The sequence below is a fragment of the Sminthopsis crassicaudata genome, chromosome 3 (assembly GCF_048593235.1).
Source record: "Sminthopsis crassicaudata isolate SCR6 chromosome 3, ASM4859323v1, whole genome shotgun sequence".
NCBI lineage: Eukaryota > Metazoa > Chordata > Mammalia > Dasyuromorphia > Dasyuridae > Sminthopsis > Sminthopsis crassicaudata.
Window position 1 is genome coordinate 590,541,521 of NC_133619.1, and position 62,473 is coordinate 590,603,993.

Here is a 62,473-nt window from a genome sequence, read left to right on the forward strand (position 1 = left end):
AGAACTGACTTCCAAGAGTATAAGGTCTATATCTCTGGATCCCATATGTCTCTATCTCTCTGTGACTATGTCTACCTCCTCTCTGTTCCTGTGTCTCTTTATCTGACTTTGCATCAAATTATCTCCTTAACTGTCTCTCTTACTTTTGCTTCTTTATCTCTGCTTCTATGTCTCTACTTCCTTATCTCTGTTTCTATGTCTTTTTTTCTGTGTCTCTACCTCAGAATGTGTCATTCTCTGTGGGACTGTTCCCTGGTGCATCTCTGTCTCTATCTCTTATCTCAATCTCCTCATGTGTTTCGGTCTCTTTCCCTTCTTATCTCTTTGTATCTCTGTGTATCATTATGTATTTTTCTTGTGTCTCTAAGTGATACAGTGGATAATGCTTTGGTTTTGAAGTCAGATAAACCTCAGTTCAATTCTGGTCTCAGATATTTACTAGCTGTGTGATCCTAGGCAAGTCACTTAACCACTGTCTGCTCCAGTTTCCCCAACTGTAAAATGAGGATCATAATATCTCCAAGGATTATTGTGAGGATGACATAAGAAACATCTGTACAAATGCTTAGCACAGTGCCTGGCATAGAGTAGGTACTTAATAAATGCTTGTTCTGTTCTTTCTCTTTCTCTCTCTATGATTCTACCTCCTTTTGTATTTCTGGGTTCTCTCTTTTTGTGAATCTACATCTCTTCTTCTGTCCTTCAATATATCTCCTTCCCTCCAGCCGAACATAGAGCCAAGCTAGGGGGCAGATAGATCTTCACTGGGACAAAGAAAAGCCTCATACAATCTAAGGTTTCAATGCCATAACTTTTTGTTGTCATTTGTTATTTGTTGTTTTGGCTCAGTCAGGTCCCTGTGCCTCCTCTGAGAGGCTGGAGGTTCTGACACTCCTGGCGAATGCCCCCAAGGAGCTGCTGTGTCTCATTCTCCCTGTTTCCCCTCTTTGATTTTCCCTACACTATTGAACTTGGAACAGATGCTGCTTAATTTGACAACTGTCCTGTCAATCTGAACACAAGACGGAACAGCATCTCGCTTGTCTCCTCTCCAAAGTGCTCCAGACTCTGAGACAAGATGACTGAGAGGAGAAGGGAAGAGAAGCAGTTATAAGAAGGCTGTTGGGGGGAGGGGAGATGCAGGACAGTGAGGTTCTGGATTGGGGAGGGGGAAGGGAAGGGGACAGTAAGAGAACTTTGTCTTTGGCCCAGCGCTATTTCGAACTTTATCAATGACTTAGATAAAAGCATAGATAGGTAATCATTAATGATTTTTGGTCTGAAAAGCATTTACATGCATTATCTCAATCCTGTACTATAGGTGCTATTATTTTCCCCATTTTACAGACAAGGAAACTGAAGCCAGGAGTCACATGGATGCAGCAGTGTGTCTGAGGCAGGATTTATAACCCAATCTTCCTAACTCCAAGACCTAAACTCTAGCTCATATGTATGATTATGTCTACCACAAGCTTCAAAAGCACCTAGGGTACCTCATGGCTAACCTCACACATACACACACACACACACACACACACACACACACAATAGAAACCTGCTCTATCAAATTCATGGATGATCCCAAAACTGGGGGATAAATCTCATATTCTGGAAGGATTCAAAAATATTTAATGCTGTTTAACATTGTTTCCTTCTAAAGACTCTCACTAGATTTTTAAGACATTGGTTTTCTTTCTTCCAGTCTGTTCTCCTTTTCAGTATCTGTGGTAGCATCATTATCTAGGTCCCATCCCCTAACTAATTATGAGTATCTCCTAACAGGCTGTCCTAAATCAACTTCTCTATTCTTTCTCTGTATGTGTGTGTCTCTGTCTCTGTCTCTGTCTCTCTCTCTCTCTGTGTCTCTCTCTCTCTCTGTCTCTGTGTCTCTCTGTGTGTCTCCCTGTGTGTCTCCCTCCCTCCCTCCCTCTCTCCTCTCTCCTCTCTCCTCTCTCCTCTCTCCTCTCTCCTCTCTCCTCTCTTCTCTTCTCTTCTCTTCTCTTCTCTTCTCTTCTCTTCTCTTCTCTTCTCTCTCTCTGTCTCTCTCTCTCTCTCTGTCTCTCTCTCTCTCTCTGTCTCTCTCTCTCTGTCTCTCTCTCTCTCTCTCTCTCTCTCTCTCTCTCTCTCTCTCTCTCTCTCTCTCTCTCTCCCTCCCTCCCTCCCTCCCTCCCTCCCTCTCTCTCTGTTTCTGTCTCCTTCACACATATCTTATCAGGTCCCAAGGATTTAAGTAACATCTCTGAGCAGATTTCTCCAAGAGCTGTATTTCCAACCCAACTCTCTCTCCTGAGCTCCAGCCTAACATTACCAACTTCTTCCTGAGCATTTTGAAATTAAGCATTTTCAACTCAATATGTTCAAAACAGCTCATTATCTTTCCCCAAAACCCACCTGTCTTCTCAAATTCTCATTTCTGGGTAACAGAGTCTGACCCATGAGAAAAGCACATGGAAGGGCCTGCTTCCAGAGAGTTGAGATGGCAAGTCCTAGAAGTGGCTTAGAGCATTAGTGTCCAACTCAAATAGAAATGGGACCTACTAAACCACATAAGGATCCCTGCAGATCACATATTGGCAAATTTAACATTAACCCATTAACATTATCTATGTTCTATTGTATTTTTACTTTTGTTAAATATTTCTCAATTTTAATCTCATTCCATGGACCAGCAATTCCAATGCAATTTACAATGTGTATGGCCTCACATATCTGCCTTAGAGAGACATTGGAACATGAATAGAAAGTCTATAACTGGTTCCAGTCTACTTACATGTGGTTAGGAGCAACTTCTTTAATTGGCTGCAAAATCTATACACTGTCCCAATGGCCTTTCCAAATTCACAGGGTCAGAGTCTCCAATCTCTTTACAAAAAAAAAGGTAAAGAACACGATACAAAAGCAAAGGACAGAGACCCATTTCACAGACCAAAAGTTCAACCTCAGAGGTTGAAGACCCAAATCCTCCCTATCTTCCTGAACTGTATCTCACTAGATGCTGTGAGGAAAGACATCAAACCAAGAGCAAGCAAGCAAAGAGAAAATGCCTTGTCATCCTGATTCTTCTAGAAAGTCCAGCTCCTTCACACAGGGAGACCCCATCAGAATCGTTCTATCCCTGTGTCAGACTCTGTCACATCCATCAAGGGCACTACTATTCTTCCAGACAGCCACTAGAGATCCATGCTTAAGTTTCAGCCAATATATTCATTCAGTTGCCAAATCTTATTGTTTTCACCTTCCAATCTCTCTTCCAAGTCTACTTCTCTCCATTCACACAGACAGCTACTACAAGAGCTCAGGTCTTCACTGCCCCTCTCCTGAACTATTGAAATAACCTCCTCATTGGTCTCCCTGACTCATCTTTTCTCTCTACAAGCCTTCCTCCAAATAATGGCCAAGGTGAAGCCCTATACTCACAAAATTTCCTTCAGTGGCTTCTTTTATCTTTAGGATGAAAGACTATGACAGTGACTCTAATCTACTTTTCCAACTTTGTTATATATCACTATTCATCTTAAACTTGTGGGTAATTCAACCAATCTATACCTCACCAACAACACTTTATCTCTCATCTCTGTATCTTTGCACTGATTAGTCCCCATGTCTGGAATATCCTAACACCCCACCATGTAGAATATATTGCTCAGATTGAGCTTAGTTTCCTTCAAGCTTAACATAAGCATTATAATCTATATGAAATCTTTCCTGACCCAGAAGCTAGTGCTTTCAAATAATAATAATAACCACTCTGTACTTTTTTTTTAGGGCTTTAGGGATTCAAGTACCAAGAATGAAACAATCTCCACTCATAAGGAGTTTACATTCAAATGAGAGACAAATTCATACATAAAAAAATATTCAGCATCAAATTAAAGTGAATTAATAGAAATATATACAAAGTACTAAAATCCAAGATAGTTTGGAAGGAGAGCAATAACATTTGAGGGAATCAGGAACGATTTCATGCAGAAGTTAATGTTTAAGTTCATCTGAAAAAAAAAAAGAGAGAGAGAGAGAGAGAGAGGTACATATTGTGTGTGAGTATACCAAGGTGAAGAGGGTGGGGGAGATTTGAGAAATGAAAAATATGGGAAGGGAAGAGAAGGAGGAAGGACAGAGGAGAGGGAGAATGAAAAGGAAAACATAGAGAGGATAAAAAGGTAATGAGAAGATAAGAGCATGAAAGAGAGAGAAGAGAAAAGTATGAGATGAGAGGGGTCAAGGAAAAGAAGGAAAACAGGAGAGATGGAAAAGATGAGAGGAGAAGAGAAAAAAGGAAGAAAAAGAGAAACAGGAGGAGAGGAGAAAGAAAATATAAGCATGAGACAAAAAAAGGAGAGGAAAAGAGAAGGAAGGAAGGGAAGAAGGAAAGAAGTTGAGAATATGAGAGAAAGAGAAGAATTCAATGAAAAAGAGAAGGATAGGAGAGACAGAGAGAAACAGAGAGAAACAGAGACAGAGAAGGAAAGGAAGAGAGAGATCTAGAAGACAGTATGAGAAAAAGAGATCCAGTGGATGAGAAGAGAGAAGGAAGATGGGGAGAGGAAGAAAAAAAAATAAAGTGAAGAAAAGAAAGAAAAAGAGGAGACACAGGAGAGGAGAGAAAGAAAAGGGGAGGAAAAACAGGGAAGAAAAAGGATAAATGATAATTTCTCTTTTTTGTCTTTGTTGTCTACCTAAATAACAATTGTTGTTCTGAGCCGCCTCAGCCCCCACCTAATAAAAGTGATTAGCTGGAGCCAGACAGCTTCATTTTATGACTCTTCAAACTAAAAAAAAAAAAATTAGTGCAATTACTGTCATTAACACTCTGGCCTTTTCAGCACCTTCTCCCAACAGCGACAAGAGCATCAGCAGAGGCTGTAGCAACTGCAGCATCTAGACACCCAGCTACTCCTCCTCCCCTCCCCATTTTCCCCCTAATCTACCTCCTCCCCTCTCCCATAAAGAAAAGAGCAGCCCAGAAAAAAAAAAAAAAGGAATTTTATGGGAATGGAGAGGCAGGGTCTGGAGAAGGTTGGAGGTTATAAATTCGGCCATTTAAAGCAATGAAAATTATTGAACTGTCCCAGAATCATTTAATCATAATTTCCATCTGAATAAGATCTTAGAAGGTATTTTATATAACTCCTTTTCTTATAAGTGAGGAAACCAAGGTCCAAAAAAAAGTCCACTGACCTGCCCAAAATCACACAGGTGGTAACTTTAACAAAGGTCCTCTGACTACAAATTTGGCACTCTGCCACTGAACTTCAATTTACAGATAAGGAAAACAAGCCCTGGAACACTTTTGCCCTGGAATAATTTGCCCAAGATTACCCAGGTTGTGAATGATAAAACCCCAAAATTCCAAACTAGGTCCCCCATTTCTAAATCCACTGTTTTTTTCCACTGTATCATAAGACATCCATCTGGCTTTGCCCTTCCCTAAAAGTACAGCCAATCAGCTCAGAAGGAGATACTTTTGGAAGGATCCCAAATACCAGCATTCAGACAATCTCCTTCTTTGGGCAACAAGAGGGACACCTTCTGAGTGCCCTTGGTAAACCTTGATCAGTCAAATGGTGATGACAGAGACTCCATGACCTCCACAGGCTGAAAGCACTTAAGACAGGGTAGACAGAATTAGTCAGTGTTTTTCCCCATCCTTGAACGTAGCTCTCCATTACTTTAACTCTGTCAAAATTCTAACCCACCCTCCAAGGTCTCAGGTAATACCTCATCCAAAAAACCTTCCCTGATGTCCCCACCTAAGAGAGATATTTCCCTTCTCTGGGACTCCAGAATATTCTGATCATACCCCTCTCAAGCTTTCTCACATTCAGGTTAGGATTATGGTGATCTGTTTTCACGCTTTATACTGTACATGCCCCAGACATGAGAGCTCTATAAGGACAGGGACAAGATTTTACTCATCTCTGTCTCCCAGTAATCCTCACTAAAAGGATCCAGCATCTTAGCTTCACGGTCCATTTACAGCTAGCATGATCAGGGTTGTATTGGTGCCATCAAAATCTCAGGCATGGACTCCAAATCCTGGCAGCTCATTCTCTCAACTTTTCCTCCCTAGTCTTTTCCAACTCCAAAACTCCTTCACCTAAGGTAGGGAAAAAAAAGTTTACAATGGGGACAAAAACAAGAGCAGGCATATGTTCGAGATGAGAAGAGTAGGCTGTTGAAACCAGGTCTCTCTCTCCCCCCTTCACCCAAAGGCTTTCAGAACTCCTTGCCATCTCACTTAGTGTCTCCTGAATATTTATTTACATCCAGCCCAACAACCAATCAAAAAGACACTCTGTATATGGATGGATTATGGATGGCATAGGTAACCTAAGAGAGCCAGGACCCAAAAGTCCATGTCATCAGACTTTACCAATAGCAAGTTCACCAAATACACATGTTCCCAAGAATGAGACCTCATTGGCCTGTGTTCTGTTACACAAGGATCTGGAGGGACTTGTTTGGACAGTACAGAGCTGAGGTGAAGGTGAGAAGCTGAATTAATCAGCATTTTGGACAGGTTTAAATATCAACCTTTTGGAAAAGTATAATAACAATTATGTTACTGATGCTACTTTTTAAAGTTTATTGGGTTTGGTTTGGGGAGGTTGTTAATGCTGGTTTATAAGTCTTTGTATTAAGCAGTTCATTTGTGTGGAGGAATTAAATAGCTGTCCCATACCTGACAAGTTGCATATTAAGTACTTTTCAACTTCCTCTTTAGGGAGATTCTGAACCAAAAACTAAGCTTTAAGTAAACTTCTCTTCAGCCTCCAAAGTAAAATTCTAAAAAGCCAAAGAGTGGATGGGACAGCCTAATGTTTTTCTTTAGAGCTCCAATCCCACTGTCATTGCCACCCACCTCCAAGACTGAATGCCATCAATGTGTCTGTGAGTCCAGGGCCCTTTGGTTTTGGGCCCTTTAGTTAATGATCATACTTATTTAGAGATAGGAACAAGCCTAATCTCTTAGTACTTTTTTAATCTTGGCATGATTTGAGGATTTAAGAGTATTATGAAGAATCAATGTCCCTCCCTAAAAATCAAAAATCCAGACTTTTAAGTGACCTTAGTCCTGACACTGAAGTCAATTCCCTTATTTTCCAGATGAGGAAAAGGAAGCCCAGATTTACCCACTGGTCATATAGCTAGGAAGTTAGGGAGGAGCACTCAAAGTCAAGTCCAACACTTTCTTTCTCCATTCTGATTCTCAACATAGGGACCAAAGAGACAACCGAGGAGGGTTGGAGTGTGCTTGAATTCTAGCTGCTGGGGTTTTTATGCCCACCCTCCCAGTCCATAGCCTTCCAATCTACCAGGCCACTGTACATGTTGCTCGCTCTGACACAGTCTTATTCTTTTTTATCTGAATTCCTTGAACAAGGAGTCCCAGCCTCTCATTAATTGCTTCTATGTGGGTCTTTTGTGCCTTCCATTAAGTGAGGAAATGTTGCCCATAAAATTTTCATTTTAAAAGCCAACTTGTTTGGTTTAGATTGAAATTCCCCTGGCAGGGCCAGCTCAGGGAAACAGACATGCATTCATTGCATTAAAGCGAAGGCTTGAATGAAGATAAAAACAGAAGTTGAAAAATTAGATTTAAAAAGAGAGAGGCAGTTAAAGAAAATAAATAAAAATGAACCACGTAGGCCCCAGGTTCCATTCCACATGTCCTACTAAAAAGGATAAGAGAAAGCAAACTTACTTCTTCAGGGACCTCAGAAATACCAACTCAAATGGAGATTCAGTGAGAAGGGAGAGGGCCTCAGGCTTTAGTCAAAAGGGCAAGAAACTTACCACACCAGACAGGATGGATAGGGAGAATGGAATACACCAGTTCAAGGAACTTACCTGGCTTTTTAACAAAGATATTCCTTCTCTTTTATTCTAAATCACAACAGACTTTCAATTCCACTTCCAAGTGACTTGAAACACGGATTCCACCTCTGGTTCTCTCCCATTCTGAGAAGTAATATTTTGGCCTTATTTTGCTGGGAGCCCCTCCAAGCAACTACCAAATCTCTTCACCCCGTTACTGCCCTATCTTTTCCCACAACACTCCCTTTCTAGCTCCCTTTTTACGTGTTATCTTCCCTTACATTGGAATGTAAGCTCCCTGAGGGCAGGGACTAAATTGCTAGTTTTCCTTTATCTGTGATACTTAGCATGACACTTAGTGCCTGGCACACCAAAAGTACTTGACTAATGCTCATTCCATTTATCTATATCTACACATCTATCTCTCCATCTATCTATTCATCCATCCATTTAGTCATCCATCTAACCATCTGGCTAGCTAGCTATCCACTAGCTATCCACCTATCTATCTACATATATGAAAGAGCCTATAAGGCTCTTTAAAATATAAGAATCATAGCATCTCAGAATTGAAAGAGGCCTTGGAAGCTATTTGATCTACTGGGTATCTTCCTGAAAATATCTTCTCAATGGAAAGAACTCTGGATGAGGAGTCTGGGAACGGATAAGGGAAAAGGTTAGGCAAGATCTGATTTGACTCATCAGACTTTCTTTATAAGGGAACTTGATCCCAGGGTTGCCCCCATTCCACAAGATAAGCTCTAAAAGCTGTTCTAGTTGGGGTTAGCTCAGTCTGATACATAATCAGGAATTATATTTTCCCTCTTAACATGAGCACATCTGAACACAGAGATTCTTTCAAAAATCTCAAACCCACAATCCTTCTCCCTAATTCTATGATCCTCTGTTTAAACACCTTCGCTGATACACATACCTACTGAAGCAGCACGATTCCTCTTTGGGATAGCTCTCATTGTTAAGAAATTTTTCTTTTCATAAGACTTCAAGATTGCCTCTCTAAAACTTTGCTTCTTTGCTCCTAGTTCTGTCCTCCAAAACTAAGCAAAATGAGGCTCAAATATCATTCCACACAATGGCCTTTCAGTTACTTGAAGATAGTCTCCACACTTCTTGTTGTTGGGTTATTTCAATCCTGTCTAATTCTTCATGCCCCCATTTGGGTTTTTCTTGGCTGAGTTTGCCATTTTATGGTTCATTTTATGGATGAGGAAACTGAGGCAAATAGGGTAAAGAGATTTGCTCAGTGTCTGAGGCTGGATTTGAATTCAGGAATATGAGCCTTCCTGACTCTAGGTCCGGCACTCTATCCATTGTACCACCTGGCTGAAACATCTACAGAAAGAAAACTGAACTTGAGAGACAAAGGGACTTTCTCAAAATTATACAGGTAGGAAATAGCAAGGATTCAAACTCAGGGCTTCTCAACTTGTAATTGGAGCTTAATCTTCAGAGCTATGGGGTCTCAATACCAAAATTACGATTTATTAACAACAAATATTTGATTTGTATTCCTATTTATAAACCTATATATCCGGAGTCATGTTAAAAATTTCTCAGATGAAAAAGGGGTCATGAACAGGAAAAGTTTAAAAAGACCTACTCTATATCATACTATTTTTTTCCTTTGGAGTTAGTTACAAAACAAGTCCGGAAGCCAGAGTCCAACCCAGGCCACTTTTCTTTTTAAATGTTTTACTGGTTCTTTTTTCTACTCTCACATAACTGTCACTTTCTAATGTCTCTAACCATAAAGCATTCCCTGGAGAAGTGCACTCAAGCAAAACCAATCAATGTAGTGTCTGTGTCTGCAAAAGCACACTTCTTTCCCCACCTGTAGTTCATCCTGCCATCTACTGCATGAGTCAATTCTCACACCTTTTAATGTTGCTTTTCTTTACGTTTTTGTAACTATCATGTAAATCATTCTTCCATTGATGCTTACTTCACTCTTCATCAGTTCATAAGAGTTTTCCCAAGTTTTTCTGAATTCCTTATACTTCCCATTCCTTAAACATCCCACTGCATTCACCAATCTCAATTTTTTAAACTATTCTCCAGTTTGTGGGCATTCACTTTCCTTCTAATCTTTGCTACTACAAAGAGAGCTGCCATAAATACTATTATATCTATGAGATCTTCTCTCTGTCTTTGGCCTCCTTTGGGTATATTACTAGAAGTGACATCACTGAGTCAAAATTCCTACCTATTGAACATGGCTGTAAAATGTTTTCCAAAATTGTTAGGGGGAAACAAGTACCAATTATGTGGCAGGCACTATGCTAGGCACTTTACAATTTTTATACCATTTTATCCTCACAACAATCCTGGGTGATAGGTGCTATTATTATTATTATTATTATTATTATTATTTCCATTTTACAGATGAGGAAACTGAAGCAAACAGTGGTCGAGCGAGTTGCCCAGGGTCATGCAGCTTAAATATATAAGGCCAAATTTGAATTCAGGTCTTTTTTACTCCTAGCTCAGAATTCTAACCACTGAACTGTCTAGATGGCTCTATAAGCTATGACTAATTCATACCTTTACCAATAATACATAAGAATACCTATCTTTCCATAACCACTCCATCACTTGGCATTTTTTGTCTATTCATTTTTTTTTTGTTTTTCCCACCAAACTATGTGTCAACATACATGTATGCTTCAATCCAGCATATATGCACCTTTGAATTCACATGTCCTTATTTCTGTCTATCCTTCTGAATGTATGTGGGTTTGTATATATGTAAGGGGTGGGGATAGGAGCTAACAGACTGAATCTGAAATAAAGTTGAGTCAGCAACCTAAAGTTTTCACTCCTGGAGGCCAATAGAAAATATTCTCAAGCCATCTTTAAAAAAAAATTAATAATATTTTATTTTCTTCCCCAATTACATGTAAAGATAATTTTTAACATTCTTTTTTTAAATTTTGAGTTTCAAATTTTTTCCCTCCCTTTTTAACTCTTTTCTCTCTAAGCTGGTGAGTTATTTGATGTAAAAATGTTTAATCATATAAAACATATTACCATTCGCTATATTGTGAAAGGAGACATAGACCTAATGGAAAAAAAAAGGGGGGGGGGGAATTCAAAAAGTGAAAGTGTACTTTCATCTACATTCAGATTCCATAAGTTCTTTCTCTGGAGAGGTATAGTATTTTTCCCTATGAGTCTTTTGGAATTGTCTTAGATCACTGTATTACTGATAATTGCTAATAATTCATAGCTGATAATGCTATAATTCACAGTTGATCATTGTACAGTGTTGCTATTACTGTGTACAATGTACTGGTTCTATTCACTTTGCAACAGTTCATGTAAGTCTTTCCAAGTTTTTCAGAAACCAATTTGCTCATCATTTCTTATAGCACAGTAATATCCCGTTCCAATAAGATACCACACCTCGATCAGTTATTTTCCAATTAATGGGCAGTTCCTTAATTTCCAATTCTTTACTGCCACAAAAAGAACTGCTATAAATATTTTTGTACAAACAGTTCATTTTCTTTTCTTTTCTTTCTTTCTTTCTTTTTTTTTTTTTTTGTTGTTGTTGTTGTTTATTGGTTTGTTTGTTTCTTTGGGATACAGACCTAGTAGTGGTATTGCTGGTTAAAGAGTATGCATAGTTGTATAGACAGACATAGCTTCAAATTGCTCTCCAGAATGGTTGAACAGTGCACTAATGTTCTAGTTTCTTCATATTCCCTCCAACATTTATTAATTTTCTGTCATATTAGCCAATCTGATAGCTATAAGAGAGTATCTCAAAGTTGTTTTAATATTCATTTCTCTAATCAATAGTGATTTAGAGCATTTTTATATGACTATAGATGCCTCTGATTTCTTCATCTGAAAACTGCCTGCTCTGTCCTTTGACCATTTATCAACTAAGGAATGACTTCCCAAGTCATCATAAGGAGAGGAGAGGTCAGAAGTTTCAGGCACAAGAAAAGGGCACTGTTCTTGGAATCAGGGCACCTGGGTTCCTGTACCACCTGGCTCTGACTCTTAGTAACTGTAGGTGACTCCAAACTATTTCCTCTTCCGTGATTTTGTCAGAATGGGGAACCCCAGGTTACTCATATAATCTCTCTGTGTCTTAGTCAATAAGTCCTAAGGGATTGTCTGACACACTTAGATTGTAAATGAATGTTAAGCTTCAGAGGAGGAGTTTGAAACTAGGTCTCTTGCCTTTAAGCAGCATTTCAGCTGTAAGTTAATGTTTCTTTCCCATGTAGAAAATAAGCTTGTTGACACTTGAACTACTTAATAGGACTAGTTGGGAACCACTTTCTAACCCTATTTCTTACCACCTCCCAAGCTATACTGGGACTGAAAGCAAAAAGTCAATTATAAGGGTAGGACAGAAGGGTCTTTCTTCCAGAATCTCAGAGGTGACGAAAAGGAGAGAGGCAATATTATGGTCCTATTGATATAATAGAAAAAGCATCAAATTTGCAATCAGTATAGAATGCAATCAGTACGGTATAGTGGATAGTGAGATAGTGAGGTTCAAATCCTACTCTCTAACAAATACTGAACAAATCTTAAATCTCTCAAGTGTCTGGACGATCCTATAAAACTTTAAATTGCAGAGAACATGCTTGTCTGAACTAGTCTAAGGAGTTTTCAGACCAGAAGTTCATACATCCTGTCCCCTAGACTGTAAGCTCCTTGAGGACAGAGTCTATACATATTATGTCTGATACATAGTAAGAGCTTGTTCACAGAAAAAGAAAAAACAATCAGAATTGAATGCTACAAAATTATAATGACCAAACTTGGCCCCAAAGGAAAGATATAAGAATATACCTTCTTATATTTCTTTGCAGAGGCTGGGTATGGAACACTACGTGTCCAACTTTTTGTAATATTAGTTTTGCTGATTTTTTTTCCTTATGTTTACTTGTTATATAAGAGATAGCACTCTGAGGGCAGAATGGGAGGGATATATCATGAAACATAAATGATATAAGAACAAAAGATATCAATAACTTTTTTAACTCTTGTTCATCATTTAGTGTACTTATCACCTGGACAAGAGAACTAACCTCTTTTAAACTACCCACCCTCATCACCTCATGTTATAGACAAAAAAACTGAACCCCACAATGGCATAGTGATTTGTCCAAGTGTTATCCCACTACTAAGTACCAGAGACAGGATTTGACTAGTCTGAAAGCTTCAAAGCTGGTGCTCTTTCCACTATCCTAATATTCTTTTTGACCGGAAGGGGAAGCAATTGGGGTTAAGTGACTTGCTCAGGGTCACACAGATAGTGTCTGAGGCATAATTTGAACTCAGATCCTCCAAATTCCACTGCTGGTTCTCTATCCACTGAGCTATTGCCTCCCAAAAAAACAACTGCTTTTTAAATTGTCATTATATGACAGACATTCTCTCTTTATCAGAGTCTCAAATATCCATCTCAATGACTTTCCCATGGAGAGGCTCATCACCAGCTGCATGGTTAGAATGAAAAACTCACAGAGTATGGTCATGTTAGTCAATAAACAAACAAACAAATAAATGGGGAAGGAAGGAACAGACAAATGAATGAAAGACAGAAGGAAGGAAAAAGGAGGGGAGGATGGGGAAGGAAGAAGAATGGAAGGCAGCTAGGTGGTGCAGTGGACAGAGCACCAGCCCTGAAATCAGGAGGACCTGAGTTCAAATCTGACCTCAGACACTTAACACTTCCTAGTTGTGTGACCCTGTGTAACCCCAATTGCCTCAGAAAGAAAGAAAGAAAAAGATGAAGAAGAATGGAAGGAAGGAAGGAGGGAAGATAGTCTTTACCCTCAACGAGTATGAGTGAAGACAACAGAAAAAGGGAGATGAAAGGACAAGCTAGGTGTAGAAGAGAAGATTTTGAAGTCTAAAAAGTCAAAAACAAGGCTGAAAGATGCTGAAGGTAGGCTGACCTAGACCCCCTCACAAAATGGAGGAGGAGCTCTCTAGTAGAAGGGAGAGGGAGCGGGGCGGAGCGGGGCCTTTCAGAGGAATATTCTATGATCAGAAATAGTAAGATATTCCTGAGAGAGAGGAAGCCCCAGGTACTGAGGGAAATTTCAGGATGAGACAGCAGTAGAGACATGACTTTGAAGAGGAAGCTATTTCCTCTTCACTAAAGAAATAACTAACAGTCACAAGATCCATAAGAATACGTGAAAGAAACTTAACAATCATAATTTAATGACAAAACTACCATTATACTCATCCAAGTAAGTGGTTGTCCTTAAAACATGAATGAATGAATAAGTATTTATTATTATGTACCATCAAGAGCAGTTTGCAAGTAGGTATTTTTACAATTCAAATTAGGTCAACATTCTCCAAACAATTTCCACTGGGTTTGTGTCTTCTGGCAAGCCAATCAAAAGACTGAGCTCTTCTACCTATTTATGGAACCCATTCCAATATAGAAATTTTCCTTCTACCATTCAACTCCAACCAACCAATCCAAGATCTCCAGACCTCTCAAACTCCCAAAGTTCCCTCCCAACTTGAATACATTTATCTCAACAATGGTGTTTAGTTCCCTGTACTCAGGAAAGGAATACTAGGTAGACACAGCCAGAGGCCCAGGCTTAAGTGGACTCAGTTGAGATTCCTGCTCTAGGTGCTATATTAGAATCACCATGCTTCCAAGGTAAGAAAAAGTTTGGCCTCTACTCCTACCCCTCAGGGAAAACTTCCTTGCCATATATAAAGAGTTGAACAAAGAAAATGAATCAGATCCTGGCAATACTCCAAGGAACCACCCAGGATTTACGTTGTCATTCCAAAGCTCCACTTACTCTCAATGCTAAGATACATGTCATCAGACAGAAGTAGACAAAGCAGCTTGATACATGTTTCATCCCCGTTACTCTTTTCCCTGATTGAATATTTCATGGCTTCAGGAAATAGATTTGTTCATATCCCTAATTCTGGAAAATTACCTTGTATGGGGAAGGCTCAAACATTGTCTTTCCTGGGTCCTCTCTCAGTGGCTTGCACTAGAGTCAAAAGGTCCAGTCATTAATGGTCTCCTAAATGCCATTGGAAGAGATCCCACAGTCTATAGAACTCGGTAGTTATAGAGTCCCAAGATTAACAGCTTTTAGGGAGGGCTCATCCCTACCTTAGCTGGTTACAATCACTCCAAATTATAAAGATGTACAAATATTTTAGGAAGTCCTCACAGATTATCACCTGCAAGTACTTATAACAGCTTGTCACAACATAAGCAAATAAAGAAAAAGAAAAAAATGGATATCAAAATATCCATGAATATTAAAATAAAAATGAAAAAATAGAAGGGAAAAAAGAGAGGGCAAAGCTAAGTTTTCCTTCTCTAGTCCCAAATGAGCTCACAGACCATCTGAGGTTCCCTATAGCCATTAAGGACCTAAGTTCAATTGGCAGTTGCTGCCTTACCTACCAATGAGAAGCTAAAACTTACTTGTGTTCAGAAGCATCCATGGTTTCCTACAGCACATAGGGTAACCTTTATGTTTCCCAAAGGTTCCCTTGCCAATGCACATGGTCACTCATATAGGACAAATATCTCTCTAAGCAATAACTGTAAAACATAGGACAGCCACTTTTCTCCTGTGAATACCAATTAATGCATAGGATAATTCAATTTAGGGACCTGAAGTTACCCAATAATAAAACTTATAGCATTAATTCAAAATAACATCAAAACTCAGTTGAGCCCTAAACACAGGAAGAGCACCCCCCTCCAATTAAAAAAAAAAAAAAAAAAAAAAAAAGGAAATATTACTCCTCTTCACACACTTCACACATCCCAGCCAAACTGAGCTTTCTGCTGCTTGGGATGCAATGTTGTGGACCCCACAACATTGCACCCCACATCTTAGTGCCTTTGTAGATAGAAGCTGACTTCTATTCCTGGGATGTGCTTCCTTCTCACATCCACCTCTTCCATGGTACCCATATCCCTTCAAATCTCAACTCTTAAGTACAACAACCTATATGAGGCCTTTCTTGATTTCCCTGGAATCAAGTATAATTCCCAGGAATCCCCAGCCACCAAAAACAAATGTATTTACTTGGGTGTACATTTGTTTCCCCCAACAAACTAGGAAACTAGATGGTTTAGTGTAAAGAGTGCTGGATCTGGACTCAAGAATGTTTCAGACACTTGCTGTGTAAGCATTGGCAAGTTATTTAACCACCATAAACTGCATCAGTTTCCTCATCTGTAGAATGGGGATGATAATAATAATATTTATCTCCCACTGTTGTTTTGAGAATGAGTTAATATTTATAGAAGCCTTAAAGAACTATCTATACAAATGCTACCTTTTGTTATTATTATTAGTCCAAGAGACTTTTTCATTTGTCTTTAAACCCTCACTGCCTAGCAAAGTGTCTGGCACATGGTAAGAGCTTATTGAATTCTTGCGATGGATTGATTGGTTCACTCAGAATGAGGAGGACTCCTTTGATTCTCTGTTCTAATACTTAATATCTATATAACCTGGAGATCTTACAGCCTCAGTTCTTTCATCTAAAATTGGGAGAATAATATTTTTGCTATCTCAAAGATTATTGCAAAAAAAAGGGAGAAGGTCTAAACCTCTGATTCCATGGGCATACAGAATTTCTGGCAAAGAAACCCCTTCAACCAACATTGAACTGATCAGGGCACTGAAAATTTAAGGGACTTCTCCAAGATCACACAGACAGTATGTATTAGAGGTGAGACTGACCCCAAGTGTTCCTATCTCTGAGGCCAGCTCTATACATTATAGTAAAAAGCTTTTTCTGGGGAAAAAAAAAAAAAAAAGTATTGTATTTTTATAGTATTTTATTTTTCCAAATATATGCAAAGATAATTTCCAACATTCATTTTTGTAAAACCTTGTGTTCCAAATTTTTCTCCCTTTCTTCCTTCCTCCCCCTCCCCAAGACTGCAAGCAATCTAAGTTAAACATATGCAATGAAGAAAGCATTTCATAAATGTGAGTTACTATCTCATTCTCATCTTTTCCATGATTATTATTACTATTATTATTATCATCTTCCAAAATAAAAGCTGTTACTCTGAAAATGATTTTCATCTTAACCTTTAAGTTCATTGGCATGGGTATAAATCATCACCCATCCAAAGCTGTTCAACCTGACCAAGTTTTCCATGTTCCAAAGATCTCCCTCTAGGTCTTTTATCATTCTCTGGGTTCCACTGAGACATCCAGGCTGTTTTCTTAAGAGTTTTGCATTCCAAGCAGGACCAGCAGATCATTGTATACTTCAACAACAGTACTATGTGATGATCAATTCTGATGAACATGGCCTTCTCCAACAATGAGATAAAACAAATCAGTTCCAATAGAGCAGTAATGAACTGAACCAGATACACCCTGTGAAAGAACTCTGGGAGATGACTATGAACCACTACATAGAATTCCTCCCAATTCCTGCATTTTGGATTTCCTTCACAGGCTAATTATACACTATTTCAAAGTCCAATTCTTTTTATACAGCAAAACCACTGTTTACATATGTATACATATATTATATTTAACTTATACTTTAACATATTTAATATGTATTGGTCAACCTGCCATCTGGGGGAGGGGTAGGAGGAAAGGGGGAAAGTTGAAGCAAAAGCTTTTGCAATTGTTAATACTGAAAAATTACCTATGCATAAAATTTCTTTTAAAAATAAATAAATAAATATCTTTAAAAAGAGTTTTGCATTCCAACAGGACCACAGGACCTCTTTTTCTGATATTAGATATCCTTGATATCACTATTAATCCTGGGCATTGTGATACAGTGGAAGGAAGCTGTCTTCTACTCAAGGAGACCTGGTTCAAATCTTGCATTTAACATGCTCATTGTATGACTCAGAAGAAATCACTTCTTAGTGAACTAGGTTCCTCAGGAATGGAGTCTAAACTTCTGATTTCATGAGCATAAAGAATTTCTAGTGAAGAACCTCCTTCAACTAACACTGAATTGACCAAAGTACTGAAAATTTAAGGGACTTTTCCAAGACATGTCAGAGATGAGGCTGGAACTCAAGTGTTCCTCAGGAAGTTCTCAGATCCATTAGGAGCTTACAATGTATTAACAAGGGATTCACTAAAAAATTCTCTAGTGACACTTTAAGTTGTAAATATTTGTAAAGGATTTTATAGGTAGCATATAAAGTTACCCCAGGAGTTCGCTTATTTTGTAGGTTGTTGAAAGGAGTTAAGGGAACACAAACTTTGGGAACCATTGCTCTAGGTGAATCTCTAAGGTTGTGTTCTAGAGAAAGGATGCTGACCTGCACTGGTAAAAAAAGATTCTCTTATCAGAAAGTTTTCTCTATAGCACCTATCCTGACATATCCAACTCAATGTCTTTCCTGAAATTTTCAGTGTTTCAGGATTCAGGGTAATAATAAAATGGGGTTCTTATTGGGAAAGCACTGTGCAGCTTCCCAAATCCAATCCTACCTTGTAAAGGGCTAGAACTGAGCAATGCACTTGGATAATGAAGCATGTGAGACTAATTGCCAATTGGACGGTTCCCTATTAACTTGTTTGAAGGTTGACCCTCCCCAGCTGTTCTGTGCTGACTTGATTGGTGGGACAAAGAGGGGGAAGTGACTTGTGTGGGAGGAGTAGGAGAAACTTGGGTGGTGGAACTCACGCTCACTTGCACTCGTGACCTGGCGTTGGAGGCGACGGTAAAGATCTAGAATAAAGACATTTAGTGATCCTGACTCCAGCTGATTTCTGGGAAGATAGAGTTCCAGCACTACCTGTTCTCTTCTTTGTCTTCAAACTTGGACCAACCTCATTGTATATCTGTAGCACCATACTAAGAGAGAAAGAGAGACAAATACAAAGACAGGAGAGATAGAAACAGAGACATACAGACAGACAGAGCTATTAATAGGACTAATTCCAAGTGTATGCCATAATCTGAACATTATGCTTGTTTTGTCCAATTTTTGTCCAATTGTTTTTTCCTTTGTGGATTACTGAATCAATCTCTTGAATATCTGTGTATAACATTAAAAAATAGTTTGAGACTTAATGAAGTACAATACAATCTACAAAGAGGATTGTCTGGAATAGAGCTGTCAAACTTACCCAGGCAAAACTCCAAAGCACAGTCCAAACAAGATTAAAATGTAATTTTTTGTGGTTTTCTAAGTAAATATATTTTTGGTTAAGGATCTGTTTCTATTTGAATTTGATCCCACTGTTCTGGTATGAGTAACTCAGATTTAGGAAAGTTAGGTGGCGTTGTGAACCTGGCTTCAGGAAGATTAATATTTGTGAATTCAATTCCAGACTGAGGCCCTTGCTAGTTGTTTGATCCTGGGCTTTTTCCTACTTGCCTCAATTTCCTCATATGTGAAATGAGCTGGAGAAGGAAATGGCAAACTACTCTAGTATTTTTGCCAAGAAAACCTCCAAAGGGGACATGGAGAACCCTGAAGGGATTAGGACATGATTGAAAAACCATTGAACAAGAACAACCACTGCTCTGGAAGACCTCACTATTTATAGATATAGGGAAGCTGTGGGTTTGGGAAACATTGAAACTCCATCTAGAAGGAGAATCTAACACAAATGAGCTTTGAGCCACCATTACATAGAAAATCCTTTCTCCATTTGGACTCTGCCTGTGATATTCTCTATGACAGTGATAAATAATTTTGACAAGCAGAGGACATCTCCCTGATTTATGCTTCGCTTGAGATTGCTAATCAGAGAATCATTGAACAAAATTATTTCAGTGGTTACATCTATCAAGAAATTTAGTATAATCTTAACATTTGTATGACAGACACCTTGTTTGAGGAGAGGCTATGGGGTAGAGTTTTGTTCTACTATGGTCAAATGCTTTTTTATAATCAACATCTTTGTATTTGTTACATCTTTTAGCCAGTTGTGAGAGGGTGAATACATGCTCCACTAAAGACAGTTGTCTGAAAAAGGCTGATTGTTCCCAGGTCACATTCTCATCAAGGATACCCTCTAGACATGCATAAATTATTCTCAAAAAGATTTTCATGGAGAATAGTACTGATGTTTTCATGGCCATTTTTATTTTTTTGCTAAAAAACAGAAAAAAATATGTCTGTGATTTTTTTCCTTCCATTCTTTGATTATCTTCCCCTCTTTGTGATATCTTGAAATTCTATCCCTTAATGTGTTGAAAACTGACCTGAAGCTCAGATATATTCTGAGTGTTAATCAGATCATGCTATCCTTCCTGATTCCATCTCTTGAGTCACTTCCACTTCTTCATACAGAGCACTAGATGTGGAAATGATGGTTTCACTGTTGTTGATAATAAAGATAGATCACTTACAGAAAATGGCAAGTCTGTTCCATCTTCTTGTTGTCCTCATTTCAGTTTCATTTGCTTCATGAAAGTAGAACAAGAGTCAGCAAACCATGGCCTCTGGGCAAACCAGGGATTCTAGGAAACAGAGATAAAAAGAGGGTGTTCCTGAAAAGAGGGAAAGTCTCTCTGATTTTATATGTATATGTATGTATCTAATAGTCACTCAGTCAACCAGCTTTTACTAAGTGCCAGGCACTGTTCTAAGAACTGGGAATACAACAAAAGGCAAAAGACAATCCCTCCCCTCAAAGCACTCACAATGTAAAGGAGACAATATGCAATCACTATATATGGACAAGATACAGAGAAGTCAATTTGGGCTGTTGTTTTATCTTTCTTTCTCAAAGAGGACCATGACATTAGGGAGAAGGTGCTATGACATATACGTGAGATGGATTTAAATGGGGGAAAGCTGTGCAATAACCACCTGCCTCACTTTCCCCTTCAGAGCCATCTGGGGCTAATGGTCCCGAAGGAAAGCATTAGCATTCAGGAAGAACAACAAAGCCCTTTTCTAGAAGATTGAATTTTATCTGGGATTTAAGGGGTGGGGGGGGGGAAAAGGAAGCAGAGATAAAGAAAGAGAGAATTCCAGGCATGAGGAACAGTGAGTGAAAATGCTGAGTGAAGAGATGGAATGGCTTTTTGGTTTCCTTATTCCAGGAAAAGCAAAGCAAAGTATGGAAAGATTAGAATCTAAATTAAGGGAATGAGATTTAAAAAAAAACAACAACAACACTAGAAAAGCAGGAGGGGTATAGGTTATGAAAGAGATTTGCAAACAAAGGATTTTTAAAATATTTTATTCTGGAGCCACTGGAGTTTATTGAATAAACTATATTATCATATCATGGAAGAATTTAGACAGCTGCTAGGAGGATAGACTGAAGAAAGGAAAAATGTGAAGTCCAGCAACAGGCTATTGCAATAATCCAGGTGTGAGATGATGATAAGATCAGAAGAGAAAAGGGGTCATATATGACATATGTTATTAAGGTAAATTGACAGAACTTGGCAACAGATTGGACCCTAGGTGGTGAGACAATATGGAGTTGAAGATGATACCTAAGTTGCAAGTCTGGATGCTGCTCTCTGTAGTAACAGGAAGTTCAGGAAAGGGAAAGTTTGGGATATGTTGAGTTTTAAACATCCCTGGGACATCCAATTTAAGACATCCAATAGGCAGTTGAAAATGTGAGTCTGGGAACTAGGAGAAAAGTTAGAGTTAGATAAAGAAATCTAAGAATCATCAGCATAGAGATGATAAATTACTAAATCTGGGGAAATCTAATGAGTTCACCAAACCAAATAGTACAGAGGGAGAAAAGGACTCAGGACAGAGCCCTGGGGGACAGTGGTTAGTGGGCACACCTAGGTGAAGATCCAGCACAGGAGAATGAGAAGGAGCTGTCAGATAGGTAGGAAGAAAACCAGGAGAAAGCAATATTTCTGGGAAAGCCTAGAATTATGGGGAAAAGTATCAAGAAGAGGGGAACTGACAGTATTAAGTGTTACAGAGAAGAGAGGAAAAGTGAGGATTGAGAAAAGAGCCATTAAATTGGGTAATTAAGAAATCTTTAATAACTTTCAATTTTCAAAATTAGTTTTTTTTTTTTTTTCCAGTTTCAGTTGAATGATAAGATCGGATCCAATCTGTAAAGTTAAAAAGGGAAGGAGAGAAAGCAAGCGGAGGCATAAATTATTGACATGTTTTCTAGGAAGTGAGCAACAAAAAAAAAAAAAAAGGAGAAATATGAGAACATAGCTAGTGGGGATGAATGGAAAAATGGAGAGGGAGGAGGTTATAAGATGAAAGAGATATGGACATGTCTATAGGAAGTAGCAAAGTAACCGACAGGCAGAGACTGAAGACAAGAGAACATGAGAACATGGCATGAACATGGCAGTTAGGTAGAACAGTGGATACAATGCCAGGCCTAGAGTCAGGAAACTCATCTTCCTGAGCTCAAATCTGTCCTCAGACACTTACTAGCTGTGTGTCCTTGGGCAAGTCACTTTACCCTGTTTGCCTCAGTTTCCTCATTTGTAAAATGAGCTAAAGAAATTGCAAAGCACTCTAGTAACTTTCCAAGAAAACCCCAAATGGGATCATAGAGTCAGACATGATTGAAAACAACTAGACAAGTTATGTAAATAGAGAGGATAAGATGCTTTGACTAAATTCACAACAAGCTCTCTGCTCACATTTTACCTTCCCATTTTGTACTAATTTATAACATTATAGTGGTTATAGACCTATCATCCTCCTTCAAAGCATTTTGCAAAAGAACTTATGCTCTAAACTTGTATTTTTCTCACCTGCCATTTCTCCATTTAGATAAAAAAGTTTTTGCTGACTCAAACTGTTTATGGACTCTTTGGGCCTCCTCAATGTAGTGACTGTTTTATAGCTATTCTCTAAGAAATGGGGCAATTGAAGTCAACATCTTTTATTACCCAGCTTGTTTAAATAAATCGAGCTGGAGCTGCTGTAAAGGAAATGCAGTCTGTTCATTTTCATCCTTTCTTCTAATCTGGTGTTGATCTTGACTTCTATTCTAATTAGCTGATGATCTGACCTGATTCAGAAATGAGTCCCCCATTTCCTGTCTATTAAGATATGGTCAGTGTTATTTTCTGTGATGTTGTTCAGTGATCATCACATCCAGCGCCTTTCATTTCTCTTTTGGCAGAAAAATTATTTATACAATTTCAAGAAAGTTTATTTAGATAGGTATACATATATATATATATATATATATATATATATATATATATATATATATATATATATATATATATATATATATATATATGTATGTATATATAGTTGTAAGATTTATGAGAGGTTAGTCTCTATCTTTTTCCTCTTGTTTTTTCATCCCAAACCATTTTCCAACCTATTTTCTCATTCTCCTCTACCTTGTCTATATTTACACTGAAGTCATCAACAGAAGGAATTAACTGTTGGATAGTGCTGCCAACTTGGCTTTCCTACCTTTACATCTTTTCACTCCTATTATCAGACTTGATGGTCCAACTATACAACTTACTAGCTGTTCCTCACACAGTGGATAGAGCACTGGATTTGAATTGGATTATCCTGAAAAAAGACATTTCACTACTGTGCCTCAGTTTTCCCATGTATTAAAAATGAATAATAATAACACCTACTTCCCAGGATAGTTGGGATCAAATGAGATATTTGTAAAGCATTTTCTAAACTTTAGATATCTCCTGTATCCTTCCCTCTGTACTGGATGTCCCTGAATGCCTAGAATCATTCCTCACCCCAGTGCTTTTTTGACAGCTCAAATTCTCCTTCAGCAGGAGGCCTTCCCAGTCCTCCTAGCTATTAATGCCTTGCCCTTTAAGGTTCCCTTCCTTCTCTTCTCTATGAGTCATGTATATAAGTATTTTTATATGTTACCTCCCCCAATAAAATGCAAACTCCCCACAGACAGGGACTTTCACTTTTGTCTTTATGGCCCAAATACTGGGACTGGCTTTTAAGAACTGACAGAATGATTGATTAATCATCAACATCTTCCTAAATTCTTATCTTCACGAAAAACAAAGATGCCTGGGGCAACCAGTGTAGCTTGCTTCTTAGTAAGATCCTCATTTTGTTTACCCTCTTTAGGAGCACTGCAAGGAGAGAAGACCAAGCACCCTGTGTTCCTTGTGGCCATATGTTGAAGCCTCTTTTCTCAATAAGAGTATACACAGAAATCATCCCACATTATCCTCTGTACCAGCCCTCTTCTCCACTGCCTGCTCTTAGGTCTCTTTAGCTATCTCCCTTCCCACCTTATCATTTGACATTAGACTAGCTAAGATAAATAGCCAATTGGGGCTGAGGATACAACATAATCTTTTAAATATTTTCTTTGGCTGGAAAAGTACAAATAATCTTCAGTTGCCTTTGCAAAAGAGTTTGAGATTAGACAGTAGGAAGAACTTCCAAAGATCAAAGGTATAGAAGTATCTTATTTGGATCCAGCTACCAGAAGAGGGCACTACAACCTTAACCATAGAAACATATACTTCCTATTTAATCTGTGGATGATAAACCTTGTCATTAGCCAAAATGTTGGGATAACAACTTACACAAATTGGATCCCTTTTATGCAAGACAAAATTGTGGAATCCTAAAACGTCAGGGTGGAAAGGACAAGAAGATCATAGATAAATGGGAACTCGGGCCATCTGGTCAAACCCTCTATTTTTACAGATCTGAAAACTGAAAACCAGAGAAACTAAGTGACTTCTTGTCTAAGGCTTCTCTAAGACACCTTATCTAAGGTCCAGAGTCATTTTTTCCCACTGCTCCTCTTTCCCTCAAAATCAGTTCTTCAAGGCTCAATCCTTAGAACTTAAAGTATCAGAACTAGTTAGAAGATTGTCAGAACTGGAAGAGAATTTAGAAGGTAGAACATTAAGAACTGGAAGGGATCTTAAGATTATTGGAACATAGAATGTTAGGAAATGAATGAGACTTTAGAAAATGGAATTTTAGAGCCACAGCAAGTCCTAGAATATACTGTAGGTTGGAACAGAGAATGTTAGAGATAGAAGAAATAATGTGTCCTGGCACCATTGCTGTTGATTGGTCTCATGTGACTAGGGCTCCTTGTTGATGAATGAAGATTCACATTCAAAAGTATGACCAAATAAATTGGGGAGATTATTCAAATGGATCCTCAATCCTTATTATACCTAATATAAAGAAAGTTAAAGACATGTCTGTGTAGATTATGGATTGTCACTGGATGGTAGTGACTGAGTTTATCAGCATCTACTTTTCCCAAGGACCAATCCAGTTCACTCACTTGAAGAGCTCAGAACATTTTGGGAGCACTGAAAGTTTGTGGTTCCCTAACCTATCATGTCCTTGACATCTATAACAATTCGATATTTAATAGCCAGGAAAGCCTCAATAAAACCATTCCAGACCAAAGAGCCTTCAATGTGAAGTTCAAAGACAGGAAGTAGGCTGGAAGAATAAACAATCAAAGAAAGAATCCTACCTTTAAAAAGCTATTAGGGTGACAGAGATGCTCAAGATACAAACAGAGAAGAGAATAACTCCAAAACATCAAACAAAAGTTTGTTGTTAGGCACAAATTTAACAAGACTCCATAAGACAACTAGGAATATCAAATCAAAACCAAATTACTTGAAAAATAAAGGAGGAAAATTTAAGGTATCTCATTACAAAAATAATTAATCTGGAAAAATTTAAGAATCATTGAAATATGTGAATACCAAGCCAAAAACACGAAAACTGCTCAGATCTCTTAGAACCAGAAGATAATGTAGTAGAACATATCTACCAGTCACCTCCTGAAAGAGACACTAAAATGAAAACTCTCAGAAACATAATAGTCAAAATCTAGAGCCTGCAGGTCAAAGATAAAATACTGCATGTAGTCAGAAAAAATCCAAATACTGAGGAGTCACAGTGAAGATTACACTCAGTTTATCAGTCATAAAGGAATGGAAGATTTGAGATATGTTATTACAGAAAGCAAAGGATATAGATTTATAGCCAAGAACAACTTGCCCAGTAAAACTGAGTATAATGCTATAGGGGGGAAAATGTATCTTTAATGAAATAGAGAACTTCTAAGCATTCCTGATGAAAAGATAAGAGCTGTATAGAAATTTTAAAGTAAAATGTAGGAATTAAAAGAACAAAAGGGTGAACAAGAACAAAATTAATTTACTGACATTCTTATATAGAGAAATAACACATTTCCTCTCAACACTATCATCATCAGGGATGATAGAATCTTATTAGATAAGGCTTTCAAGCAGTTCTGTTAAGTCTCAAAGATCTTAAGAGAAGAATATAAAAAAATGGAAAAGGACATGTTGGGAAAGTGGGGGGAGGAGATGATGAAGGAAAATAAGGGGAAATTATCTCACATGAGATCAGGTTATACAAGTAGACTTCTCTGCAAGCAAGAAGTAGAGGGAGTACTTGACTCTTGAACCTCATTCTCTACATACATACACACACACACACACACACACACACACACACACACACACACACACACACCTTGTCCTAAGCAAAATAAATTCTAACTAAGGATGTATGAAAATATTTACATTTTTGGAGGGAATGATAAGAAATAATGAGCCAATTTCAGAAAAGTCTGGAAAGACTTTGAACTTTACATGAACTGGTGCTAAATAAAGTGAACAGAAAGTGAGGGGAACATTATACTCAGAAACAACAAGATTATGTGATGATCAACTGTGATAGACCTGACTCTTTTCAACAATGAGGTGATTAAAGGCAATTCCAATAGATGTGATAGATGGAAAGTACCAAGCAGAGAGACAACTATGGAAACTGAAAGTGAATCAAAGCACAGTTGTTGCTGTTGTTTGCTTGGTTTCTTTTTCCTTTCTCATGTCTTTTTTTTTCCCCCTTTTGATCTGATTTTTCTTATGTAGCATGATGAATATGAAAACATATTTAGAAGAACTGCACATTTTAAACCTATATATCAGATTGTTTGATATCTTGGGGAGGCAGAAGTGGGGAAGAGAGGGAGAAAAATTTGGAAGGTTTTGCAAAAGTAGATATTGAGAACAATCTCTGCTTGTATTTGGAAAAATAAAATACTATTTAAAAATTTTTAAAGTGCAAGGCACGTTAGAAGCTCTCTCATCCAACAGTTAATGAAAAACTGAGATCCCCAAAAAGTCATAGGATTATAGATTTAAAACTAGAAAGGATCTTAGAGGTAATGAAATCTAATCCCTTCATTTTAGAGGTGAGATAACTGAGGTTTCAACTGAATGGATGAGTTGCTCAGGGTCCTGTAGTTAGAAAGCATCTGAGTAAGATTTGAATTCAAGTCTTCCTAACTCAATGTTGAGATGGAGATCCAAGATAGAATCCAACTTGCCTTAACCTGAACACTAGCTCACAGTTCTCATAACGTTCAGGCTGCTCTCCTTTACACCCCACAGCCCGCTCTCTAACCGTCAAGAATTTTCCTCTCCTTCCCTCTCCCAAAATCTAATTCCCAACATTTTTTTTTTTTGAGGCTGGGGTTAAGTGACTTGCCCAGGGTCACACAACTAGGAAGTGTTAAGTGTCTGAGACCAAATTTGTTCCCAACATTTTTTAAAACAAATCTTTTTTAAAAAATCTTGTTTCATTTCTCTTACCCCTTAATCTCATCTTTTCAAAGTGAAAAGATCTCAGATTTTTTTGAGCCTTTCTTCTTACCTCTGCTAGTCTAGCTTATCTCTTCCACATATCTCATGCACTGACTATTCTCTGTGCCTTCACCAGAAGCAATGGATAGAAGTTACAAGGAGGCTATATGTCAGGAGAGACTTCCTCACAAGGACAATTGTCTAAAAATGAAATGAAATGCATTGGGAGGTAAGTTCTTCAAGGATAAGAATTGTCTTTTGCCTTTCTTCCTATCTTCATCACATAGCATAATTTCTGGCACATAGTAGACACTCCATAACTGCTTACTGACTGGTAGATTGCATCTCCTCTCAGATCTTCAGGGAGAGATTAGAGGACTACATGTCAAAAATTCCTTTCCTGAATGAGTTGAACTAGATAGGTGCTAAGATCCCCTCAGATCTCAAATTTTCTGATTCTATGAAAAGCTTCCTAAGCTGCTGTATGTCAAAAAATTCTTCTGCTCATTGCCTTAGTTCCTCCTAACTTGGTTTCACTGACAAATTGTATATTCTGGTTAATTGGATTATTTAACTCAGAGTGAAGTAGAAATTCTTTTTGCTTCAATTTTTATAGAAAATATTTCTCTTAATATAAATTTTATCTTAATTGCCTTTCATAAGTACTGGCATTCAAATATATGAACAAAAACATGAAAATAAATTTGAAAAAAATGAGCATGCAAGCTGAGCCAAACAAAATCCAAAGAGACTGTCAATGATTACAAGATGAGCCTATAAATTCTAAAAGTTGACAATCAGTAATGCAACTGTATAAGACATATATATATATATTTACTTTTACCTAGTGGGATTCACATTTTGTCTTCTTGATCCCTTTGGACTTTTTACTTTGTATACAGCAAAATATAAATCTGTTGTTACTATTGTCTTTAAATAGTCATAAACAACATGATGTATAGTGGGGGGGGGGGGGGGAAATGAGTCCCCTGCCAGAAACCTTCACCTGACTGGAAGGGCTGGTCAAGAGGGCACTGAGAGAAGCTAAAGGGAATGGGATAGGGATACAAATCTTACTTTCATTACTCTCACATTTTAATAGGCAGAGATTACTAACATAAGAGGATGGTAACCAAGGAAAATAATTTTGCTCAGTAAGACCATAGTAGAGTAAGCTAACATACTTGGAAAGAAAAATGGCAAAACTGACTGCTTCATGGCTCCAGAATTAGAGGATTTGGGAGTCTTCATAGCTTCAAGATCATTTAGCATTTCAGTTGCCCTTTTCTGGTCACTCTCCATCTTATCAATGGTCCTTCTAGGATATGGTGCTGGAATAGAATGCAGTGCTCCTAATCCTGAGATTCTGAATCCAGTATCTAATATATCCCCAAACCTGGAGTTAGGAGTCCTAGGCTTCAGTCCTGGTCCTACCACTAACTTCTTATAAAAGAAAGCTAAGTCATTTTCCTTCTCTGAACTTCACTTTCTCCATCTGCAAAATAAAGAAAGGACATCAGAAAGTCTTTAATCTGGAAAATTTCTTCCAATCCTCTGTTCTATGAGGTAAATATTGATAACAGAGGTGGGGTTGGGTGTCTCAGTAGTCAGAAAGGCCTTCTGAGACAGCTGGGATTTGAACTGGACTTTGATTCATATCTCAAGTCTGATACTTGCTAATAGATCCCTTAATATTCCCAGGTCTCCTATATAAAACAAGGAGATTGACTAAATGGAAAAGGGAGGAGGAAAAAGATACAGGCCTCAAAACTGGGTGGGTGTAGGACTTAAAGGGGCCAGAAGGGCTGGGTTGTAGAAACTCCTCCTTTTATATCAACCTACATAAGTTCCAAATCCCAAAGCTTCCTGCCAGCGGCAAAGGGGCTTTCTGGGGCCTTTACCCAGCTCTTTGCCCAGGTGTTTTCCTGCTCCTGAGGCTCTGGAGACTCCACCCAGCATTTGGAAAGAACATCCAACAGTTAGTGAGAAGCAGATGGGAGGAAGGGGACGTCCCCTGGAAAGTATCATTTGACTACAAGAGATACATGGAACTAGCTCCCAGCCTTCCTGGTTGCTAAATCCATTTGTATGTGAACCAGGGATTCCCCAGAGCAAAGCTGAGTTCTCCAGAATGGCATCTGATCTTCCCTATCTTTGGCAGAGAGACAGCCTAAATTGGTAAATTCCAGTTATCACCTAATATGTCACTAGAATATAGCAGTTACTTAATAAATGTTTATTGACTGATTTTGCCTGATGTATCAGGAGAAGAGAAAGTCCTTAGTGTGACTCAGAAGTTTGACAGGATGTCAGAGGTCCAACCCATATCTAAAAAGGAATTCCTTTCAGTAGCATCTCTAAAAAGAGATCACTCAGCTTCCATTTGAAGACCCCTAAGAATGAGGAATTTACTACCAGTGCAAATAAAATTTGGAAGGAAAGAGCCCAGAGAATCTGCTACACTTCCAACAGCATTCCACTGTAAGACAGAAGAATCCCTCGAGAAATTCCTCGAGATTTCCCCGTTCCCAGATTCCTCTCCCATTCTAATCTTATCTCTTCTGAGAAGTCTTTCATAATAACCTTCCCCAATACAGTCCTGCCTCCCGGAACCTTCCATAGTATTTACAAAGTGAGCCTTTTCACTTACCTTAGTACAATTTAGTATTGTTATAATTTCTTCCACCCCAATCCCTATATTTACATTGTAAATATCCAATGTATAAGTATTTGTGAATATGTTACATTCCCATCACTGAATGTAAACTCCATGAAGGCAGGAATTTTTCACTGTTGCATTTTGTATCCCAGTGCCTACACTAAGTCCTTAAAAATGGCTTGTTGCCTGATTAGTTAACTCTTTTTCTCTATTTATCTGACTTCCCCCTCCCCCCAAGGGAAAAAAAAAAAAAAGGCTTTGAACTCTAAGGTAAGGCAAATAGCAAAGTCTCCCCATTAGGTGGAAAACAGGATCCCCTTTCCCACTTAGTAGAGACTAATTACTTAGGTGTCGAAAAGTGAGTCCATATCCATTGCCCCTGAGAGGTCCATACCCAATCAATAAAGAGGGATGGATGGATAGTCACTCCTGTCCTCTAGATTGTAACATCTTGAAATCAGGAATTGATGTTTCTGTATTTCACAGTACATATAGTAGAAGCTAGTGGGATTGGACTGAATTTAATTGAATATGGTTTAGGGAAAGGTCTCTGAACAGGCAACAACTGTGAGAGAAAGGTTACCTGTAACGTGAGTGTGAGTGTGAGTGTGAGTGTGAGTGTGAGTGTGAGTGTGTGTGTGTGTGTGTGTGTGTGTGTGTGTGTGTGTGTGTACACACAGGAGAGAATCTGAATTTTACTGTCAAGCTACTCCCTGATGCAAGAAAGGAGGAACACTGATAGGATCATTTAGGCTTCAAGAGGACCTTTTATTTTTTTGTTCCTAGTCAAATACTTAGCACTGACAAAATTATCATAACCTCATCTCATAATTACTGAATTTAATCAGAAAACCTCTTCCCCCTTATGCTATTTTCCTCCTTATTGGTGCTTTTCTCCAGATTAATTTTAAGTTTTGTTAGGGAACTTAGTTCTTGTCTTTTCTTTGTTAATTGCTGAAACCCCTTCCTTGCTTAAAAAAAATATATACATATATATATATGTATATATATAGATACATATTTATGGATTTAGCTCACTTTTAGCATAAATCTTGCCCCTTGATTTGGAGAAGTCTAAACCTACAAATTTTCTTGGGACAACCCCAAACGTGACTTTGTTAGGAGATTGGCCCTTAACCCCAATATAATGGATACTCACTTGTATACAGACATGTATATATACTAAAACATTGCTGTGGAACTTTGAAAAAAATAGCCTAGACATAAAGAACAAGGTCATAAATAAATTAGAGGAACATAGGATAGTTTACCTCTCAGACTTGTGGAGGAGGAAGGAATTTGTGACCAAAGGAGAACTAGAGATCATTATTGATCATAAAATAGAAAATTTTGATTACATCAAATTAAAAATCTTTTGTACAAACAAAACTAATGCAAACAAGATTAGAAGGGAAGTAACAAATTGGGAAAACATTTTTACAGTTAAAGGTTCTGATAAAGGCCTCATCTCCAAAATATACAGAGAATTGACTTTAATTTATAAGAAATCAAGTCATTCTCCAATTGATAAATGGTGAAAGGATATGAACAGACAATTTTCAGATGATGAAATTAAAACTATTTCCACTCATATGAAAGAGTGTTCCAAATCACTACTGATCAGAGAAATGCAAATTAAGACAACTCTGAGGTATCATTACACACCTGTCAGATTGGCTAAGATGTCAGGAACAAATAACGATGAATGTTGGAGGGGATGTGGGAAAACTGGGACATTGATGCATTGTTGGTGGAGTTGTGAAAGAATACAACCATTCTGGAGAGCAATCTGGAATTATGCCCAAAAAGTTATCAAACTGTGCATACCCTTTGATCCAGCAGTGCTACTACTGGGCTTATATCCCAAGGAAATACTAAAGAAGGGAAAGGGACCTGTATGTGTCAAAATGTTTGTGGCAGCCCTTTTTGTAGTGGCTAGAAGCTGGAAGATGAATGGATGCCATCAATTGGAGAATGGTTGGGTAAATTATGGTATATGAATGTTATGGAATATTATTGCTCTGTAAGAAATGACCAACAGGAGAAATACAGAGAGGCTTGGAGAGACTTACATCAATTGATGCTGAGTGAAACGAGCAGAACCAGAAGATCATTATACACTTCAACAATGATACTGTATGAGGATGTATTCTGATGGAAGTGGATATCTTCAACACAGAGAAAATCTAATCCAGTTCCAATGGATCAATGATGGACAGAATCAGCTACATCCAGAGAAGAATGTTTGCATTTTTGGTTTTTCTTCCCAGGTTATTTTTACCTTCTGAATCCAATTCTTCCTGTGCAACAACAACAACAACAAAAATTCGGTTCTGCACATATATATTGTACCTAGGATATACTATAACATATTTAATATGTATGGGAATGCCTGCCATCTAGGGAAGGGGGTGGAGGGAAGGAGGGGAAAAATACGGAACAGAAGGGAGTACAAGGGATAATGTTGTAAAAAATTACCTATGCATATGTACTGTCAAAAAATGTTACAATTATGAAATTAATAAAAAAAAAGAAAAAGTAGCCTAGATATTGCATAGGTTATCATATTTGATTAATCTTCATTAACTACTCTGTGAGCTACAATTATTACCCTCCTTTTGACAGATGAGAAAACGGTCTTTAGAAAATGACGTGATTCGTGCTCAAAGTAAGTAAACCCAGCTTTTCCCATTAACCCTAGCTGCTTGACTACTTGGGGAGTATATCAAGTGTCTCTGTACCTGCACGGCAGGGCTTGTGCAGCTCTTTAGGACAAACTCAGAGCAAGAACGAATGTAGAGATTATCTAATCCAATCCCTTCGTTTTACAAATCTGGGAACTGCAGAAAACAGAAGCCCCAGAGGGGCTCGCCCTAGATTTTGAACCCGGGTCTCTGAACTCAGGAGCCTGTGCTCATTTTCTATTATACAATCCTGTTTCTTCATCCCCACTCCCACAGGCCTGAAAAATGAATGGACGTAGAAGGGACACCAGGTGTAGACCGAGGCAATTCCCATGAGCCCGCCCTCCCCTTTCCCCACTTCCTCTTCCTTGGCCCCAAACCCACGTGGAAACCGCGCTTTACGGGGGCTGGAGAAGCTAGTCCTGGGGCAGAGTGTGGTGGTTTCGGCCAGCTAGGAGAGTCCGGGCCAGGCCATTAGACCGACGCCGAACTAGGCGCTGCAGCTGCCCGGGAGGAGAGAAGGGCTACGGGGTGGCCAGAGGAAGAGTTTGGGGAGCGGAGAGGCGTGTCCGAGGCGAAGCGGGGAGGACCGGCCGGGCCGGAGAGCGGGGAGGAGCAGGAAGGGGCGGTGGCGAGGGCTGCTCCGCCTCCTGCCTCTCCACCGGGGCCGGGCCCGGCCCCGCCGCCTCCTCCTTCTCCTCCTCCTTCTCCTCCCAAAGGGCAGTCGGCTTCCGCAGCTTTCCCGAGTCTTCGAAACCGCCGCCACCTGTCGGGACCTGCCCACCCCCCGGTATAAAGTCCCGGGGACGAGCCCTGCCCCCCGGAGTCGGACCCCCATGGAGACACTGCTGGGCACAGCGCACGGCCGGGTAGGAAGATCACGGCGCCGATGGGTGGGTGAAGGGGGGGGGGGGGCAAGGGGAGAATGGTCTAGTCCCAGCTCGAGCCCGGGGCGGTCCTCCCCCAACTTAGCTGAAGTTGTCTCGAAAGTACTGATAGAGGCCTCAGGGGCTAAAAGGGGGGGGGGGCAGCTATCGCCTTGGGCCTGAAGAGGAAGCCGGAGACAGGCCAGCCTCTGGAAAGGCCGGAGCCTCCTGGGCCCGGGGCGGAGTGGGGGAGAACTGTCCCTAACCTCCCTGGGCGAGGATTAGCCTGGCCAGATGGCACATTTCTCCCCTGCTTCTCTCCAACTCTCTTCCCTGGAAAGTTTCTTTCGTACTTTTCTGCCCCTTCAGCAGTTTTGGGAACTTCTCCCTCCGGGTGCCCAAGCTCCGTGACCTTGGCAGTGCTTGGGACCGTTGCCTCTAGCCTGGATGTAAGAAACAGGATCTGGAGCGATCTCTCTTCTCTTTTCCCTTCCCCACCGTCACCTCTACGATGAGATTGGGACCCTGGCCAGGTCTTCATCGAGCTTGGCTGGAGGGGATGAATTCGCCACCGAGTTTAGTTTGGCTTCTTGACCTCCCCCCGTCACACTTTGCCAATTTGCGAGTTTATCAGGTCCCTCCCTCACCCTCTTCCTAGTTAGTGGGATGGCCACGAGGTTTGGGAAATGATAGAACTGGAAACAGCTGCCCAGAATCAGGGGAGGGATGGTCTGTGAGTTCTCCTTTCCCCTAATCAGAAGAGCTTTGTGTGAGAGTGGGGGGGAGAATTTGGGAGAGGTCTTGGGTTCCCGGGCCTACTGGGAAGGTGATGCTGTTAGAGAGGCGGGGCTTGTGAGTCTTTTCCGGTTACTGCCTTTCTGGCCTCAGTTTCCCCGGCAACGTGATGGCTAAGAGTACTGGAGATTTTGGATTTGCAGAATCACTCACTAAACCTCAAAACTGAGAGGGAAAAAAATTTCTTTAGAGATGAGGAAGCAGCCTCAGAATTAGAAAGTGATTGGCCCAAGTTGCGTCAAAAATCAGTGGCGGGAATGGGGATTTGAATCCAGGTCTTCCAAATTCAGATCAGAGTACTTTTTTTTTTTTTTTTTACAGTTTTCTACATAGGCCCAAATAAATGCCCCCCACCTCTTCTCTCATAATTCTACCTTGACCCCTCTGATTAAGTGAGCATCTACTTTTTTGATTTACAGAAGCTGGAAGGAACTGGGAACTTGAACTTGAGCCTTCAGGAAGAGAAGGATGAACGTGGACCAGAGGTCCCCCGAGGTCCTTACTCCTCGAAATGAGGGCCCTCCACATCAAGCCAATCCTGCCATGAATCTTTCGGCTGTCCAGGAGAATGTATCTCTGGGACCCACCAGCCTGGGTCTCCTTCCCAGACAGCAGGAGAGCCCCCAAACCAGCCGGTCTGGTTCCCCACACAACAAAACTGTGATGAGTGCCCCAGAGCCAGGCCAACCAGAAGGGTTGGATGATACAGAGCTACAGATGAAAATGGACTTCTTCCGGAAACTAGGCTACTCGTCCGGGGAGATCCAGGGGGTCCTTCACAAGCTGGGACACCAGGCTGACACCAATACCGTCCTGGGCGAGCTGGTGAAACACGGGCCAGCCACTGAGCGGGAAGCCCCACTGGATGGTCCTACGGAGCCCCCACTGGTACCCCGAGGTGGAGGGACCCCAAAGACACCCTCCCCTTGCCCTCCACCCTCTGAGGACAAGGAAGCCAGTAACCTGAGACCAGTGGTTATCGACGGGAGCAATGTCGCCATGAGGTCTGTTCACTCTCCCCGGATAGCATTTTGTCTTTGTTTTCATGCCAGTTTACTTAGAGTTTGGAATGAAATGAGCATATTTGTCGTTGGCCCTCACTGCAGTCCTATAGGCAGATCTGAGCCTGATAGTTATCCTGGTCACACAAGCATGGGTAATATGGCAGGCTTGGGGGGGGTGTCTGTGAAACAAGCATTCATTTAATTAGGGTTCCCTAATTCTACCATCACCAAGACACAGGTACACCATCTAAAATGTTACATTTCTTCTAGGATGATAAGACATCAGCATTCCAGTAGGGCTTCCTCCTTGAAAGGTCTCCTCCCATGGGAGAGAATTAGGTTTGCTTCTCTGCTGACCTCACTTTCCTCATGTTCAAAAGAATTTGGAGCACATGGGAGCTTTCAGTTTCCAGAAAATACCAGCTTCATTATCTCTCTGAGAAAAGAAGGACTAATGGTTTGAGTTCCAGGCTTGGAGTTCTGAAGGATTGGGTTGAAATTGCCACTTTTTTACATTTACTACTTAACATGGCCATGTTAAAGTCATTTAATCTCTGTGAGGCTGAATTTTCTTGCCTTGAAGGGTTGTTTGGCTATATGTAAGATCTTTGACAAATATAAAAACTCTTGATGCTAAGATATCCCTTCCTCCTCAAATGGGGGGAGTTGCCCCCAACTATTTTTGCCTGAAAGAACCTGGATTAAAAGCGGTCAATTCCTGGCTTGTCAAGTGAGTAGGTGGACCCAGGGGGTGAGCCAAGTGCTTAGACCTCAGGTGAGCCAGTGAGTCACCTGCCCCTCTGACTCAGGGGACTGTCCCTGCCAGAGCCCTGAGACATGGGGAAGGTGCTTCCTGGAGCTGACTAGGGACAGCGCCTTCTGACATGTTGGGTTTAGGCAGGAACACCCCTGTGTAAAAGAGAAGGTAATGGGGTGGCTTGCATTCCCAGCTTTTCTGCTCTGGCCCCAGCTGGATGCTAAGGGTTAAGTGGTCCTAGAGATATTACTGGGAGGTCCTGGAAAAATGGTCATACTTAAGCTTAAGCCTGAGACCAGGAGTCAGGAAGATCTGCATTCTAAATGCTGACTCTGTATGACCTCGGTCAGTTTCCTTCCCATAAAATTTCAATAAAATGAAAGCCAATGAAGTAGAAATTTTTAGCCCACTCATAAATCTGAGTGGGTTGCTAATGTAATTTAAAAAAAAAATTAACTGCAATCTCCAGTCTTCAGTTTCTTGAGTGTTAGTAAAATACAACACATCTGATTTTGAGCAGTTAGTGACATGCTTTCCTTCGTTTATATATGGGAAAACTGGGTCAGACAGCATAGGAAGGATCATAGATTTACTGTGGTAAAATTGGATAAGGTCATTCAGCAGATTTCAAAGACTTCAAGTTCCTGGCCCTGCTGTTCTTACCCCATGAGAGCCATACTGGTCTAGACTGATAGAGAAGGGAGTAGCTAGGATGGCCTTGGATACTGGGGACTTCTAATCTCTCTCAGCTTTCCCCATTTTAACAATCCCTAGCATGGCCAGGCAAATCCAGTTCTGAACTCACAACAAGACAAGTTGGATTTGGGGCTGCCTGGAGGTCAGGGAAAGGATTTCTGAGAGAAAGTCTGACAAATCACAGTTTAGTGATTAGTGGTGGATCATAACTCTGAGGGGCTCTTGACCTTTACCCTCCCTGTCACAGCCCTGTTCAGCTCTAGCTTCAGAGGGGTACTTCTGCTCCTCATGCTGTTCATTGTTGGTATCCATGGGAATTGGGAGATCTCTACTTGGATGATTGGGCTAACTGAAGTGAGTGAGAACAATAATGTGGAATCTTTCCAGTGTGGTATGAGTTTAGGATCAGTTGGGAGTCTCTGTGTGTTATGAGATTGTGTTGTGTAGGATGTGAGTACTGGTTTGTATAATAATTGGATATGTGTATATTGAATGTCTCCAAGGTCAAGGATTTTTTTTTTAATTTGTCTTTATTTCCTAACATAGTACCTGTTCCAAGTAGATATGTAATATGTGATGATGTTGGGTTGGATTAAGAATTGTTATTCTGGATTTGAAGTGGGAGGGCCTGGACCAAGATCCCCATTCCCCTGTGTAATGTTGGGCAATTTCTGACCCTCTTTGGACTTCCATTTCCTCATTTCTAAAATGAGGGTTAGACTCCTTTAATAGATCCTTAAGAGCAGAGGTTGTTGTAACCTCAGACCTAGCCCAGTGCCTGATGCCCTATTGATTTAGTTGGCCTTTCAGCTCCAAATCTGTGAGCCTTCAATGTGGATTTTGGATTGGGTGACAGTCTGCTGTGAGATTGATTTGAGGGTTTGATATTTCAGGATAGTGTGAAGGGGACTAGTTGTCAGTGGCCTTGAATGTGTAATGTTTATTGGGGTGTCTCCAGATCCTGTAAGTGAGAACAACTTGAGGGCAGGGGACTTCTCTGCTGTATTTGTTTACTATCAGTTTTAGGGTGAGGAAGAAAACCTATCTGCTCCTTGGCATGTGTGTAGTAGATTGCTGGGACTACAGTGTGTGGGGGAGGGAGGATGAGGGGGTGGTAATCCAGCCGGGCCTGGCCTGGAGCAGGCCAGAAAGGCCCTGCCCAGCCCTGGAAGCCATGTGGAGTGGGAGAGGAGAGAGGTCAGGCTGGGCTGGGACCACAGTCCCCTGCTGGCTGGGGTTTTCATTGCTCCCCAGGAGGGGAATTCCAGCCCTGACTTCCTGTATTGGCTGTGTTGCAAACTGGGTCCCTGCCCTGCCTGACTACAACCCCCCTCCACCCCCCACCCCTCCAGCGCCCCCACCATATGCAAATCGGGTGGAAATTAACCTCTCATTTCCTTCTAAGGGAATTTTCTTATAGCCTGTTGCCAAATCAGATTACCTGGGGAGGGCTTCTTCTCTCCTTTCCCAAGACTCTGGGAGAGCCTGCTTGGCCATATCTTCCCCCCTCCTCCTCAGGCTCTGGGACAAGCTACTTTGATTAGAAAGAAAGTTTTTATTAAACATTTAAAGCTGAGAATTAGAGATTGTCAGAGCTTAGAAGAGGCACGTTTTTGATTCAGCTGGCATTTTTCAAGCACCTACTGTGTGCCTGGTCCTGTGTTATACTTTAGAGATTGAGCTATGGAGCTGTGGTTTCTTGCCTAGGAAACTCCCAGGTGAGATTTAGTTCCTTGCCAATGCCAGTCAGCACATTCCCTTCAACTGTCTCAGAAGAGGGCTTGGAGAAGTTAGCACCTTCATAAGCATATGTCAGGAGGGACTTGAATGTCTCTTGGCTTCCAAGCAGCTCTAACCACACTGTGCTGGACCCTGGAACACAGGGACAAAAATAAGTAGCTTCCATCATGGAGTAGTGAGAAATGGAGACTTTAACTTGGAGAATCCTCAAGCATGATGTGGCTGTCCATTGCTTCCCACTGAATTGCCCTCCCCACAAAAGCTATATTGGGTAGATTCTCTTACTTGCACTAGATGGTGCAATGGAGAGAATTGGAATCAGCAAGACCTGAGTTCAGATATGGCCTTAGACACATAATTGAGTGATCCTGGACAAATCACTTAATCCCAATTGCCTGGGGAAAAAAAAAAAAAAAAAAAAAAAGACTGAGTCTTCTGAAAGGAAACTGGGTGGAAGATTCATTTGGGTTCTGTTTACCCAAGGTGGAAGAGGAACAAGAGGGCAGAGAAGGGAGTTTGAGACTTTAGAGAGAAAGTGGACTTGAGGAAAAAAATAAAGGGGAGCTTTTAAGATCCTGGGGAAAAGGGGAGTTTCACATTCATTCAAAGCTCTCTGCCCAGTAGCTTCCATGGGAGCCTTCCTAATGGGCCATGATAGGGGAGAATACCAGTCTGTAATGTTCCCTCACTTCCCCTTCCTCCGGAGGTTTTCTAAGGTTAGTCTGACCATCCTTGGAGGGAAGGGGCCGGGCTCAGGAATCTTCCAAGAGCAAATAGCCCCTGGTTTGCTAGCTAGAACCTTAAGTCTTCTCTGTGGGGGAGGCCCAAGGAAAGACTCAGTGCCCACCCTGTGAGCAGGTGGGTAAGTGTGTGGGTGTGTTGGCACGTGTCTGTCCCACACCCAGAAGAGGCCTTTCTGACGTGTTTATGCATGTGGGTTAAGGCAGGAGTAGGTTGGCTGTTTTGCCTCAGAGCTGAGGAGCCACCAGCTGTGAGAGTAAATGGGATTGCTCCCATAATGTGCCTCATTCCCCCCCCCATCCCCACAAACCCACTCGGCTGCAAGAAGTAGGGAGATGAAGGTGTGTGCTACACCTAGGCCAGCTGGCTTCTTCCAGGAAACTTCCTGTGACTAACCTCGCTCAGCCTAAGAGTATTTGCGTGTTCAGTTTCTCATTCAAATGAATTCCAGCCTAACAGTCAAAAATTCCCGAATTCAAGGCCTTATGCTTAACATGTCTTAGCAATGGGTGATTCGAGGCAACCTTCTGTGCCTCCTGGCAACTTCTTAAAATCTAATCAAGCCAACCAGCATTTATGTGAACTTACTGTGCACCAGCCCTGGAGATACACAGAGGCAGACAGCTCCTGCCCTCAGAGAGTTCCCAGTCTAATAGGTGAGACAATATGCAAACAAACCCATAGAGGTAAAGACCAGATAAATATGACTAGAATTAAGGAGGATCAGGAAAGGTTTCTTGCAGGAGGTTGGATTTTAGCTGAGCTTTAAACAAAACCAGGATTTAGACTTGAAGAGGGAAAGATTAAGACCAAGGAGTATCCCTCCTGAATCAGCAGAGGAAATTTTTTAAACCTCTAGGGGGAGAGTGGGGGAAAAGAGAAGGGAAAGGAGTCTGGAGGGGGAGAGGGAGGCTATCTTCTGTTTCCTCTCTGTCTATTGCTGCCTACCTCAGTCCTAGACCTGCCCCCAGGCCTCATCTAGCATCACCCACCAGTGTGTCTCCATTCCCATCTGTCTGAGGCTCAGTGCAGCTGAGGTAGGCGATACAAAAAAAGCAAGAGTCTTGAGCTCTGATCTAGTCCTAGCCCTGCCACACACCAAGGTCATAAGTGTGACCTTCAACAAATCATTTGATGTCTTTAGGCCTCAACTTCTGTCTTTCTAAAAGGAGGGAGGGTTGGACTAGCCAGCTAGCTAATTGCCCCAGCTGGTCTTTTCCTGGCCAGCTGGGTTTAGAACACCCAAGCAGGGGACAGAATGAACAGAGGACTCACAGAAGTGGTTGTTGTTTGTCCTCCCTTCTCGAAGGGATCCATGACTACAAGTGAATTGAATTTGAGTGGGAGACCTTTGCAAGGTCACCTGCCTCACTTTCCCCTCCATAGCCATCTGGGTCTAGTGGCCAGATACTGATCAGAATCACTGGAGATGGCTCTGGATACAATGAGAGACCTTGGCCTTTTTTAAGCTAAGGTCTTCCACAAATCTCAGCTTCACAGAAAGGGGAGAGAGAAACATATTCTTCCCCAGAGAAGAGGGTTTCCAGTGGAGAGGAGATGGAGCTAGTTTGAGCTCAGAAAAAAAAAAAAAAAAAAAAAAAAAATCCAATGGACTCAATTCTTTGAAAGGAACTTGAAGGTTCAAGGTTTCTTTTTGAAGGGGAAATTCAGCTCTGGAGGAGACTGGGGCTCACCCAGCTAATAATGAAAGGGTCATTTATTTTCCTAGCCTCCTCCTTTTTTCCTGCTCAGCCTCCTGGTATCCTTTTCTGGGAACTTCTTGCCCTAGCTCTTTGCCCCTCTCCCCAGCTGCTCTCTGGGTTAATTTTGGGCTTGGTTGGTAGGAGAGTGGGCAGGCGGACAGACGCCCCAGAAATGGGAACATCCCCGACAGGATGTGGTTTTCAGCAGCACTGCCTTCTTTACGTAAGATTAGTCTGTCTGATTTTGCCAGATGTATGAGTTCTCAATTCTCATTTGGGATAGAGGGGGGAGTGCAGAGAGAGAGGGAGGAATAGGCAGTAGGAGAGAGGCCAGTGGGGCTAGGGAGTTGGCAGTCTGGACCTCCCAACCCAAGTCACTGAGGCCCTGATTGCTTGGAAACCCTCTACCACCTTGAGTTAATGTGCAGCCGGGCCTGGTTACATAGCAACCATTGGGGATTGAATTGATAGGGAGAACAGGGGGTGGTTTACCAGCCTCTTGTCTCCTGATTGCCCTCATAGTCATGCTGGGGTAAGGGGAGAAAGTCTTTATTTAACCACAATAACAGTGTTTTTCCACTGAGAGGGGGAAAATGGGGATCACTATCCCCAATTTATAGACTGGGAGACTGAGATTCAGTACTGAGAACCCAGATGTCTAGTTGTCTCATTCCACACCTACATTAGGGATTACCTTCTCCCCCCCCCCAAATTTCTAGTCTAGGGGAGTTTGTTTATTGGGGTTTTATATTTAAAATTTTATTCCCAGTTACATGTAAAAACAATTTTTAACATTTGTTTTTAAAACTTTGAGTTCCTGATTCTCTCCCTTCCTGCCTCCCCACTTCCCCCCCATTATGAAGTTAAACAAAACATTTCCATAAAAGTCATTGTTGCAAAAGAAAACAGAGCACTCCCTCCCCCCAAAAAAAAGAACCTTTAAGAAAAATAAAATTAAGAAAAAAGTATGCTTCAATCTGTATTCAGACAGTTCTTTAACTGAATATAAAATAAAATTTTTCATCATAAGTCCTTCAGAATAGTCTTGGATCATTGTATTGCTGAAAACAGCAAAGTCATTCACAGCTGATTATCTAGGGGAGTTTATTTAGAGGAGCAGGGCTTTTTTTTTTTTTTTTTTTTTTTTTTTTTTACTGAGGCTGGGGTTAAGTGATTTGCCCAGGGTCACACAGCTAGAAGTGTTAAGTGTCTGAGACCAGATTCGAACTTAGGTCCTTCTGAATTCAAGGCTGGCGCTCTATCTACTGCGCCACCTAGCTGCCCCCCAAGGAGCAGGGCTTTTAAAGTCTATGTCCTGGACCTACTAGATCTAGCTTACAGACCCTTTCTCAGAATAATGTATTTAAATACATAAAATAAATTATATAGGATTATAAAGGAAACTGATTATAGTGAAAAATAGTTCTCAGAATAGAAATTTTTAAAAATTCATGGCCCTAGGTGAAAGACACTTGAGTGACAGCTACATTAGTGAATCAGCAAGCATTTCCAGAGACTCTTTCCAGATTCAAGGTACTATTTCCCTTGCTGGGAATGCAAATCCAAGGAATGAAAAATTTCAACAAGTACTTGCATTGTACAAATAAATGCAAACACCCAGATATAAAGATAATAGATTCTAGTTCTTAGGAGGACCCAGAAGAAATTTCAATCTTCTAGTTTAGATTACTAAGGTCAGTTGATTAGGTGGCAGGAGGATTCTAAAGGTAGATTTCTTCAATGCCCAAATCCTCTTTCTGCTTCTTCCTAACTGTGTGACCTTATGACATAAGTCACTTTAACTCTATTCCTCAGTTTCCTTATTTGTAAAGTTAAGGGGTTAAACTAATTTGTCATAGCTGGAATGCTTGAATCCAGAGGACATGGATTCAATTCCTGTATTAGATAACTGTCATTTATATATATATATATATATATATATATATATATATATATATATATTGTTATTAACTTTGAGCGGGTTACTTAAGTGGGATACAGTTTCTTCATCTGTAAGTTGAGGGGGGTGAACTAGGTCCCTTTCAGCTCCACAGCTCAGATCCTGTGATTTTTAAGATCACAGTTTAAAATAGCCTTCTCTCCCCCAATTCTTAATCCTATTCTCTCTGGCCGTAGATCATGTTGGCGAGTCTCCTCATTTAGACAGTCCACACACTCAAATCCTAAGGATGTTAAGTATTATGAGATTGGTTTTGCCCAGCATCATATTCTAGAGCTCAGGTTCTGTTGGGGCAGTGGAGAAAGACTTTCAATGGAGAGCTGAAAGAAATGACAAGTATTCCCCAAGCACCTCTTAACCCCAGTGCCTTCCCTCTGTTAATTATTACCCATTTATCCTCTATACAGGTTACTTTTTATATATTTGTTTCATGTTGTCCCTTTTGTTAGATTATAAACTCCTTGAAAACTGGAACTGCCTTTTGTCTCTTTGTATCCATTTTGTGGGAGACCTGTGCCCCCCACAGTGCCTGGCACATAGCAGGCACTTAATAAATGTTTATTGAATTGAATTTTCATACTGAGGATATCTTCAACATAAAGAAGATCCAATTCACTTCCAGTTGATCAATGATGGACAGAAACAACTACACCCAGAGAAGGAACATTGGGAAGTGAATGTAAAATATTACCACTACTGTCTATCTACCCAGGTTACTTATACCTTCGGAATTTAATACTTAACGTGCAACAAGAAAATGGTATTTACACACATATATTGTATCTAGGTTATATTGTAACACATGTAAAATATATGGGATTGCCTGTCATCGGGGGGAGGGAGTAGAGGGAGGGAGGGGAAAATTTGGAAAAATGAATACAAGGGATAATATTATTTTAAAAATTACTCATGCATATATACTGTCAAAAAATTTTATAATTATAAAATTAAAAAAATTTAAAAAAAGAATTTTCATACTGAAAGGCCAAATGATCTCCAGCAGAGATACCGAGTTCCTAATGCCTTAGGTCAGAACTATTGGTCTCCCCCTAAGGATTCCTAAATCCATCTAGGTCTACTTCCCCTTAGCCTTATGATAATAGGATATGAGTATGGGGTTTATTTAAATCTAAAATGATCATTATCCTCTTTATGAACTTCCAAGAACAGCTTACTCAGTCTCACAGTTTTGACTTTCATTTCTGTCTTGAGAAAGGAAGTGGAATGGGAAGGTTTAAATTATTTGCTATTTAGACCTTTGAAGAACTTTAAATGCACACACACACACTTTTTCAAACAGGGAAACTGAAATCCTAAAAAGGAAAAATATTCCCTTGCCTATGTTCACACACACGCCACAGAACTGGGGCTCAAAACCCAGATTTCTTGACTCCTGGTTATAGAATTCAAGAATTTCATTAAATTACTTGAGTTGTTTTTATAGTAGGAAATGATGTGGTTTTTCCTTGGGTTTTTTTTTTTTTTTTTACAGATAAGGAAATTGGGAGAAGAGGGACTTGGTTCATATCACATAGAGCAAATTCATGTAGGAAATTGGGCAAGAGGTTAAAGATCCTGCCTCACTGGCCAGTTTTATCTCGTTGGAGGTGAGGTGAAGTCATAGAACAATCATCATCATAATAATAACTATATTTATGTAGGGCTTTAAAGTTTGCAAAAATTTTGAAAATATCTTATTTGAGCTTCATAACACCCCTGAGGGAGGGAGGTGCTACCATTATCTCCATGAGGAAATTGGGGCAGACAGATTAAGTGATTTGCACAAAGTCCTGCAACTAGAAAAAGCTTGAGACCAAATTTGAATTGAAATTTTTCTGCCTCTAAATCCATCTACTTGGATAGGTAATATAGCTACAGTTATATGTAGAGGGTCATAGCATCATTGATTTTTAGAGCTGAAGTGTGCTACCTTGGAGATTTATGTATTTTACACAAGAGAAACTGAGGCCCACAGAGAAGTCAATCAAACTCTAGATTCTCTGACTCTTTTTTTCTAATCTGCCACATTGCCCCAAGTGGGCATAAAACTCAAATGTTCTGTGTTGCCAGGTGTGTCTGAGCCCATGGGGAGTTGGGGCTGCCAGATTCCTGGGTTTTCCCTCCCTTTAGAGGGGGATAGGGCCAAAGGGGAATTCCCTGCTGTGATGCTGTGGAAGACTGGCCAGATGGCCCAAGGGAGTTCCCTGTTAGGACCCGATTTTTCTCATTCCTCAGATGGAGTCATCAAGAGGACATGCAGTAACAATAGAAGCCAAGTCTCTCTCCCTTCCTCTCTGGCCTGATGATAATTGAACACTGTGTCTTCTGGTCACTTGTTTTCTCCTCCCTCTTCTGTGTAGATTGACCCTGTGATTTCTATCCACCTTCTAGCCATGGAAATAAGGAGGTTTTCTCCTGTCGGGGCATCTTGCTGGCTGTCAACTGGTTCCTGGAACGTGGCCACTCAGATATCACAGTGTTTGTCCCCTTGTGGAGGAAGGAGCAGCCACGTCCCGATGTGCCCATCACAGGTAAGGGGGGAGACATATAGAACCTTCTCTGAGCTTCTGACAGTGGGAAGAAAGGCAGGAATAGGAAAGGCCCTTATTCAGGGAATGTTGGCCAAGCCAGGGTCTTGGGAGAGAATGTCCTTCTCCCTGCTTCCCCTACCCCAAGCAGGGATTCAGAAAAATGGGGGCCAGACAGCAGTTTTGCATTTTCTCTATACATTGTTCTATTCTCTCTCTTTTGGATTGTCATTGCATCGACTTTCCTGTCTCTGGGCAGGAAACCCTTTTTTGCCTTGCAAGATATCTAGGTTGAGGACCCCACATTTCTGTGGGAAAAGAGCTACTTGGGACCTTTTAGTGGACATGTGGGTTGCTGCATAGGGGAAAGGGAAATATAGGTATTGCCAACACCAGCAGTGTCCAGAACAGATTGGGTTAAGGTCAAGGACGAGATTGTTGTTTCTTGATGGTTATCAAGTTGATCCCATTTCTAAAATATTTGAAGGTTTATAAAGAGCTTGCCTCACATCAGGCCCATGAGGTCAGCGGTGAAGGCACCCCATTGTAAATGAGAAACTTGCTTCCCTGAGGTTCACACAGCTAATCTAAGCATAATTAGCCAGGACTCTCAACTCGGACCAGTTGACAGGTTAAGTATCTCAGCCATGGCAAGTCCCTTAATGGAGAAAAACTTAGGGCCCTCATACTTTGCACCACATTCAAAGAAGGCTGTATTTTACTGATCTGAGAACCCCAGTAGGGTGGGAAGTTCCTTTTTTTCCCCTCAGAAAAAATATCTTGTGAAGTTATTTAAACTGAAATCAACCTACCAGTTCAAAATGAAACCAGCAGGTCCAGATACACTTTGCATTGAGCCAGTGTTTGAGTCAGTTCAATTTCCCAGCAGATAGAATCACAGATTTAGAACTGGAAGGAATTCAGAGCTACCTAGCCCAATCCTCATCTGCTTTCAACCTCATCATTGTGCAGATTAGGAAATTGAGGCCCAGAAAGATCATATTATCCTAGAGGTCAACCTCGAAGGAATCTTGGAGGCCACCTAGTCCAGTCCCACTGGTTTTAGATCTGCAAACTGGGGCCAGAAAGTTATAAGTGACTTCCTTGAAGTGAAGTAGCTTGCCCTGAGGTAAGTGACACAGCTAGTAAATAGCTGAGATATGGGATACAGTCTCATTTATTTTAGTATCTTTACTGCCTCAAACCCTCACTGCTGTGGGGAAGACTACGTGATGGAGTAAATAGGGTGCTAGACTTGGAGTCAAGGGAAATGATCGCCGTGTGCCAAGTTCTGCAGCAAGCCCTGGGAGTACAAATAGGAAAGCAAGTCTGTATTTACTTTCAAGGGGTAATAAACCAGGAAGTTTCAAATCCCACCTTTAACATTAGTTAGAAAACAAACAAGTGACTTTATCAGTCTGAGCCTCAATTTTCTAATTTGTAAAATGGGGGTGATAATAGCTTCTTCACAAGATTATTTGGAGGCTTGGATGAGATAATTCACGAAAAGGGGGTTAGAATTATTCAGTAGTCAGGACTGGAGACAGAGAAGAGGAAACATTAGCCCTTCACTCAGGGGCCCTTGCTCTGAAAGGTGAGACTCCCGAGTCCTGGAGGCAGAAGAGTTAGCCCAGGCAGGCAATCCTGTGGCTGCCTATCATTGGCTTCCCACATACTCTCTGCAGATCAGCACATCCTTCGCGAGCTGGAGAAGAAGAAGATCTTGGTATTCACGCCGTCCCGGCGCGTGGGGGGCAAGCGGGTCGTGTGCTATGATGACCGATTCATAGTGAAACTGGCGTTCGATTCTGATGGCATCATAGTCTCCAATGACACCTACAGGGACCTGCAATGCGAGCGGTTGGAATGGAAGAAGTTCATAGAGGACCGGCTGCTCATGTACTCTTTTGTCAATGATAAGTACGTCCTTCATCCTCCTTCCCGGCCTGCAAGGGAGTAGTGAGGGTCTTCTGGGATTCCACTTAGTTAAAATGCTGATTTAAGCATATGCCCCATGCCAGGCACTGTGCTAGCAACTGGGGACGTAAAATTGAATGACACTGGTCTGAAAGAACTTTTCTGCTACCTAGGGGAATATATTGTAGCCATGAAAAAATAACAGGGGTCAGGGAATAGCGTTCAGATATGGGGGCTGCTTGCACAAAGGCATGGGGATGGAAGGAAAGGCTCCCCTTGTTCTTAACTAAGTACCTGTCCTGAACAGTTAGCAGGCAGGTAGTCCTGCCCAGGAGTGGTTATTGGTTCATTGGGCCAGCTGGGGTCATTAAGTGAAGACCAAGCAGAATGAGTCAGGCAGGTTCAGAGAGCCTTGGTCCAGTGCCAGCCTTGCTACTTAGTAGCTAGGTAACTTTAGACACATCCCTTCCCCTGCCTGGGCCTGTTCCTTCCTCTGAAATAAAATGGGTTGGTCTCTTCGTTCCAACTAAATGCCATCTTTATGGTATATATAAATACCAACCTTATAGTCCAGCCCAGATGATGTTCCAAGTGTCTGCTGGGTCCAGGGCCTCCTAACACCCCACCCTAGTCACCTTTGACACACTTGGGAAAGAAGATGAGCAGGCTTTGAGTTTTTGGGCTGTGTTTGAAGTTTAAGCCATATTGGGGATGTCATCAGAAGATCTGAAACTCCATAGATGCTGGTCCCTGGGTCCCTCAGGTCTCTTCAGAACCTTATAGAAGCAGAAGCCAGAGACCTGGCTTCCAATGTCACAAAACTAGGGACATCTGGCTGGGGACTAACGTTCTCTCTTGGTTTTGACAGGTTCATGCCACCCGATGATCCCCTTGGCCGACATGGACCCAGTCTGGATAATTTCCTCCGGAAGAAACCTCTCATGCTTGAGCACAAGAAACAGCCCTGCCCCTATGGTAAGCCTGGCCACAAACACCTCCTTCCCTCTCCTCTGCCCCTCACTTAACCCCACCACCCAGGAGCCTCCACGGACACTTCTGACTCCCAGGTCAGAGAAGGGAGCTAGGTCTTAGCTGTGGATCCCAGTTCTACCTCTCCCGAGCTGTGGCTTCCACCTCTGTAAAACGTGGGGCTAGGTGACATCCCTTGTGTTATGTTTCTGGGATACTGTAAACTCCATTTCCTCCTCTTTAGATGAGGAGTGGGATGAAAATGTGGGAGCAAGGAAGATTATTGCCGTTATTCTCCCATTACCCTTACTGTCCCCTCTGAATCTCCTTAGTCCTCACCTGGTTCACTCCTATATGTCTCCCCACAGGCAAGAAGTGTACATATGGGATCAAGTGTCGGTTCTACCACCCAGAAAGGCCGAGCCAGCCCCAGCGCTCAGTAGCAGATGAACTTCGAGCCAATGCCCGGCTCTCCCCACCCCGGGCCCCTGCCAAAGACAAGAAATGCCGCCAGCCTTCACCCACACCCACTCCAGCCTCTGGATCCCTGCCTGTCAAGAATGATCGAGAGCACTGGCTGCCAGAGAAGTTCCCAGGGGCCCAGCAAGCTTCCAGAGGCAATGGGGATGGGCACACGAAGACTTACACCCAAGTCAGGAGCCTGCCGGGCATGAGCTTTGGCCCAACAGACTGGGGACCCCCTCCCCTAGACTCCCTCTCTTACATCTCCCAAGACTGCCTTGACTCGGGCATCGGCTCCCTGGAAAGTCAAATGTCAGACCTCTGGGGCAGCCGGGGGAGCGGGAGCAGTCACGGGGAGCCTGGGGAACCTCCTAGAACTGGGGGCAGTGGCAGCAACCCACAGAGATGCACCTTCCTAGGTCGAGGTCATCTGCCCTATGGCCCTGAGCATCCCCCTAGCCCCTCATCCCTTTCATTCTCAGGCTACGGCCGCCCTGTGGGTACTGGGCAATTCAGCATCCCAGCGGAGTATCCTCCACCTCTGGGGTATGCCCCACGAGAGTATTGGTCAGAGCCCTATCCAATGCCCCCTCCCACAGCAGCTAGGGCTCCCCCAACCCTTCGGGATCCCCACCTACTTAATTCCCCAGCAGCCTATGGTGCTGAAGCAGCTTCGTGGGGAGCTGGGACAGATAGCTTCACCAAAGAGCGGGCCAACCTGCGTGTGAAGCTCTGTGGTATCTTCCCCCCACATCTGGTGGAGGCTGTGATGAGACGCTTCCCGCAGCTTCTGGACCCCCAGCAGCTGGCCGCTGAGATCCTCAGCTACAAATCTCAGAACCCAAGTGGGTGACCCATGGAGACTTCCCTGTGGCACTCACAGCCCCTCAAAGGGTGGGTATGGGCCTGGGGAGGGGGCTGCCTTGGTCTCCCACTAAGCCCAGTCTAACTATGACAGTGCCCCTTGTCTGTCCCTGGAGTTCTGGGACATTACAAGGACCAGACTCGTTTTTAACAACTCCCCTTTTCTTGGCACAGGAACCCCGTGGGTTCCTGAGCATCTACATGAGGGAGAATCTTACAGCAAGAAAGGGATCCCTGAAACCAAAGAAATACTGTAACAATTGATTCTGGTCTTGGACTAACGAAGACTATCTGCCTCTGACTTTCTCTGTCTCTGTTCCATATGCCTCTTTCTTCCCCTCTCATTCCTTCCTCTGACTTTCTGAGCTATCTCATTCTCTTAACTCCCCTGTTTCTCTGTCTCTCTCATCTACTATTCTAGGTCTCCGTCTCTCATTTCTCTGGATCTCAGTCTCCGTTCAAGACCAGAAGCGATTGCCCTGTTGGTACACATTGTATCAGAGTTTAATGATGAGACAATACTATTTGTCCTGTGGCTAATGCCCCAAGCCCTCTTTCTTCCGAGGACAGGAGTGAGGGGAGGAGCAGCCAGGGAGGGAAGGAGTCCATCTCCCTCCTCAGCATCTCTGACTCCCTCTCTCCAGGCTCTGTCCTTAGGATAACAGCCTCTCACTGGCTGGTTGGGCACCGTGTGCCCTCCGAGGCCCCGGCCAGGGCCCCCCAACCATGTACGCCAATGATGCCCCAGGGCCGGCGAGGTTTCATGTTAGTACTTAAAAGATGGTTTTTAAGAATCTCTCTCTCTCCTTGTACCTGCTGTGGCTACCATGTCTGCTTTATGATTTGCCTCTCTTAAGTGTATTTTTTTTTCTCCCAGACCCCTGAGAATCTGGGGTAGAGACAGTAGAGACTCGAAACCCCCAATAGTCCCTGATATGACTATACCCAGATGGTAACAGTGCTGCATGCAAGTCAGGAGCCTCAGACAGATATCTCTGACCTCCATTAAGAGGCATGCCTGTGCAGGAGATGTGGGGGAGATGTGGGTTTATGGAAAGGTATATTTTAGATAAGAGTGGTTGCTTTCTGCTGTATTACTAATAAAATTTTGACTTTAGTTTTATATGTGTGGTATTTCTGTTGGATTTTATTTCATGGTTCTGACTGGAGTGGAATTAGGAAATTAGGTATGTCTTCCGAGGAAAGCAGCAAATAGAAGTTATAGGAAGGTAGCTTTGGGCTTGATAGAAGACATTCAGAATTCTGATCAGTTCAGCAGGGAGTTATGAACAAGGAGTTAATAAGGCTATGTGGGTTAAAACAAGACGCCTTCCTCTGGGAGAGAAGCAAGGTTCCTTCCAACTTGTATCCTGCTAGCCAGCTTGGAGTGACTTCCATCCTCTAAAAGGAAACCCAAGACATGCGACTATTGCAAGACAGGTTCTCCTACTTGAGAAGGGGAACCTCGGTTCCAGCATTTAAAGCCTCCTGCCTTCTTAGGAAGTCCAGGGCTGGGTTCCACCATTGCACACACACTCACACCCTTTGTTGGGGTTTCCCACATATATGCATGTTCTGACGGCAGTGGCCCCCCTTCCGAGGAAGGAGTTGGGCAAAGAGGCCGGGCCTCTTCCTCTTTCCAGTCTTGCTGGTTGGTTTGCTGGTAGGGACTGATTGTCACCCTAATGACCTCTATGAAAAAACACCAAGGATTCTTTGGAAAGAGCTAAGAGGAACCCAGGCTGTTGAATCCAAAAAGATGAAAGGACTAGTTCCTTCTTGGTCTTTGGAGTTCTTAGAGATCATTTAGGCCAGACTTCTAGTTTTACAGTGACAAGCCATATACCCTGCCTGAAATGCAAGTCATTTGCATGTCATGACATCACCTTCCCAATGTCATGGTCCTCTTCAAGATAGAGGAGGAACAGTATGCCCTAGATCAGAAGTGTGAAATGAGACGAGAATGCTTTTCAGACAGATTAAAATGTAACTGGAAAAATTGTATAAAATAAAAATTCAATAAAAAATGGATGTTAACATCATATAAGTCAATATGCAGCCATCAGTTCCTAGATCACCCAGCTGCGAAAATGATGCAACCCCTGTTTGGCCATATGTCTTTACCACTCATAAATCATCAGAGGATTGGGGGCACTAGGTGGTACAATGTATAGAGTACCAACCTTAAATTCAGGAGGACCTGAGTTCAAATGTGGTCTCAGACACTTAACACTTCCTAGCTGTGTGACCCTGGGCAAGTCACTTAACCCCACTGCCTCAAAAAAAAAAAAAAAAAAAATCATCGATTACTGCAAGATAAAATGCAACCTATACCCTGGCATTGCCCTTGGGGATTTGGTTTCATTATTGTGTTTTTGTTTCACTCTTCATCTTTTTTTTAAAAACTTCTTTTCATCCATACTTCACAAGCTGATCTCCAAACTCCAACCTCTCTCAATTTCATCTATTCAAGCCAGGTTTTTCTCATGCCAACAACAATCTGTTGTCAAGGACACAGGATTTAGAGTTAGGTTCTACTTTTGAATTCTAGGCTACGAATCTGTCTGGTGCTGGAAAGTCTCTTTCCCTCTTTGGACCCATATGTGTAAAAATAAGGTTGAGCTAGAAGATGTAGTAAGTAACCTGTCTTTCCATTCATTTATTTTGAAGGTCCCTTCTAGCTGAAAATCTGAGGTCTTTATCTCTGTCACTATATTTCTGTGCCTTTGAGATTGCTCAGATACAATCTTTTCTATGACCTTCTCTGGTTCCCCCACCCCCAGCACAATGCCTAGCACATAAGTGGTGTTTAATAAATGTCTGTTGATTGATAATAGTAAAGAACAATAGCAACAGTGCTTGAACTGGAGGGATTTTTTTTTTTTTTACATTTCCTTAATTTTATGAAAAATTTAATAATGAGCACTTCTAAATGAAAGAACAGAACATTAGAATTACACCTAAAATTATGTCTCTACTGTGTGTACACACACACACACACACACACACACACACACACACACACACGTGTAAATTCCAAAGTTGCCCTGATGTTAGGATTCTTTCTGGCCTTCCTTTCCATCTGTGTATATTTTTAAAACTGCTTTATATGATCCTCCTTGCTTTTCCTGTTTACTACCCTATTCCTAGGCTCCCTCTCTCTCCCACCCAATCAACAAAGTTCAGAAAAGAAAGGAAAAGGGAAAATTCTTGTAATATATGGATAGGCATCAAGCCACACTGACCTAGTCCAGAAATCTATGTCTTTATTATGCTACTTGAATCCATCATTCTCTGTCAGGAGGCGTACTCTAAAATTCTTGTATTGATCAGATTTTAAAAAATCTTTCAAAGTTGTTTTTCTTTACAATTTCTTATAGTATCATTTATTCTCCTGGTCCCACTCAACTTTGCATCAGTTCATGTAAGTCTTTCCAGGTTTATCTGCAACAATCCCTTTTATAAGTTCTTACTATACCATAGTCTTCCATTAGTTCATATACAACAGCTTGTTCAGCCATCCCCCAAATTGAAGGACACCTCCTTTGTTCTAACAAAAGGAATCCTATAAATAATTTTGTATATAGGCATTATTTCCCCCTTTCTTTGGTATCTTGGATAAATATAAAGAGCAAGGGGGTATGCATGGGTTAGTAACATTTTGGATATAATTTCAAACTGGTAGGAAGTCTAAGAAGAAATGAGCAGGGGGTGCATCAGTGTATGGGGATCAGTCTTCACAAAAGCAGAGAGATGGGGGATGGAATTTTAAGGAAAAGCAAAAAGGCCAGTGTGGCCTGCCTGCAGAGGTCAGAAAGGGAGCAATGCATATAATTAGCCTGGCTGGAGCCAGACAGTAAAGGGTTTTCAGTGCCAAACAGAAGTTTATATTTAGTCCTAGGGACAATCGGGAACAAATAGTGAGTTCTTAAGAGGACAGAGCTGTTGTCCTTAGATCTTTAGATCATCTTTAGATTTTCAGGCACTTGATAAATGCTTAAATTAAATGGAGTCAGTAGGAGAGTAAAGACTCCCATTTGGATGGGAATCTTACCTCCCAGTCTCAGATTCTTTCCTCTGCCCCATCTTTTCTATACTTTGAGTCCCTTGAGCTTCTTCTGGCTTTCCCATTTTGATCTGAGTTAGGGTGGGAGACTCTGAATGCTGTCCTGCTCGTGTCTGCACTCACCTGCCCCAGAAGGTGCTGAGTTTGGAGAGTCTTGGAAGGGAAGGAGGGGCTTCCATCTAGAAAAAATCAGAGCCTCCACCCTAGCAAGGTGCTACCTCTTGATGGGAAAAGAGTAAGCCCAGAGGAGGACAAAAGGCTGATGAGCAATTGGCGACTCAGGTATCCTGAACAGCGTAAGGGCAGCTGGCAGCAGCTTGGCTCAGCCCCTGGGACTAGGACTCTGCCCTTCCGGGGAAAGAGAAAGGGGGGAAGTTCCCTCCTGGGGTTGCATTTCAGGCCTGGGCCGGGGGCTCAGTTCCCCAGTACAGGTTAGACCTCCAGTCCTAGTCCAGGCAAGGCGAGGTAGGGCCACACCCGTTTCCAGGAACTGGTGACTCAGGCCCAGGCCTAACCCAGGCTTCTAATATTAGCCAGGTGCTCTCTGATACTCTGCACGTTTGGTGGCAGGGCCCGAAGCCCCACCCTTGGCTCCCTGGCCACGCCCCCAGGCCCTGCGGGAGGCCTTGAGTGGAGAGGTGGGGGAGATGCCAACTCCTGTGTCCCCCACAGGACTCGTGGTCTGGTGAGACTGTCCTGTTCTGCTTCCCGGGCTGGGAGGAGGCCACAAAAGCCCCTTCAGGCTCCTTTCATCATCTTAGGGCTGGGGTGCCAAATTCACAGCTGGCTCCTCCCATCTCTTTTGCCTCTTATCTGCATGTGGATTTCAACGTGTGTTAATTACCCTCCTGCTCAGACCTGGCCTTTGCTCTGTACTCCTGGCCCCAGCTGGACTCACATACACCAGCCTGGACTGTCTTTATCTGTAGCTGTTTCCTCTCTTAAATTACAGAGTCTTCGGGTTTGGAGCTGGAAGGAACTTGGCACCTCTTCTATTTCAAACCCCTCAATTACAGAAGGAAACCACCTCTTCCACTGTCTCTGCCTCTTCCCTGTCACTCCATGGTGTACCTGCTCCTTCAGCTTCTCTCTCAATCTCCACTGCTTCTTATCTTCTTTCTGATTCTAGCCAAATCAGAGTAGAAGCTAAGGGCCCAGAGAAATCTAAGCCCTAGGCCCCTCCCTCAAGGCCCTGGGGCCCAGCAGTGGGGCACACAGCTCTCCCAGACCAACCTCGCCAGAACCCATGGTCATCTGGGGCCTAGGTTACCTTGGTTTGGGGCAGTAGGGGATGTGTCCTGCCATTCACATTCAAAAACCAAGCTTTGCAACATCCTTGAGGGGACTGGTGGGTCACAAGCTTGGACAAGGGAATCAGGACTTGCCAGGCAGGCTGAGTCACCATAACATCCGAAGCCACTACTTTTCCCAGCTTAGGATTCCTGGGCTCAGGGAACCCTTTTCTCCTCCCCTTTCTCTCCACCCTAACCATTTCCCAATCTGACTTCCAGGCAGGGCCTTTCAGGGGCAGCAAGTAAGAGCTGAGCCAGATCATTTCATTTTCAGGAGTTAGTGTGATACAAGAGAAAGAGCTCTCTGCTCCTTAAGGCAGATTTGGGAACAAATGCTGGTTTCCATTTTGCAACATGTGGGATTCTAAGCTTCAGTTTCCTCAACCTATAAAAAGAAGTTGGACTAGATAGCCCTCTTTCCCAGCTCTAAATCTATGATCTGATGACACAGTGGTGCTTAAGAAATGCTTTCAGAATTATGACATGACCTGTTTAAGTCTGGGTTTGGGGTTTTTTTCCCCTTGAAGTTCATGAAGAGAAAGGATCTCTGGGAATCAGAGAATTCAGATTTTTCTGGATCTGCTGTTATGAGCCATATTTATGAGTCTCAGTTCCCACATCAGTAAAATAGAGACTGATCCATGAAAGGGCAAGTTGGATCATGGGTAAGAAGTCAGTTCTTGGGAAAGAAGGCTCAGCTGAGAGTATCCAGCTGGCTCCCAAGGACTGGCTATTCATTTTATCAATTCCTTGCCTTCCTGATAGTATTCTAAAATGTAAAGGTTGAAAAGGCCTTTAAAAGGTCTTGTCCCTCCTCGCTTTACAGATTAGGAAACAGGGTCAAAGTGGAGGTAAGATTTTTCTCAAGGAAATGACCGTCTGGATTCAAAACCCACAGGAAAATATTTATTAGTAAAAGGGCCTCTCCAAAGCCTTCCTGGTTCCCGAAGTTGAGAATCAACCAATAGAGAACAAGTGAGTATGCAAATTATGAAGGAAAAGAAGGGGTGGGGAGTAGGAAGGGAGGCAAGAGGACAGCTGCTCAACTCCCTCCCGGTTGGAAAGTATCCCAGGAGGCCTCGGTGGCCGCCTTGGCCTGGAGCCTCCTGCTTCCTGGAGTCTTCAGCTGTGGCTGCAGGCTTAGGCTAGTCCTTTCACTAATCTTTCTTTGTTGGGCAGCTAGTCCTTAGGAAAACTAAGGCTTACAGATTGGGGAAGCCACTTCAAGGGAAGTGGGCAATCTATCTCCCCCTACCACCACAACCATAGTAGGTGGATGAAGTGGATAAACTGCTGGACCTGGAGTCAAAAAGACATCTTCCCAAGTTCAAATCCAACCTCCAACACTTACTAGCAGTGAGACCCTGGGCATGTCACTTAACCCAGTTTTCCTCTGTTTCTTCCTCTGTAAAACAAACTGAATCAGGAAATGGCAAACCACTCCTGTGTCTTTGCCAAGAAAACCCCAAACAACAATAAACCACTAACAACCACCCCACTTCCTCTCAGCCTTACCCATCCACTGGTACTGTCTCTTCAGTCCTTCTCTAGCTTTCTCAAGCTCAAGACCTCATATAAGAGATGGGTTCAAAGAAGTGGAGATGTTTTGCCTGGAGAAATGAACACTTAAGGTTGGGGTAAGGGAGGGTTGGAGGTGAGATAGGACCAGATTAAATATTTAGAGTACTATTACCAGGAAAAGAGATTAGCTCTGCTTGACTCTTAATGGAAGATAACTAAGAGCAACTGGTAGATGTTAGGAAGATGGATCTCAACTCATTCAACTTAAATGAGTTGTGACCAACCATATCAGCTTCCTTCATGGGTAGTGAGTTCTAAGTAAGTATCTAAGTAGTGACTGGATGACTAGTTGTAATAGTATCAATCCATTGCTAATTCTACATGGGTTTCCTGGAAAGAGATCTGGACTTCTGAATTGAAGAGGTCAGGAAAATTTATGCAATAAAAATGATCCTGTACAAGCAAGCAAATGAAAGTCTGGAGAACTCTAATCAGTGCAGTGACCAACCATGCATTTCAGACTACCAATGATGAAGTATGCTAGCTATCCACCACCTAATAAAGAAGGGATGGATTCAGAGTGGAGATGGCCAATACAATGCACATTTTTAAACAGTAGTTTTCTTTTTTTTTTTCCCCTTTAGTAAAGAAGTGGGAAAATAGATTTCATTAAATTTTTAAAAGTTAAATTTAAATAAAGATGATAATAGGAAGGAAGCTTCCTTCCTAGGTCTTCATAAACCTAGAGGGCTTTCAGAGGCCACCTTAACCTAACTCCTTTCTCTGAAAGGATAAAGAGGCTGAGATACCCAAAGGAAGTTAAAATGACTTGTTCAAAGTCACACAAGCAGTAGATTTGGAATTTTAATACAGATCTTTTTCCACTGAGTCTTCAGATCTGGGTTCAACTCCCAGTCTCAACCCTAGTTGTTTAAGCATAGGCAAATCCCTTTTTCCATGCTGAATGTTTCCCCAATTCTAAAATGACCCTAAAATTTATATGCCCTTTTTCATAGGTCTCTAACGAAAAAAACACTTTGTAAACCTGAATACAGCATTCTAGGCATATGAATTATTGTGTTTATGATTCCTAATCTGGGAAAGGGTTGATAGATTCAAAGGCTTGGTCCTCTGGAGGCCCACAATATTTTTGTTCCCTTTTTCAGATGGCCCCATAAAAAGTAGGTGCAGGGAGCAGAGGGGCAGCACCATTCATTTATGGAAGCACTGCCTGCCATCTACTGGTACCCACTGGTATTGGTATCATCTCCCAATACCAATTTCGGCATTTTCCTGTACCACACAAAACCCAGTAGACAACTAAATCTCTTTGGAGAAGAGGGAAGGGTGATGAAGAGATCATTCTAGTTGGAGAGGGGCTATTCACATCTTTCAAGAGATGGTCTCATATGACTTGATAATAAAGCCATGTAATTCTTGTTTATATTTTCACAAATATGCTTGTGATAACCGAGTACTATTCTTATTCTGGGGAATTTTTTGTTTTTCTTACAATGGCAATCAGAAACTGGTAGTCTTTGGTCCACAGTGTTAACAGAAGAAACACTGGAGCCAAGAAATATATGTTCAAGCTGCTTCTCAGCCTGACCTCCCTGTGATCCTGCTTAACTTTGTCTTACACTCTGACAATCATCTTCTTCCTCTGTAAAAATACGATGCGTAGGGTTTTGTAATCTAAGAACTCTGAGGTCTTCTTTGGCTCCCATATGCTAGAAGCCTGATTTTAGTTACACCCTCTGTGCTTCATACTCCACCAAGCATAAAACAGGATAACTAAGGGGCCCAACAGAGTGATCGTTATTGAGGTCTCCTCATGCCATGGAGAGACGGCTGAGCTCGCTCTGTGACAGCCAAACACAAACTCTGTCAGTGCCTAGCAAGATGAAAGTTTGGAAAGCAAACCAGGCAAGCTAAGTGGCCCAAAATCAAAGCATGATTTTTTTAGCCTACCCAGGAAAATAGACTAAAGAAGGGTATAGAATCTGAGGAGAATCTTATATCTACAAGGATTTTTTGGAAAGTCTCATACAAATTCAAATTCAAGGATAAATCTGTCAGTAGACCCAAATGATTTGGAAAATTCAAATAGTATCTTCTGTAAAGCAATTAAAAATGGAATTATAACTTCACAAGAAGCCCCAGAAAAGCAGCACTAGGAAGGACAAGGGACAACTAAGGCAGAAAGAAGGTCCATCCTTATTTGACCTTTGTGGAAGGTGAGGAAATTGAATGCAGAGTGACACCTCAGGGGCCTGGGCAATCAAAAGCCATGGAATTGAGAAATTGAGGCAGGGTGCGTGGCACAGGGAACAGAGGAAATGAGACAGGGTGAATTGGCCAAGCTCTGGATAACTGGAAACCATCATCAATTTCACCAAAACATTTCCGAGAGTGAAAGAGAACCTTTATTCTACATGAGCAAGATTATCAAAGTGAAAACACACGTTACTTTGTTCCAAATGATGAAGAACAACCTATAAAGCCAAGATATTGATACAACTTACTGTTTGAAAATGGAAGGATTATTTGCTCCAATCCTTTCCTTATTTCCAGGGGGGTCTGCAACACACACACACACACACACACACACACACACACACACACACACACACACACACACTTCTAGGCACGTAACTAGGATGACACCTCTTGGGGAGAAACACATGTTTATAAAAAAAGACCACCCCTCCTCTCCTTCCCATCCAAAACAATGAACCCTCTAAACTAAGACCTCACTAGAACAAAAGCCACACTTAAATTTTCCAAATGAAAATAAGTGGTAAGAAGAATATCTGTAAATTAATGCAAAATCCAATTATAGAACCTTTTAAGAGAGTTGGTATTACTTTTAAATCTAATACTAAAGTATTAGCGATTTTATTTCCTTAATGAGTTTAAAATATGCCTAATAATTTGCTTTTAACCCACAATATAAACATTTTCCTGCCTTCTCATTGACTTTATTTGCATAGCAAATTTTTTTTTTCTTTCAAAAGATGTGACAAAGGCAAGCTTCAGCCAAGCACCCAATGACAATAAAACTTCATGGGAAGAGCATTGGACAGAGAACTGGGTTCTAGTCCCGACTCTGATGCTCATTCTCTTTCTTCATGTGGTCAATGAGATAGCTGAACTACATGGTCACTAAGGTCCTTTCCAGCTCTAACATTTTAGATTCTAAGCTTGAAATGGAAATTGGAAATTTATCTCTGTACAATATTGACGAAAAGGGCTTCTATGAAAATGGTACAAAGATAGTAGGAAGGCCATTTAAAATATCTTAAAAGAAACCTTTCAAACATTCACACAAATAAAATTAGACATTATTCTTTCTTGCTCATTAAAGTGGGTCCCAGAGGATCTCTACTTACCACACTATAGTCTTGTGCCAGCTAAATACTTGAAAGTAATGAATCTGCCCTTCAAGATTGCCTAGTTCAGGTGAGCTACATGGAGCCCCAATCCCCTTAGTATTAATGAGGCTTCACAATATAAATGAATTTCACCTTCTTTTTAAAGCTTCTAAAATTCCCAAAGATCCACAGACTAGCTATCATTTGAATATTCCTCTCCAGCTCAGCTCCTGAGAAAAGCCCCTTTGCTTGCCTGAGTATGTATATTGTGTCTAGACTAACACTTCTGAAGGCTCAACTGCTCTCTTTTCTTGGTCACTGCTTGGAATCTTCAATTTGTAAGGGTAAAATTAATGCCATCCAAAAAAGTGCTCAGTTCTAACTCCCAATGACATAGAAATCTGAATTCCAACCAAATCAAATCTCCCAAATCCCAAGAACCAAAGGTGAGCCCTGTATTACACAAGAATACAGCATAAAAGGACATTAGATGAATAAATTTTAATTTTTGACTGCAAAATGTCACCTCCTCCTATGGATAATGAAATAAAGTACAGCTAAAAAAGGGGTTGGAAATGTTTTCTTTGAAATGTCTCAAAATTACTAAGGAAGGTAAGCCAGTTTACAGGGTAGAAAGTGAAGTAAGGAGGAAGAAATTTATTTCCCTAAGGCAAAGCTTGAGCCAGGGAAGAAAAGAACAGGCAGAGTTCCTCAGCACCTATTTGGCATCTGGGAAAAGGGGAGAAGAGAGCAAAATGGAAGAGGACGTCTTAGCTCACTTCTACATAGTACCCTACACATCTCTTAAGTACTTCACATAAAGGACTCATTGATATTTATTTAGGACAACTGCCTCAACAAATCCACCACAATTTTTAAAATGAAACTCAAAATAATTGTCCCAAGAAATTAGCACTAAAAAGAATTTTCCCATAATTTATGGTAGTACTTCTATTTTAACTTCTGGCCTTAAGTATTGCCAAGAACAGAAGGAACCCTAGGGCATATAGGAAATCAGAGGGATTAAATTTGAAAAGGTTTTAGGCAACCAATCCCCCAAATCACATTAAACCAAAAAATATTGATATGCAAGGCCCTGCCTGCTACAAGTTTCGGTGTTCTCTCCATGTTAGTATTCTATTGCATTTCCAAAGTTTTTCTTTAGGTTGACACTGGATAAGCATTCTTTACTCTTTATTAAATTGGGCAGTGGTCCTCACTTCCTAGTTTAAACCAACTCTAAGTCAGATCTACCTAAAACCAGGTGACTTCTCTATGAGACTGATCCCTTTGATCGAAAACACAAAGGAAAGCAGCTGGCTTTATGATACAGCAATTCATATGGCAGTGGGGGTGAGTAAAGTGAATACTAAATCTACACACACACACACATATATATATGTATGCATATTCAAAAATCACCTTCTAAGTACAAAGCCACTAAATCACCAACGAATTCCAAAGTGTGCTGGATTGAACATCACAGAAGCCAATGACTAATACATGAGAAATAGTGCTGGTCTTTCCTCTGGACAAAGAAGCCAGTATGATAGAAAGCAGACAGCTGTTAGGTTTTCCTTTAGGATGCTCTTGTTCCCACCAATCTTCCTGGAATAAACATCTAACTGTTCTGCTGACAACTCTGATGCAGACAGTTTTGCTAGCAAAGACAATGCCTATCTAAGGAGGCACCATGAAGAGCATACACATAATGCTGTTTACTAGCTTGGGGGAAAAGGGAGAGGTGGTATTGATTTGATAAAATGTTGCATCCTTTCTTCATGAACTTTATTGCATTAAATAAAAGCTGTTGGACTTTGTGGATTTATCAAGAATTTAGCAAATGACTATTTTTCCCAATAAAAGACATGGATACAAGGTAAGACCCATCAATGAATAGAATAAAATGAGGTGCCAAGCCCTAAATCTTATTCCTTTGAATAAACTCTAACTTTAAGTCAACAGTTCAGACCAGTTCCAGTTGTTCAGTGACGAAGAAAGCCATATACACTCAGAGTGTGTATGTGGGAACTGAGTAGGAACACAACACAGCATCTTCACTTTTTCTTTTGATGTTTTCTTGCATTTTGTTTTCTTTCTCAGGTTTTTATTTTTTCCTTTTTTACCCAATTTTTCTTGTGCAGCAAGATAACTGTATAAATATGTATATGAAGATATTATATCTAACATGTAATTTAACATATTTAACATATATTAGACTACCTCCCATCTAGGGGAAGGGATGAGGGAAAGGAGGAAAAAATTTGAAATAGAAGGTTTTGCAAGGGTCAATGCTGAAAAATTACCCATGCATGTGTTTTGTAAATAAAAAGCTTTAATAAAATTTTTTAAGAGAAAAAAAATAAGTTAAATCATCAAAGTGCCTGGTTCCTTTAAACAGTTTTCTATAAGTTCTTCAGGCTCATCAACCTGTTACTCCTTCCTGTCCTCAACTTAAAATGGAAAATAAGTCCATTAACTGCCT

General features: G+C 41.3%; 1 protein-coding gene across 2 annotated transcripts; it reads left to right on the plus strand.

Annotated features, from left to right (window-relative positions):
* Positions 1 to 33,355: 33,355 nt before the first annotated feature.
* ZC3H12A (zinc finger CCCH-type containing 12A) lies at positions 33,356 to 50,858 on the plus strand. 2 transcript variants are annotated; one of them, XM_074305181.1, is made up of 6 exons: positions 33,356 to 33,602; positions 34,814 to 35,398; positions 45,387 to 45,526; positions 47,209 to 47,443; positions 48,309 to 48,415; positions 48,778 to 50,858. In XM_074305181.1, exons 2-6 carry the CDS (start codon positions 34,863 to 34,865, stop codon positions 49,722 to 49,724), a joined length of 1,965 nt encoding a protein of 654 aa, XP_074161282.1. In that variant the 5' UTR covers positions 33,356 to 33,602; positions 34,814 to 34,862; the 3' UTR covers positions 49,725 to 50,858. The 2 variants fall into 2 exon arrangements, with proteins under 2 accessions (XP_074161282.1, XP_074161283.1); XM_074305182.1 differs by having other exon boundaries at positions 33,506 to 33,626.
* Positions 50,859 to 62,473: the final 11,615 nt, after the last annotated feature.

What these genes read in the sequence shown, in the direction of transcription:
- ZC3H12A (XM_074305181.1), top strand. Translation starts at nt 34,863, where the DNA reads ATGAACGTGGACCAGAGGTCCCCCGAGGTCCTTACTCCTCGAAATGAG. An exon ending in TACTCTTTTGTCAATGATAA is followed by an intron (nt 47,444 to 48,308) that starts GTACGTCCTTCA and finishes TGGTTTTGACAG; the next exon opens with GTTCATGCCACCCGATGATC. An exon ending in GAAACAGCCCTGCCCCTATG is followed by an intron (nt 48,416 to 48,777) that starts GTAAGCCTGGCC and finishes GTCTCCCCACAG; the next exon opens with GCAAGAAGTGTACATATGGG.